This window comes from Abrus precatorius, unplaced genomic scaffold, assembly GCF_003935025.1.
Source record: "Abrus precatorius isolate BTA unplaced genomic scaffold, Abrus_2018 Scaffold10, whole genome shotgun sequence".
NCBI lineage: Eukaryota > Viridiplantae > Streptophyta > Magnoliopsida > Fabales > Fabaceae > Abrus > Abrus precatorius.
Window position 1 is genome coordinate 21509247 of NW_020874292.1, and position 72089 is coordinate 21581335.

At 31.0% G+C, this 72089-nt stretch overlaps 6 protein-coding genes and 1 pseudogene across 7 annotated transcripts; 1 reads left to right on the forward strand and 6 right to left on the reverse strand.

The window, feature by feature from the left end:
• Positions 1 to 7034: 7034 nt before the first annotated feature.
• Positions 7035 to 7514, reverse strand: LOC113852042 (protein MAIN-LIKE 2-like). Its single transcript, XM_027482301.1, has one exon. The coding sequence runs from the start codon at positions 7512 to 7514 to the stop codon at positions 7035 to 7037; it is 480 nt and encodes a 159-aa protein (XP_027338102.1).
• Positions 7515 to 12053: 4539 nt separating this feature from the next.
• LOC113852753 (L-type lectin-domain containing receptor kinase IX.1-like) lies at positions 12054 to 14280 on the reverse strand. The gene has a single exon (XM_027483119.1). The coding sequence runs from the start codon at positions 14231 to 14233 to the stop codon at positions 12275 to 12277; it is 1959 nt and encodes a 652-aa protein (XP_027338920.1). The 5' UTR covers positions 14234 to 14280; the 3' UTR covers positions 12054 to 12274.
• A 1694-nt stretch (positions 14281 to 15974) lies between these two features.
• LOC113852043 (L-type lectin-domain containing receptor kinase IX.1-like) lies at positions 15975 to 18041 on the reverse strand. The gene has a single exon (XM_027482302.1). It carries the CDS (start codon positions 18039 to 18041, stop codon positions 15975 to 15977), a length of 2067 nt encoding a protein of 688 aa, XP_027338103.1.
• A 1152-nt stretch (positions 18042 to 19193) lies between these two features.
• Positions 19194 to 21394, forward strand: LOC113870686 (U3 small nucleolar RNA-associated protein 18 homolog). Its single transcript, XM_027507104.1, has 2 exons — positions 19194 to 19261; positions 19476 to 21394. Exon 2 carries the CDS (start codon positions 19491 to 19493, stop codon positions 21156 to 21158), a length of 1668 nt encoding a protein of 555 aa, XP_027362905.1. The 5' UTR covers positions 19194 to 19261; positions 19476 to 19490; the 3' UTR covers positions 21159 to 21394.
• Positions 21395 to 22249: 855 nt separating this feature from the next.
• On the reverse strand, positions 22250 to 25237 carry LOC113852044 (annotated as a pseudogene).
• A 17630-nt stretch (positions 25238 to 42867) lies between these two features.
• LOC113870695 (probable cinnamyl alcohol dehydrogenase 1) lies at positions 42868 to 45364 on the reverse strand. 2 transcript variants are annotated; one of them, XM_027507106.1, is made up of 7 exons: positions 45330 to 45364; positions 44972 to 45067; positions 44501 to 44614; positions 44190 to 44420; positions 43753 to 44038; positions 43318 to 43468; positions 42868 to 43206 (listed from the first exon to the last, which is right to left on the reverse strand). In XM_027507106.1, the coding sequence occupies exons 2-7, from the start codon at positions 45058 to 45060 to the stop codon at positions 43010 to 43012; spliced, it is 1068 nt and encodes a 355-aa protein (XP_027362907.1). In that variant the 5' UTR covers positions 45061 to 45067; positions 45330 to 45364; the 3' UTR covers positions 42868 to 43009. The 2 variants fall into 2 exon arrangements, with proteins under 2 accessions (XP_027362907.1, XP_027362910.1); XM_027507109.1 differs by lacking the exon at positions 45330 to 45364 and adding an exon at positions 45177 to 45283.
• A 2385-nt stretch (positions 45365 to 47749) lies between these two features.
• LOC113852045 (L-type lectin-domain containing receptor kinase IX.1-like) lies at positions 47750 to 49681 on the reverse strand. The gene has a single exon (XM_027482303.1). It carries the CDS (start codon positions 49679 to 49681, stop codon positions 47750 to 47752), a length of 1932 nt encoding a protein of 643 aa, XP_027338104.1.
• Between the last annotated feature and the right edge of the window lie 22408 nt (positions 49682 to 72089).

A 72089-nucleotide genomic window follows, 5' to 3' on the forward strand; every position in this document is an offset into this window, starting at 1 on the left:
TGATAATGATGTTTATGTATATTAAGCATATGGATGTGTGTATGCATGACTGGATAGGGCTGAAATGGGCTAAGTGCCTAAGTGCAGGGAGTAATTCTGGGTTGTTCTCGTTGCAGCGAGAGAATTCTCACTGTAGCGAGAGAGTCTTGGGAGGAAGGACTGGAACTGTCACCTTCTCACTGTAGCGAGAGCGATAGTTTAGGGTGCATTTCTGGGTGCAGTCTCGCTGTAGCGAGAGGGTCTCACTGTAGTGAGATTGTGCAGAAACTAGGGTGCAGTTTCGTCTAATATTTTCGCTATAGCGAGAATATCTCGCTGTAGCGAGAGTGTCGTGACCAGAAAATGATTTAAAGGGGTTAGAGTTTGGGGAAGGTTATTTCTCCCTCTCCCTTCGAAATCCCTTTGATTTTCTCGTTTCCAAACCATTTTTCATTGATTAAATTGCCTCCAAAGTCATTCCTGAGCTTGATTGAGGGTTGAATCCGCGTGGAGAACGTTTGGAGGTGAGTTTTAATGGTTAGGGTTTCGTTTCTCATCCTCTTTTCTCTGTTTATGGGTTTTCTTGGATTCTCATGGAGTTTTTCCATGTGTTTTAGGCCGAAATCTATGTAGGGAGCACGTTCATGGTCGAATCTGAGTGTGGGTCTTCAATCCAAGGTAAGGGGGGACTCTACCCTATCTCAATGTGTTATAATTCTTGTGTGTTTTGTTGATTAATGCAATGTGACTGAGATAGGGAGTAGAATTGCCTACGTGTCGTGTGACGTGAAATGAATGTGGGCCTAGTGCTATGTATTTGAATGCAAATGTGGGCTGTGTGTTGTGTGTAAGTACAAATATTGCGTGTGTGAATGAAATATATGTGAATGGGGCGTGTAGCGCCATTGTAATGTGCTGTGATGGTTCAGCAATATACTGAAGATGTGGAAGATGAGGACAATAGTAATACCTTGGGAAAGAAAGAGTGGTGACACCAACTGTGGAACAGGTGTACCACGGGCCACACACTCTTTTCCTAACTAGACTTCTGACCACTATCTTTGCTGAGCAACCCGTGACTGCCCACGTGGTATCCTGAGGTGGGGGTAACTGGCGACCATTCATGGTGTAAATCTGTTATCACAGTGCCACATTGAGTGTAGCTGGCGTGCGTATGCATAAGTTTATGAATTGTACTTATGGATGTGAAATGTTGTCAATGCCGTGAGTGCATCGGTGTTAAATTGACATAAGCTGTGTGATAATGCTGTCTGTGATTGTATTTGTTTAATGTATTGAAAATGTGCTGAGATGAGACTTTATGCTGACTGTGTGTTTTTGGGTAGTATAGAGTACTCACCCTTACATTCATTTTTCAGGTAATCAAGACGATCAGCACCAGATTCAGTAAAAAGGGTGGATAGAACTGTTATAGGACTTAGGATATTATTTTGAAAACTGTTGTATTTGAATAAGTCTTATAGCAATTGTTTGATGAAATTTGTAACCCCTTTCTTTATTTGAAATGTTTGATGAAACTTGGATTAAAAATGGAAGTTTTATTATTTCAGAAACTTACGAAATCCCTTATTTATTGAAAATTAAATTTAAGATGTTACAGGTTGCATTAAGTTCATTATGAATTCCATAATTAGGGTTATTCCTTATACATAAAACTTACGTCTTTCTATCTCTAGAAATACATTCAAGTTCTTTTAATTGAGTAATGTTAATTTCATGCAGAAATTTTACTCAAATTCAAACAAGAAAATAAGATGGAAGACAATTGATACTATTCAATTAAACCCAAGAGAAAAGAATATGAAATAGCATTAGAAGAATTCCAGAAGGTTTGGTCACATAGGATTCATTACGTCTAGATACTCAAAGGAAAATTAGAACCTAAACATCTTGAAACTAAAATTTCAAAAGAGATGAATTAAAGACTTGATTCCGTTCCCCAGCCGTCATCGACTTTGTCTTTCTCCAGAACTGCCTCCCTTAGGTTTCTGTGCCAAGTTCCCTTTTATATGAGTCGTCCAAGGGCTCATCTTCTCGCAGAAGTTTAAATTCTGATGCACGTTTAAAGTACACGCTCATGTACTTTGGCCATGTACATCTCTGGTATCTAAGAATTGCCCTTCATAACTTTCTTGAAAAGTACACACCCATGTACACGGCCATGTACTTTGACCGTGTACATCTCTAATTTTGATGATGCATTTCAATTGACGCAACCAGTTAGATACACGCTCATATACACGAGCGTGTACTTGCCCGTGTATATCTCTGTTTTGATAATGTGCTTGATTTATGTAACCAGTGAGATACACATTCATGTACACGGCCATGTACTTGCCTGTGTATATCTCTGATTCTTGTCTTGCTTCAATTTTCAATATTCTTTAAACTCTCACTTCTTGATCCTTTTTCCTGAAATATGAATAAAATAGACTTAATAATAAATTCTCTCAATGAATAGCTCAATCATTCATGAATTACAATGTAGGACCAAGTATAGAAAGCATTTATCAATATGATCTTATCTCTAGAGTCAATCAGAATACAACTAATAGTAATAATCATGATTTTGGTTTAATTTGGGACTAGAAAGGCCCTCCTAGTATTTTTTTTTTCTTCCTTTGAAAAGTTACTCATGTTAGACTTTTAATTTTCCCCTATGTGTTAGGTATAATAAAGCCCTTGAATCTGTGATTCATGTCCTTAAGATTGTCGGTGGGCGACTCAAATTTGGCATAACATTCTTCTCCTTGATAAATGGTCTTCTCTTTTTAGCATGAGTTTATCTAATTGGCTCCTTTTTAATTTGTCTACCCAAAACTTTACTTTGCATTCCTTTTGTCATTCTTTGTTTGCTATTGTTATTTGTAGCCTTTGAAAAATTAAGAATTGTGTTATATTTCAAAATTGTCTTTTGAGTAATGATAACCTGCTGAACAAGATTATTTTTTATTTTGATTATCTACATTCTTGTGATAGGAGTTCTTTGAGAGTTGATGGTGATTTGTTACGGCCACAAGGTCAAGTCAGGTGGCACCTTCCTCTAAAGAAGTAGCTCAAACTTAATAGTGATGGTTCTGTCCTCTAGGCTTTGGAAATAGATAGCTGTGGAGGTCTTATTCATAATCACGAAGGCGAATTCATCGCTGTTTACTACAAGTTCCTTCATTTTGCTCTCCTCTTGCAGTTGAACTTTGGAGACTTGCTTGGGGTCTTAAGCTAGCCATCTCTAAAAATGTCCATTTTCTGAGAGTTTCTTGGCCTAGACTTTTAGTCTAATTTTATTGTATTTTTGTACTTTGTGAGCTTTGTTGAATAGCAATATATATATATATATATATATATATATATATAATTATTTAAAAATTATACTTATAATTTATTTTAATTAATTAATAATCCATGTGCATTAAAATTAAACTTGTTATCAAAACTCTTAAAAATACTACTAAAAATTATCCTATTCGTCTTACACTACACATGCAAAGAAATTCTTCCACGAGTTACTGTAAATAATAGAATACCATGCTTAAAAAATTTGTTTCAAAATATGGTTTCTCATTTGATATGTGTGAACTTTTAAATATACGCACTATTCATATTTATTGATTACTTTAATTTTAAATAATAAAATAAGGCAGAAATATGCACCAAAGAAGACATTTTAAAGAAAAATAAAGTAAAACAATATAGCTACTAATTAACATGTTTATTTATCTATATGTGACATATAATTGATAAAATCAATAATTAGATGTGGAGTTACAATGTAAAGAAGATGATAAGAGATTTTTTCTCCTTTTTCACAATCCATTTTCTCTTCCATGGATTTAGTGGGTCTTATAGGCCCGGGCAAAAGAAATACCGCAGCAAAAAGATACAAATAAAATAACAGTTAGATTTAAATATTTCCTTTATTATTACTGTTGAAAATGCTTAAAATATACTTTTTATTAATAATATTATATACTTTTTATCATGTACTAAGTAAATATTATGTGTTTTTCGTGTCATGTAAAGCACTCAGATATTGAAGTAACCTATCTAACTTTATTATATAAAATTAAGTTTCCTATTAACCCAATACAAGTCTAGAATGTTATACTTTATTTTGTCGTGGTAATTAAAACATAATAATTTTCATTTTTTGATATTTTATTTTTATAAATCTTTCTAATTAATAAAAAATGTTATTATTTATATTTTTAAGTTAATAAATATATGATTTTTATTTAATATTTAATTTATAAAATAATAAAAATATCATTTATAAAATATGTAAAAAGATATAACAAAACTTAATTATGAGCCTGTTAATTTTTACCATCTCACCCCATCCTCGCTCGTGTGTGTGTGGAAGGTAGTCGCAGATTACAATAAAACCTTTTTGGGGATAACATGTATTTAAATGGAAAACAAAATGTCATATCTGAAACCCTTAAACTGTTCCCTCATTGGCAATCAGAAATACATCTTCATACATTCTTGTCCCTTATAAAAAGATTATCAGAATCTCGACCTTATTTTCATTATTATTATTATTATTATTATTTTGTCTAAGTTGTGCTATATTTTAATATTTGTGTGTATGAATTATTTTAAAAGAATTATTTATCTTATGAATTTCATTGCCTGTCATTCACAATGGAACATATAATAAGTATTTACCTTATGATTCTCAGGCCCAAAACAAACGAGTAAAATTTGTGAATACCAAGTGCTACGGATAATCATCTACAAATTTGTGTTCCTTTAACTGTAGACATTCTGGTCAAATTAGTGGTTACATGACAAAAGATTCAGTGTCATGATGCCATATTGCCGCATATATAAAGCACGAGAAAAGGACTTCTTTTTAGGTTGGATCCTATCACAATGTTCACAAAGTATAATACAAGGAAAATCCACAGTCTACAGTTCGTGTTGGAAATTGGAATATGCATATGACCGTATCAATAGCTCAAGATTCTTTGCATGTTTTGAAAAACTCCATCAAGTTGTTAGCTATATTTATTTCCGTAGATAATCATTTTTAAAGGTTTAGATTTTATGCAATTATTTGAAACGACAGAGGATTTGGATATCTACCGCAAATATTAGGAATAGTTCGCAAGGGGTACATGTCGTTGCCTTGGTCTCCTAGGTTTTCAAAATGAAAACAAACACACATGCAAGAAAAATACACTGTCCCTGTTGCAATTATTATTTTCATTGCCCCAGAAATTTATGATTGAAACAAAATTGGAATTGACTTTTAGACTGTAGTGCAAGTAATCTTTTTATAGCTTAGAGTAAAAAACACGTTCGGTTAAAGATTTGGAGTACTCCCCAGTCTTTGATAAGAGTGACAAGCATCAGTGCATTTGTTACAACTTGCAAGGGATTGTGATAATATATATACTTTTTCAAAAGACATTTTCTCAGCTTTTTTATTTAAATATTGTAAAATAGAAAACTATTTCTTAAATTACATATTTTTTCAAACTATTTTCTTGTCTGGAGTAAATTTGTCACGTCGGTGTTGTGTTTCGCTAAAGTAGCTGGCGAAATAAACTTTTTTATTTATTTTTTTAAATTTGTTTCGTCACAAAAAGAGCGAAAATATAAAATCTTGACACGTGTATGCATCAGGGTAGTTTCGCGTTTCTAATGGCAAAATAGGAGCTACTTTTGCCACGTGCAGGGCGAAACTTGTTTTTCGTCATTGGACTGGCGAAACTAATGTTTCGTCAATATATTGGCGAAACTTTAATTAACTTTCGCCATTTGCTGGGCGAAACTTGCATAGCTTTTATTTATTTTTTACCGTTATCCCTTCCTCTCTTTCAATGCTTGGCCACTCTATTATTGCTATTGTCTCCTTGGAGCCCGCCCTTGCTGCAACTTCTTTCATTCATATCCTTTTCAATCAATAAAAATGCTGGTTTGGCACACTTGAATCTGGACTTTGATTGGAGACCAACATCAGGTACTGGTTTTGCCTTAGTTTGGTATATTCTTATCTACTTCAGTTGAGTCGTTCATTGAGCAGTTGAACAATCAACCCTGTTCAATATTTGCACCCTTCTCCAGCTACATACACACCACGTTCATACCGCAAAATTTTTGTCGACTAACACATTTGAAACAAAACAGGTTAGATTTATAATTTTTTTTTCTTCATTTCATGTAAATTTATGAATGTAGTTATTGTGTATTTTATTTTAAATAAATAAATTGATTAATAAAGAAGTAATTATTTTGTTGATATTAATTTAAAAAAACTTCAATAGTAATTAAATTTGTTTTGTAAAAATGCAGGATGAGTGGACATATTATAATGATATATTGGAATGGTAGAATCTATGAAGGGAATGAAGGTGTGAGTTTTGAAGGAAGAAAGAAAATGATTCAGATAAAGCGAGAAATAAGTTTTGAAGCCTTAAAAAGAAAAATTCATTTGAAGCTTAATCTTGATCATAATGAAGTTATTTGTAGATTAATTTCACGTTTTCTGATTGATAGAAATAATAGATAGCATACAAGTTTATATATTTGTGATGATGAAGATATTGATTGTATGATAAGTGCATTTCAACAACAATCTGGTAGAAGTGTTATAGAGTTATATGTGAATATTGTTATTGGTGAGAGTTCAATAGTGCCGTCGCAGGTGATGAATTTAAATTTATCACTTTCACACCATACGGAAGATTGACACGTGTATGAGGGGGATTACTAGGTGCCAGATGGGGAAATCTATCCCAAGCCCACATCACAATCAACGCAGCAAGTCCTCCAATAGCAATGCGATCAATATTGGTGGTCATGCATAGCTCTCGGTACAAATAACTTAGAACTGTAGATCCTCAACTATATTGACCGGTCAACTCAAAGTCATCAAGTAAAGTTAAGTACCTCACAGATACTCTGCTGCTAGAGTGATCAGGAAGCATGAACCCTCCAATCAACCTCAATATATATGCCCTAACAAATCGAGTAATCTGTAGAGCATTCTGATTATGCATTCTAATATGATTAAAGTGCTCATCCAACTAGCTCATCTTCAGAAAACTCCCTACAAAAGCATCTGCCCCTGGTCTGATACCTAGGTGGTCTTCAACAATCTGAGCCCAATTACCTCCAGTAGTTGCTATAACCGGCCTCCCATCTATGCGTAGCCCCAATAGGATAGCAACATCCTGAAGAGTAATAGTACACTCTCCAGGGGACAAGTGAAAAGTGTGCATCTCAGGCCTCCACCTCTCAACTAATGCAGTAATTAGTCCCATGTCCAGCGAAAATTGTGATAAGTTAGCCAGTCCAATAAAATTGGCTAACTCTAAATGCGGAATAATTTTCTGAGGAACACCTTCTAATCCACCAGAAATATTTTGACTTTTTCTGACCCTCAACATCGGGTGATCACGTCCATCCCAAATATATTCAGAGACATGAAAACTCTGAAATCGAAAGAGTGACGAATCCTCTGGCCCGGGATTAATAATCCTATTTTGTCTCGAAGATGATGTCATCTATAAAAAAAATAAAAAAATAAAAAAAAACATATAAATAGAAATATCAACTTCATTCGTCAAGTTAAATTATTAGTATTTCATGTTTAATGGAAATATAAACATACCCATAATTCTATATAATGCTTGTTATTACACACAAATCATTATCACATTTAACAAAATATCCTAACATAATTAATTAGAAATTTTTTGAATTTATTATAAAATTATTATCACATTTTAATTAGACAAAAATTCAAACAAAAATGTGCTCCTATTATAAAAATATATTTTTCTTTGTACATACAAAAATTTAAATTAAAACAACTTAATTAAAAGCATAATATCATAACATATCAAATGTAATTTTATTCAAATTAAAAAAAAAACATATCACTAACATAATACAAATTACTAACTTAATTATAATATATTTAAGTAATCTTATTTAATTATAATAATTTAATGAAACAATTTTTTTTACATTTTAAAAATTAAAATAATTTTTTTACATAATACAATTATTATTTTTTACATACAAATTACTAATAGTATTAGCCCAATCAAATTACTAATTACTCATAATACATAATAATGAATTTATCTTATATTATAATAATAATAATTAAATTTAATAGTATTTTACCTACAAATCACATTCACATACGTAATACAATATATTCCATAAAAATTACTAATACATACAAATATTTAATTTGTCTTAGTTTTTTACATACAAATTACTAACATATTTATAATAATGAATTTATTTTTATTATTTTTAATAACGTAATAAAATAATATCTACTTAATTTTTACATACAAATTTTTAATCCATTTTAATAAAATACAAACTACTTACATATTTAGAATACATAAATTTAAAAAATTTTATAATCTTCTTATCATAATTGAAATTTATTTACGTATACAAAATATTTTATACAATTAAACCAAATATTTCTTATTATTATTAAATTAAAATTATTTAACTAATTTTTTTTATTCTCTAAATAAATATATAACAAATATATTATACAACATCATATTAATAATATTATACAAACATATAATTAACAAATATTATTATATTATTCTTTCTTTATAATTTTTTTTAATAATTTAACATAATCAGTCAAATTTTATTTTCTAATCTATTAATCTAAACATAAATTAATGAAATAAAATTTATAATTAACTAAATCAATTTTACTAACCTCTAATTCTTCTAACTCTTCTAATTCTCTTTAAACCGTGTTTACCTACAAAACAAAAAATATTTTCTTTTAGTATTTTAAAATAATAAACAGAATATAAATTTACATATAAATATAAATAATATCATTATCTTAATTAAAATTTTATAAACTATAAAATCTTACCCAAAAATTTTCACTGCAATCTTTTAAAAATGGAGAAGAGAAGGCGTAAGAAGATGAAGAAATGGAAGCAGAAATAGAAGAACGAGGAGCGAAGGGGAAGAAGGGGCCGGGACGGTTACTGTTCCACCTACCACGTGTCAGCCTCCTATTGGTTTCGTCAGTTTTGATGGTGAAACACTCTTTCGCTACTCACAGCGTGAAACAAGTACGATGTCGTCACCTGTCTTCGTCATTCCCCAGCCGTTCATTTTCTATTTTTCAAATTTTTGTTTTATTTAATTTTATAGATTTCGCGTTTTTAGTGGCGAAACAAGTTGGTCGTATCCACGTGTCATTTTTCTATTAGTTGCGCAGCGGTGGTGGCGAAACTCGCAATTAATTCCGCTAATTAAATAGGAAAACCGTTAATTCGTTGACACGTGCTTCAATTTAATGTATTTCACTTTTTTTGTGGCGAAACAAATTTAAAAAAATAAATAAAAAAGTTTATTTCGCCAGCCGCTTTGGTGAAACACAACACCAACGTAACAAATTTACTCCAAATAGAGAAATAGTTTAAAAAAATATGTAATTTAAGAAATAATTTTTTATTTTACAATATTTAAATAAAAAAGCCCATTTTCTCCTTGGTTAACAAAGTTAAAGACTGGGTAGTACTCCAAATCTAATACAAACTAGTAATACATATTAAATTTATTAAAGATATATTGATAATTTGATTTATATTTTTTTTTTTTTTGTGTCTTTCATTTTAAGCTGCATCAATAACTGTCTAATCGAATATCGTTACTTTTTATTTTGTTGCATGACTATAAATTTTGATATACACTATTTTAAAAATTTGTATACGGCAAAACTCTAATTACAAAAAATATAAAATTTAAAAATAAAAAAAATTTAAAAATGTTAGAATTTTAAATTTTTTTTTAAACTTTTGATTAAATATATCTTAAAAATTTATATAAAATAAATATATAATTTGTATAAATTAAAGTATTATATTAAAAGTTATGTCTTTTTAAATTTTATAATATTAAAAATAATATATCGTAAAATTTTACATATTTCTGCATCAATGGTTATTTTAAATGATCAAATTTTTATTTCGGTTCTAAAAAGATAACTAAAATAAAAAGTATTTAAATTTTTATTATCATAAATATTACATATTTTTTATTTTATTTACAGATTTAATAAAAATTAAATTTTAAATAAATATTGATAAATATTAATAATAAATACTATATATTTTTATTTACAGATTTAATAAAGAATAAATTTTTGAATAAAAATTGACAAACATTGACGTTATCAAAGGAGTTGATAGAGGTGAAGGCTTAGTGGTTGCAGCAATAGTTCCCAACTGCGACCACCAAATAGCAGAAAGTACAATGTCAGTGAGTAAATATAGATAAAGAGGTTGAGAGGAGAGTGGGATGGATATTTTAAAGTATTTATCAATTTACCTTTTATTATTTATAAAATTTTCTAAAAATTTACTTAAAAATCATTAATTATAATCATTCATTTTCACAAAATTAGACCAACAGTCTTTAATGATTTATATTTTATTTATTTAGAATCACTATTTTTTTTAATTTTCTTATTTATTATCAAAAGAGGACATTTGGGTTTAGTTTTTCACTAAATCAAAAAATTGTGGATCCCATTTTGTTTTGAAAGCAATGCACCCTAGACACACTTTAAATTAGCGTATCCGATTGAATCTCCTTAAATAAAAGTGTTGAAAAAAATTATCCAAAAAAAATTATTAGCAGCTGAGAAATTAACTGAAGACCACGCTGGCCTGTCTTGTCGTTTTAAAAATTTGATGAAAAATGATTCTTTCCTCATATTTTGTATTTTTGTATTTTTATTCTCACTCACTTAAATAAAAATACAAAAACACAAAACACACAATAAGAGAATCCGAATCCAATTTGATAGCTCATTCTATTCTATTTTTAGAGGTGAATTAAATAGTTTTTACCCATTTAAAAAGTAGATCATTGGTTTATCAAAGATTTTAAAAATATAAAATGAGTTCATACACCAATCATCTAAAACTAATATAATTTTCTTAAAATTTTATGCATTTATAAACATTATTAAAATAATACTTAATTGTTTATTTAAATGAATTTTGCTATTTCGTGCAAAATTTTTCTTGTGAATTTTGACGAAGTCACGGATCTTTTATGATTGGTCTAATGTTAAATTAAAAAAAATAATAAACGACACTGATTATGCAGAAATCAAAGTGGATTTTGATTATACCATTTTCGTCGATTTTCATTTGGTACCATTTATTATTTTTGCATTAAATTTTTTTTTTTGTAAAGCCTAATAAGTCAACCATCATTTAATACGCATTTTTACTTGTTAAAACGGAACAGTGGCAATCAAAATGGTTTCAAAATGTGTCGCTGTGTATGTGCAATTAGTAACAACAACATGGTTACAGGTTTGGGTTATGTCCTATGGACTAATAACAGTGTTTGATGGAACACCGACTAAGAATTCTCCACTGAAATTTTAGCATCTGCTACTACGATTTTGACCGGCATTTCACCTGGCTATGAATGTCATAGTCCAATTTATGATAAAGAAAAGATTGTTATTGCGTCCTTTATTCGTATACCCTCCCGCTGGGCCCCCACCACTGAAGCAATCAATATTTTCATGTTAATTGTTATTGAATGTTTAAAATTGCACGAAAGGAAAAAAGAAGAAAACCAAATCGGAAAATTCAAATGAATTTATGTAAGAAACAATTTTGGTGTACTAGTGTTGTACATAATCAAAATTATAACTTAGTGTGGCAAAATTGTATATGATTTTGTGCTTATATAAAATACTGGTTTATATGGCTTCACATTATTAGAAGGAACTCATCAGATCAATAGCACAAATAAGACATATCTCCTCCCATCCCCTCTCGTATCCATTTTTATTTTGTTGTTACAAAATGGTGTGACCAACCTTTCTCTTCTTCAGAGTAGCTCACTCGGGTTATCAGCTATCAAATCTTTTGATGATATTAATATTGGAAGAGGAACCTTTTCTATGCACTGCATACTAATTCAAACGAAGCATATGTGAAAGTAGAACTTAACTAGCTCATGGTTGAGCATGACTGTTAGAATCAGAGATTACAGAAAAAGCTAACACTTCAAACATAATATTTTATTTATGTTATTTATGAAGTCAGAAAAATAATACGGACCTTATAAAAAATGATTTATCGATGGAGATTATATAACTACAACAATAATTTCTACTTAAAAAAGGGTTACATGTTAAAATGCACATTACATGTCAATTATTATGCCGAAGTGCAGCAAATGGTTCGGATTCTGACGAGCTAGTGTAAGAGTTTTTTGATAAAAGCTCGGTTTAAGTAGGCCCAAAAGCACTGGAACTAGATGATGTAGAGTTTGAATACGCAGTAAGTGAAGGAACAATGTAGGTGGGTTTAGGCATCTTTGGTGGGAGAGTGGGCAACGGAGCTTCAGAGTTGAGTACATGAATTGCTTCTCTAATTGTAGGCCTCAAACAATAATCCGGGTAAACACACCATAGGCCAACTATCATTAACCTTTCCATTTCTTGTTCATCAAAGTCTCCACACAATCTTGGATCAGCTGCTTCTATTAGATTACTCATTCCATAGAGTTCCCAAACCCATTCTACCATAATAATTTGTTCCTCACTGGCTTTTAGTTCAATTGGTTTTCTTCCACAAGTTATCTCCAAAACAACAACGCCAAAACTGTATACATCCGACTCTCTACTAGCCTTACCTCTGGTGGCAGATTCAGGAGCCATATATCCCATTGTTCCAGCTAAAGTTGTTGTTTGTGACGCTTTGCCATGATCCACCAATCTAGCTAATCCAAAGTCGCCAAGCTTTGCATTAAAATTTGAATCCAACATAACATTGCTTGATTTTATGTCCCTATGTAGCACACATTGCTCCCATTCTTCATGTAGGTACAATAATGCTGAGGCTAGGCCCCCAACAATGTTATATCTTGCTGCCCATGTCAGGATTCTTTTGCCTCCAAACAAATGGGAGTCTAGGCTTCCATTTGACATGAACTCATAGATAAGTAAGAGATCATTTTTCCTATGGCACCATCCTAGGAGCTGCACCAAATTCCTGTGCCTCAATTGACTAATGATCTTTACTTCAGAGGCATACTCCTTCACACCCTGCCTAGATCCTTGAGACACTCTTTTAACTGCAACATAGTCACCTAAGCCTCTTATAAATCCTTTGTAGACTCCACCAAAACCCCCTTCTCCAAGCTTCTGTTCATTTCCAAAGTTGTTAGTTGCTGTAACAAGTTCATCATAGGAAAACTTCTTAGGTCCACTCCCTCTTTCAAAATCACTGTCCATAGTAAGATCGAAGTCATCTTCCTTGCCTCTTTTTTTCATCCTTAGAATCCAAGCTAATCCCATACCAACTATTAAAACAACTGCTCCAATGCTTAAACCTATCACCATCCCGGTCTTGCTTTCATCCTTGTGCACTTCCAAGTCCAAACTCGAGTCGAAAGACCACGAGCAAAGTGTATGTGTCTCATATAATATTCCTGTTGCTGAAGAGAAGCCAAACTCAACCCACTCTGGTAGGACGTCTCTTAAATCTACTACTTGGGAGTAATGTTGTTTCACTGTGACATTATCCTTATATCCTGTAAAGATGATACTTAAATTGCATGTGCTAGAATTGTAGCTAATTTGAGCATCATATACTCTCCCATCCTTAATAGTAAACCATTCTGCAGTGTAAGGACTCATCATAGTTTTATTATCGATACCTACATGGTCATATTGGGGATCAAAATCATTCCCAAAGGTGTCGAATTCCACTGCTACAAATGGATGCTCATTTATGAAATTTGGATCTGCCATTTGTTTTTGGCCCACAAGGCCTATACCAGACCCATCTGGTGGGACAGGAAGTGGAAAGTTGGGGCTGGCAAGGAAGAATGTGATTCCATCTCCACGTTGGTCTTTGTTTGGTTGTTTAATAATGAAGGAGAAATTGGAAGTGAAGTCCGTGAGTTTTCTTGAGTCCCTATCCCAAACATGTAGCTGTTTGTAATATGTAACCCTGCCAACACTATCAGACTTGAGTTGGGTGAGTTGGAGGAATCCCTTCTCTGGATGAACATCTCCTTCAAATCTCAAAGTATCTTCCTTGTTGAGAAATTGAGGAAATATGAAGTTCAAAGGAGCAGCGTGATGGATCATGAAAGACAAAAATATCATGGTTATGTTCAAGTAAGGAAGTAGATGAGTACACTTACTGTATTGGCATGCTGCCATAGCTGAGGATGTCATAGGTTGTTTGGATGCAAGTATAATCTAAATGGTATGGAATATGCTTACATTACCTTGCACTTGAAAATTTCCAACTTGGGTTGCCAATGAGCCTGTGGAATTTGGTTTGTAAAGTCAAATGTTTTACAAATATCTTTGAAATGTGGCATGGATTTGGTTAAAGTTCATTTTCTTGTTTGTGTTGTGTTGTCTTCATTGAATTGGTCAAATAACCATTGATGTCTTGACAAGAATAGTAGCCTTTTCCCCCCTTCAATGCACAGTAGTTTAGAATGAGAAAAGGTTAACCCATTCCAGGGCATACTATAAGCAAATACTAGCGGGATACTCTTGGATGACCAAAAGAAGAAAATTCTTCAGGGGCCATGTAGTCCATATCTCAAAGCTGTAGTTTGTATAACTTGTGTATGGTTCAAAACCAAAATTCTCAAGTTTTGCATTGAACATGCACATGAGAAGGAAACTGAATAGCAAGAACAATTGCATTAAGTGATAGGGGAAATTAAGTTTTGACAAATTGAAAACTAAAATCTTTTCTTTATCTTTTTCATTTGCTTTCGTGTGCCTTTGCACTAAAAGATACAGAACCTATCGAGAAGGAAAAAGCCACTTAAGATATAAATTCAACGTTGCTATTCACATTCCATAAAAAAATGGCAGCAAAGTGCTTGGTAAATTGGCAATTTTATTTGATGAAAAATAAAGCTAAAGACCGAGCATGTCAAGGCAAATAACTTTCTTTAGTTTTAGTAAAATAATGGAATATTGTTCCATATTTTCAGCAACTTCTTGGAGAGTACCAACAAATTTTGCCAATCATTTATTTGATCTGTGAGTCTTTCATACTCTATAGTATATGCACGTGCATGCATGCAACGTCCTTAATTCAAAATTACTTCCATCTTTCCTAGAGAATAAAAAAATTCAGTCAAAAAAAGAAATCATAGTTCACAAAATTTATTATGTTTACCATTTTTTGGCATAAGGATCAATTTATATATGTGGCTTTTTTTACATGATTATTGTTCCCGTCATTCATCACTTGTATATTGCTTTATGTTATGTTTGGAACAAAATTTTTAGAGTAAAAAAGATGAAATGACATATTTTTTAACTTTAAATTAAAAAATTATATATTATTTATGATGACAAATATATTATTAATATATTAAGTTTATATTAATTTTTTTTCAAAATATTAATTTTAAAATATATTTATTTAAAATATAAATTTTGTTCTTCCTTCCTTTCCTTTTCAAAATCTCCCTTCCTGTACAATTCCTTAAAAAAATATTTCTTTTAAAGAATTTAGTATTCAATTGCATTGAACAAACGTAAATAATAAGACAATTTCTGTTTATTTAATTAATTTTTCAATTTGTACAAATATTCCATAATTGGAGAATCATCTATAACTATAACTATAACATGAGTAATGAATGCCATTTCTCTTTTCCGCTCTCTGCTCTTCATTCCTCCATTCTTTCTTTCTATATCACAAACTTACAAAATGTATGTAATCACATAAACAGAAGTAGACAAACACATGCAGAGTTTAAGTGTTCATTACACAACTATAAAAAGGAAACTAAATAGTTCCCCATCAAATAATGACTTGCCTATGACTTAACCCAATGCTGTACTAGAATGTGAGATGTCACTACCAAACTTAAGAAACATGAATTTTCCATTAACTTCTGTACATCATAAAATTCCCCTATTGGAAACATTGTATCTGATTCTAATATGTATCTGGATAGGGAGAAGAAACTGAAGCAAAAACAGTACTCATTGTGGGAGAATGGTAATATGGCTCAGGCATCTTTTGTGGGAGAACAGGTAAAGGAGCTTCAAACTTGAGCACTTGAATCACTTGCCTTATAGATGGCCTGGATGTATAATCTGGATTGGCACACCAGAGGCCAACAACAAGCAAACGTTCCAGTTGCTCCTCCTGAAATGCTCCCCCAAGTTTTGGGTCTGCTGCATCAAAGAACTGTTCTAATCTATAAAGCTCCCAAACCCACTCAAATATGGTTATTTGACCCTCCTTGGCTTTAAGGTCTACTGGTTTTATTCCACTGGCCAACTCCAATAAAACAACCCCAAAACTGTATATATCAGATTCCTTCTTAGCCTTCCCTGTAGTGAAATATTCAGGGGCTATGTAGCCCCTGGTCCCTGCTAGAATTGTGGTTTGTGCACCTTTCTCATGATCCACTAGCCTAGCTAAGCCAAAATCTCCAAGCTTAGCATTGAAACTAGAGTCCAGCATAATGTTGCTGGACTTAATGTCCCTATGAAGCACACACTGCTCCCATTCTTCATGAAGGTATAACACTGCCAAGGCTAAGTCCATTGCAATGTCGTACCTCATCTGCCATGTCAAGATGCTTTTTCCATGATATAGGTGGGAATCTAAGCTACCATTTTGCATGAATTCATATATAAGGAGGAAATCTTTCTTCCTGTGGCACCAACCAATTAATTGGACTAAATTCCTATGCCTCAGCTGGCTAATGATCTTAACTTCAGTTGCATATTCCTTTATTCCTTGCCGGGACTCTCTTGATATCTTCTTTATAGCAACAAAGGAGTTGTCATATTTCAAATAGCCTTTGTAAACACCACCAAAACCACCTTGTCCAATCTTTTGTGCCTCTGCAAAGTTATTTGTTGCACTTGCCAGTGTTTTATAGCAAAATCTCTTAGGTCCAATGCCCTTTTGGAATTCATCATCCATGTTCAAATCATAAAGTGAATCTTTCTTTTTCCCTTTAGCCCTTTTCCACATTAAACTACAAACCAACCCCAAAATGAGAAAACTCGCAGCTATACCTACACCAACTCCTAACCTCATAAAAAAACCTCTTTGGTTATCTTGTTTAGGGCTAATATCAGCACTTGGAATTGGTAAAGAATTAGGATTTGGGACTGGTGAAGGGTGGAGATTTGGGATTGGTGAGGCTGCCATTGGAGGTATATCATTTGGCACATTCTCATTACTTTGTAAACTTGAATCGAATGACCATGACAGCAGTGTGTTCATCTCAAACATAATTCCTGTAGCAGCTGAGAAGCCAAAAATAACCCACTCTGGCAGGTAATCTCTCAAATCAACGGTGTATGAAATGTAATCTTTTACTGTCTTGCCATCGATGTAACCAGTGAAAGACACGTTTAAATTATGAGAACTGCCATTGTACTCAATTCCACAATAATAAACTTTCATTTGCCTAATATCAACATACCATGGCGCATTTATGCTTGACATCATAGAGTTGATGTTTATACCCACATGAGTGCCGGGTGGATCCCATGTATTTTGGTGAGTGTCAAACTCCACTGCTACAAATGGATGCTTAGTTGACTTCAATGTTTGGTCACCATCCACAAGACCAAGACCACCTCCTTCTTTTATTTTACTTAAAAGTGGCAGCTTTGGATCTGCAAAGAAAAATGCAAATCCATCTCCAAAACTAGTCTCATTTGAGAAAATGATAAAGGAAAATTCAGTAGTGAAGTCTGCGAGTTCACTTGATCTCATGTCCCACAGGTGCAAAGGCTCAAAACTTGTGACCCTCCCAACACTGTAAGCGTTGCTTTGGTATCTTGTGGTTGAAGTGAGTTCAATTTTTGAATGTGACAAAGTGGCATCTCCTTTAATCCTGACATCTTCATAATCAAAGCCTTGGTGATGAAATGAAAGTGAGTTTACACAAGTAATCATATGGAGCAACAAAATGATTTCCATTGCATAACATAATAAATGGTTGGTTGCATTGAGACCAACATGGCAAGCAGCCATCTCTGGGTGAGAATTGATTTTGAAACCTTCAATTGTTATCATGTCATACAATGTACAACAAATGAGTCTTGCATAATTTTTAAACTTTGATTTTCTTATTTATGTAACTTGGACAATGATTTTATTCGTTATTTTTAATGAGTTTTGGATTTGTATAATTGTCTTGTAGTTCTGGCTCATTAGAGTTCACCCTCTATACCCTTTTAATTAATAATATGACCAAGCAATATGAACTATACGAATACGATGTGAATTCCAAGCCGGTTGGCCTGCGGAGTAATGTTATGGATTTACATGCATTTTAACAATATCTAAGGATTATTGGTTTGATTATAGTTAGTTTATATTTTTTGTTCCAACTAATACTCTCTCCATCCCAAATTTCTATCCCTTTGAAGCATGACTTTTTACGGACTTCATTTTATAGCTTAACCTTACGCTACTCTAATTTGCTTTACAATTGGCACTGATATGGGTACACTTGACATTTACAATTTGTTATGAAAAAAAGTTCAAAATTGCATCACATTTTCCTAAAATGGATGGTATTTCACCAAACACAATACACACGCGTGCTCGATTCTTTTATCTTAATTTAAACTTTATCTAACATCATTCATTATAGTTTTTTATTGTTATTCTATTATTTAAATAAAATATATTGTTAAACATATGTATATTTCATTGTCACATATTCTACCACGTTCCAAGCATAATTGAGGCAGCAAATTGTGAATTAATACTTATATAGTTTCAATTAACAATTCAATGTTTTAAAACTTTAGTCTGACCTATGAATATCCCAAGCTTAAAATAATTTGAAGAAGATAAACAAAAAATGCATAACCATCAACATGAGCTGGACGTACCCGCTGGCAAGCAGACATGTTCTAACAAAAACAAACGAAGCTTCAACCTTATTACCTTGACTCATTAAGTAATCAATTTTTCTGTGAGTAGGTTTTAGTTTTTGGTCCACAGAAGAGTTTTTTTTTTTTTGTTTTTCAATTTAATATATATAAATGCATTCATTAAAACCTATGAGAGAGAGGCCCAGTTAAGATTTTTGACACCAAACACGGGTACGGCCCAAACCAAGAGCAAAAGCCCAATCCAGTTGCATAAACCCTTTCACTCTGCGCCAAAACCTAAACGCCTCCGTCGTCCCGCTCTCACTCCCTCGCCCTCCACCGGCGCGTCGAGTTCGAAACCATTCAAAGGTATTCATTTGCATTCCTTTCAGAACCTATTTTCAATGCTAATTCATTTGATTCACTCGTTTGGTTTCACTAATCATTGCATTACCTATTTGTGATTCTAACTCGTTTTACTTCGATTTGTCGTATGCTTAATCCATTCATTTTTAATGTTATTATTATATATTTAACATCAATTTCCAACTCTCGAATTGGTTGAACTATGTTTAATTTGCAGGTTGGCTTGTGAAAGATGAGTTTGATATCTCAAAATGCTCGCCCTAAAAACGAGGTTAACAAGACTAAGAGGGAGGTTGAAGATGATGTTGAGAACAATAATGATACTCTGAAAGTGAAGAAGAGGAAACGAGAAGACAAGGGGGAACAGGTTGTAATGGAACAAGTGAAGGAAATGAAGAAACTTGAGAACTTTTTGTTTGGCTCTCTCTATTCCCCTGTTGAGTTTGGAAAGGAGGATAATGAAGTGGAAGTTGGGAATAATGCAGCAAAGGTTTCTGATTTATTTTTCACTGACCGTTCTGCAGATAGTGTTCTCCCTGTTTACCAGGAAGATGGGGAGTTGTTTGAGGGAAATCATGATGATGATGATGATGACCAGGCTATGCAAAGGAAACCCGTGTGGGTGGACGATGAAGAAGAAAATGCCACTGTTAACATAGCCAAGGTTAATAGGTTAAGGAAGTTGAGGAAAGGAGAGGATGAGAATTTGATCTCTGGTTCGGAGTATGTGTCAAGATTGAGGGCTCAGCATGTTAAACTCAACCCGGGAACTGAATGGGCGCAGCTTGATTCGAGGTTGAGAAAAGATGGATCTTCTGACGATGAGTTAACGGATGAAGAAAATGAAGCTGTTGTGGGTCGTGGTTATGAGGATGTGGATGATATTCTCAGGACAAATGAAGACCTGGTTGTGAAGAGGAGCTCAAAATTGTTGCCTGGACTTCTTGAGTACTCTAGACTTGTGGATGCAAATATTCAGGATCCTTCTAATGGGCCGGTGAATTCGGTTCAATTCCATCGCAATGCACAGCTGCTTCTTGCTGCAGGATTGGACCGGAAGCTTAGGCTTTTTCAAATTGATGGCAAGCGAAACACCAAAATTCAGAACATTTTCCTTGAAGATTGCCCCATTCGAAAAGCATCATTCTTGCCAGATGGGTCTCAGATTATACTATCTGGAAGAAGAAAGTTTTTTTATAGTTTTGATTTAGTTAAGGCTAGAGTTGATAAAGTAGGTCCTCTGGTTGGTAGGGAAGAGAAGAGTTTGGAGGTTTTTGAGGTGTCCTCTGATTCTCAAATGATAGCTTTTGCAGGTAATGAAGGTTACATTTTATTGGTTTCAGCAAAAACTAAGCAATTAGTTGGTACTCTAAAGATGAATGGAACAATCCGTTCCTTAGCTTTTGCTGAGAATGGACAACATCTATTGAGTGAAGGTGGTGATGGCCAGGTTTACCACTGGGATCTGAGAACAAGGACTTGCATACATAAAGGTGTAGATGAAGGTTGCATAAATGGCACAGCTCTCTGTACCTCACCAAGTGGGACTCATTTTGCAGCTGGTTCAAACAGTGGAATTGTGAATATTTACAATAGAGAGGACTTTCTTGGGGGCAAGAGAAAGCCTATCAAGACCATAGAGAATTTGACTACAAAAGTTGATTTTATGAAATTTAATCACGACTCTCAAATATTAGCAATTTGTTCAGGCATGAAGAAGAGCAGTTTAAAATTAATACATGTTCCATCGTACACTGTGTTCTCCAACTGGCCTCCGCCAAATATGAGCCTGCATTACCCCCGCTGTATTGATTTTAGTCCAGGTGGTGGTTTCATGGCTGTGGGAAACGCTTCTGGCAAAGTGTTATTGTATAAGTTGCACCATTACCAGCATGCCTAGTGAAGACTTGAAATACTAGCATGGTTTGAGAGTTTTGTTAGTGTATTTTTCTTGTTCATTTGGAAAATTTTGAGACTTTATTTGTATTTTATCGTTAATCATTAATTACTGAAGCTTCATATGTTTTTTAGAAGTAAAATGTAACCTATCTTCATGTATTTTTTTCCATCAATTTTATTGGGCTTCAACTTTCTTTTTTCCTTTGAATTTTTTTAATAATATTTCAAATTAATCCCTATGTATTTATTATACGTTGAATATCATCATAAAAGTTGATTATTTTCTATCCATATATCGGGTGTATCTTTTAGCGACATTGTTGATCTACGTGGTTTGTATGTGTTACTGTACATTCATCTCGTTCACTGTCGTATGTGAGGGATCAGTTTATTTAAATGCTCATCTTCGCTTGTTTTGTATGAGATTGCTGTGTCACCGATTTTCCTGCTTTTCCTACCCTATGTAAATTTATTGTTTTGAGTCTGGAAATCTTGTCATGGTTGGGTAAGCTCAATCTGGCGAAATTAGCACTGTAAGCGAGATTCTTGTTTTTTTTATGCTTGTACCAAATGCATTTTGTAGATGTGGAATCTGGTGAGGATTGTGATTTACAAAGTTGAATGTGTTGATAGAGATTCCCGACCCCGAGTTCATGGTGCTGCATTTGGCTGAAGATTTATATTTGTGATATCAGATAATGAAATGGAAAACTAGATTATTGTGGATAGTCGATCAAATAATCTATTGGTTAGATCCTGTTGGGTTATCTCATAGCAAGCCTCATGTATCTCTTACCAGAAATTTTACTGTTATACACAACTCAAGAAAAATACAAAAAGATTCAAACAAAACCTTCTAAGAAACTCCTCTATTCTAGAAATTGAACTCAACTAATTGCTTTAACCTGGGAAGCAACTTCCTTTTCTTCAATTATTACTTTCTGGAGTTGTCAATTATTCACAAACAGATATTTCACATCCCTACTTACGACCCTCTCAGAAGCTTTATGTGCATTACATAGTCAATTGGAATCATCTCTAATGTAAGTCACTATGAACTTAGCATCATTATTTCCACCAATTTGTATCAACAAGGTGAAGTCCAATAATGTCTATTTGGGGAAAGCAACTTCCTATGTTATCTAGCACTATTTGAGGGAATTTTCAATATCTATTACAAACCGATATTTGACGTCCCTATTTATGAGCCTCTCAAGAGCTTCATTGGGATATTGGATTTGAATCACTTCTATATTTGGGTAAACCCCGTTTGCAGCACAGAAGTCAATCATCTCCTGCGTCTCCTTTGTGCCACCTGTAAGACTTCCAGAAACAGTCCTTGCTCCTGTCAAACACATGATGCATATTCACGGTTCCTCGGCTCCACAAGAGTTACATGAATGAATGAATACTGATTATTCCAACAAACCTTTCTATGCTTTCAAAAGCAACTTACCTATAATAAGGCTTTCCAGGGCTGAATTTGATTTCACTTGTGAACCCAACTAGGACAAAAACACCGTACGTCTTCAACAGTAACATGTAAGGCTCGATCGAGTGATCACCAGAAACTCTGTCAATTATGAAGTCCATTGATTTAGCTAATGCCTGCATGGGAATCACCATCAATTTTGACTTGAAAAAGAAGCACAAGTCATCAATATAAGTGTTCTGTTCATGGTCTGAAGAAAATGTGATGTAGGAGATGCTTTATGTTGTGTATAATTGCTCACCCACATTTCCTCTTGATTAGATGAGACAACAAATTTGTTTGCACCAAGCAGGTTTAGTGCCTCCTCTTTCTTGGATATGCTAGTGCTGAAAAACGCTACACTCAAACCAAATGCCTCTCCAAATTTCACTGCCATATGACCAAGGCCACCAAGGCCAATCACTCCTAGAGATTTACCAGATTGATTCATCTTGTGGCGCATCATGGGAGAATATACAGTCAGTCCAGCACAAAGCAAAGGGGCTACAGAAGCCAAGGGATAGCCTTTTGGTATCATGAAGCAATACCTGCAGATGCAAGACCAAATATGATATGAACTGGCAAAACCTGCTGTAATATGAAATCAAACAAGTACTTTTATACCTCAAGATAATTTCAGGAAGAGAAGACCTCATAAAACTAAGCACAAGCATCTAGCCTTTTTTATTAACTTCACCTTTCATGGACTACTATGTAATTGGAGTACCCTCCTTTTGTAATTTTATCATCAAAATCAAACATCATAAAAAGTGTAAACTGCTCCCTTGGTACAATAAACTTCCTTTCCGTCATTACAATACTCACAATCCCCGCATGAGTTGACAAAAGTCCCCACTCCAACATGGTCACCAACACTGAAACGGTGGACATTGGAACCAACTTTTGAGACAATCCCAACAATCTCATGCCTGATATGAAAAGGAAACACAGATTGATTAGCTTAAGCACATAGGATTCTCATCCATACAGAAAAACAAAGGCCACTTACCCAGGCACAACAGGATACATGGTGTCGCCACGTATATTCCTTGTCCAAACTACATCAGCATAACAAACACCACAGTGTGTAATTTTAACATAAACGTCATCGCTCCCTAGAGCCCTGAGCAATCATCATCATCACACAGCAAAGAAATTTATGCAAAGAAAGAAAAAATAGATCATTGAATTTTATTTGATCGAAGAAAAATGGTTGTGACCAATCTTCAACAACACCTTCGGAACACACAATTTTTCTACTCCCCCATAACAAAATAAACTATCAGTTTTTGACGAAAATAACATAAACAAGTTATGTATGGCTTTACATTTCATTAACCTCATTTAATTTCTAATAAATCATACAAGTGGGAATAAAAAGCAAAAGAATGGTAGATTTGGCAATGGAAAAGGATGAATATGCGAAATCTTAATCGTTGTGTGTGTGTAAATCTGTCTCTGTCTCACCTGAGTTTCAGCAACGACTTCAACCTTCTTACACACACTGTCTGAGATTTAGAAAAACTGATAAATTTATAGCAAAACAACAGTGTCACACTTAACATTCATAACTCCATTCCAAAGTAAATGCAAAAGCATCTCATGCATGCTGTCACTACGTGCTTTTCTTCTCCACTATGTCTATTATATTAATATATTGATTGTATATCTTAGGATGTAGATGAAACACATAATATAAATTTTTACGGATAATATACATATTTATAGATTAAAAATATATATTAGACATTTAAATAAATTTATTTGATAAAATATTAATTAAATTTTATTTATATTATTTTTATTAACTTTACTTATACAAAATAGCGTTTAATCTAATTTATAAATTTAATAATATAAAGAATTATTAAATAAAAGTAATTTTAAGCATAATTTTTTGTAAAATATAATATTTTTAAATTAATAATACTCTGTCATTGAATTTAATATTATAAAATCCAAAAAACCCTGATAATTGACTCCGCTCGCGACATTGTTGGAATTATTTTTATATATATTATATTTTAAAAATAATATATATTAAAATATGTTTTTTTTAAAAAATTACAGGAATATGGAGTTTAAAAATCACTATTGACAATTTTTGGTGTAGGTAAAAAAATTCAAAAATAAAAGAACAAAAAAGTGGTAAAGTCTCAAGTGGTAATTTTTCAAAATAATATTAAAAAAATTTTAAAATTCAAAACTCACTATTGATAATTTTTAAAATAATAATAAAATATTTTAAAATATCAAAATTGACAATTTTTAAAAAATAACTTATTTCTATAATTTCAGATCCATTGCTATTGCAAATTGCAATTTGCTTATTATTTCTGTCGCTTTGTTTCTTTACATGAGTATTTAATTAATATATTTATTTTAATAATAAAAATAATTTAAAAAGTAAGCTTAAATATAGTTTTGATCTCCAATGTAGCATATTTTGTAATAAATCTTTATAATTTTTTTTTAAGATTTAGTTTCTGAAATATTAACATATTAAGATTTAGTTTTAATTTAATTTGGTGTCAGGTGTGGTCATTTCTCTCAAATTCAAATTACCAGAATTTGACAAGTACAAAGACACTCCATGTCCTAAGAGTCATTTGACAATGTGTTGTTAAAAAATGGCTTCTTATGCTTATGATGATAAATTGTTGATTCATTTTTTCCATAATAATTTGACTGAGGCAGCTTCTTGTTGGTATACTCATTTGGAGCGAGTTCATATCCATTCATGAAAAGACCTAACAGATGTCTTTTTAAAGTAATACAAGTACAATATTGAGATGACTCTAGATCAAATGTTATTGTAGAATATAAGTAAGTTAGAGAATGAAATTTCAAAGAATATGCACAAAAATGGAGGGAGCTGGCTGCCTAAGTACAACTGTCATTATCTGAGAAAAATATTTTAGTTATATTCATTGACACTCTTCAGTCACCATTTTATGATAAAATGATTGGGAGTGTTTATGCTAATTTTGCATATGTAATAATGATCCGTGAAAGAATTGAATGTGGCATGAGAAGTGAAAAACTTAGTCACAATCCTACCAAACAATAAATAATGCGAAAAAACATCTACTAGAAATAGGAAAAAAGAAAGAAGAGGAATCTCATAATGTGACTTCAGACATGCCAAATGTTGGTGCTACAGCTCCTTACCCCTGACCAGCCTATTTCCAACAACCACATCACAATCCTTACCTAGTATACCTATATTGTTGCAACCTTACAAAATCCTTTCTCTCCACAATTTTAATTAGCAATACCTTTAAGGGCTTTTCCTTCAACACAACCGCAATTACACATCATTGTCCAATCTCAACCTAATTCAATTAGCTCAAACCTAAACATCAACTAGAAAAAAATTAAACAACCAAAGAAAGCCTGCTACATTTGACCCAATCCTGGTAACCTACACGGAATTGCTACCACAGCTATACAATTTTTACTTGCGTCATGCCCAATGAAGTCGTGGTACCACCTTATCCAAAGGGATATGACCCAAACACTAAATGTGATTACCATTCAGGAGTTGTAGATCATTCAACTGTGAATTGTCAAGCACTAAAGTTCAAGGTTCAAAAGCTTATTGATGCAAAATGGTTAAACTTTAAGGAAACTGTTTTCCACATTGAGAATAATTCATTACCAGAACATGAAGGGCCCTTGGTTAATGCTATTGAGAGGGAAAGTCATCAAACCTTAAAAGAAGAAGTGAGAGGATAAAAAACATCATTATACTCTGTGTTGCCTGAATGTTACATATTAGACGAACAAGGGTCAAACTTTCCTAAGCCACTGGTGATCTATTACACTAAAGGTCCTAGCACTCTAATGATCGAGTAACTCAAGCTTGTTACTATACAGATGCTGACTCATTTTCCATATCAAACCAATAGGACAATCCCGTGGAAATATGATGCAAAAATTTGTAGAGATGATGCTAATAATATATGATCTAATATCACTAATATTGTAGAAATTAGAGAGCTAACTAGGAGTGATCGTATTTACACTTCTGAAATGCTAAGAAGAGATATTGGGAAAGAGATAACTCGTAGTGATGACAAAAATGAAAAAGAGAAAGGGAATTTGATTGATTTGGAAGCAAGTACCAGTGAAGCAAAAAGCAAAGGAGTTAGGAAGCCCATGAATGATGAAGTAGCTTGTGAATTCTTGAATCTTATTAGACAAATCGAATATATGATCACGAAGTAGTTAAATATAGTTCATGCTAAGATTTCACTTTTATCCATCCTAATAAATTATGAACCTCATAGAAAAGCCTTGTTGCAGATTCTAAAAAATGCTCATGTCTTCATGATATTTTTGTAGACAAATTTGAAGGGATAATTAGCAATATTACTGCCAACAATTTCCTTAATTTCACAGTAGAGGAAATCCCAGGGGAAAGGGCTGGACATAATAAAGCCCTACATATATCGATGAAATGTCTAGATCACATCTTGTCTAGAGTGTTGATTGATAATGGTTCATCTTTGAATTGGATGTCAAAAGCAACTTTGGTTAAACTGTTTGTTAATAAGTTTCATCTACAACTGAGTTAAATGATTGTTAGGGCTTTTGATGGATTTCACATGGAGGTAATCGGTGACATAACCTTGTCTGTCCAAATTGGCCTTGTTGTCTTTGAAATAACCTTTCAAGTCATGAACATCATGCCAACATATAGTTGTTTGCTTAGGAGACCGTGGATCCATTGTGCTAGGGCTATACCTTAAACACTTCACCAAAAGATGAAATTCATAGTAGATCATAAGTTGATCATTGTTTCTACAGAAGAAGATTTATTAGTGAGCAAACCCTCTTATCCTCCTAATATCAAGGTATCAGATGAAGCTCTTGAGATGTCATTCCAGACTTTTGCTAATACTTCAAGTATAGAGGATATTTCATCTCCGGCTGCTCATAACTTTCTTGAGCCTCAACAATGGTGGCAAATGTCATGTTAAAAAATGGGTACCAACATAGTTATGGGTTGGGAAGAAACCGATACGGTTTAAGAAAACCTTTGAATCTAAAGGATAACAAAGATCACTTTGGTCTGGGATAATTCCTTCAAAAGCAAACAAAAGGAGGTTGATGATTGAGAAAAAAGAAAGAAGGTTAGCTAAACTTGAGAACAAAAACTTCAGTTTTGAAGAGATTCCCTTTTAGCGTGTTTCAATAAAATTTCTTATTGCTAGATTCGAGTCTAAGGATCCAATAGCTACAATTGATGATAAAGCTGATGGAAAGTGTTATATGGAGCTAGTGTGAATAAAAAGTAAATTTGTAATACTTTTTTTCATTTGATAGAAAGAACTTTTACATTTTTACATAATAAATTGCATTTTTTAGTAAATCATCATTTTCTCACATTTTCTTATTTTCTATATCATTTTGTTACCTTATTGCTTAATAACGTATATTTAAAGCTGACATACTTGAAAATAACGGTGTTAACACTATGATGATTAATTTTGAAAATCATATCAATCAAGCTAATCATAAAATTGAGGAGAATTTTGGATCTTTCCCAGAATTGCTAAAGGAGGTAATGCAAGAGGAAAGATAAGTCCTGCCTTATGAAGAGTTAGTGAAAATTATTAATTTGGTAACTGACACAACGTAATCAGGTGGTAGAAATCTTGAAAAATTATAGTGACATTTTTTCCTTGTCATATCAAGATATGTCAGACCTTGACACAAAAACAATAGAACACAAGTTATCATTGAAACTTGAGTATCATCCAGTCAAGCAAAAATTGAGGAGAATGAAGCCTGAAGTATCCTTAAAGATAAGAGAAGAAGTCAAGAAGTAAAATGATGCCAGCTTTTTAGTTGTCGCAAAATACCCTGATTGGGTTGCTAATATAGTACTAGTTCCTAAGAAGGATAGAAAAGTTCGAATGTGTGTCGATTATCATGATTTAAATCAAGGCCAGCCCCAAAGACGATTTCCTGGTACCCCATATTGATACACTAGTGGACAACATAGGAAAGCATGATTTCTTCTCATTTATGGATAGTTTCTCAGGGTATAATCTAATTAAAATGGCTAAAGAACACATGGAGAAAACTATGTTTTTTTATTACACCTTGGGAAACTTTTTGCTACAAAGTGATGTCGTTTGGCCTACAAAATGTTGGGGTAACATATCAGAGAGCCATGGTAACTTTGTTCCATGATATGATGCATTAGGAAATTGAAGTTTATATGGATGACATAATAGCAAAGTCAAAGTCTAAGGAGGAATACATTATTCACTTACAAAAATTGTTCGACAGAATAAGAAAATGTAAGCTAAGACTTAACCTAACTAAGTGCATTTTTGGCGTAAAGTTGGAAAAATTGTTTGTTTTTATTGTCAACCAAAAGGGGATTGAAGTGGGTCATGATAAAGTTTGTGCAATCCAAGAAATGTCATCTCCTCACATAGAGAAAGAGGTTAGGAGTTTTTACGATGTTTAAACTACATTGCCCATTTCATTTCTTATTTAACCACTCCGTGTGAGCCAACATTCAAATTATTATGTAAGAATCAACCAACAATTTGAAATGATAACTGTCAAGCAACATTCAAAAAGATCAAATAATATCTACAAAATTCACCAATTTTGATACCTCTTGTCCTAGGTATACCATTAATTATGTATCTTACTATCTTGGGTTGTGTATTAGGACCAATCCATGAACTGTGTGATTCAGGAAGGAAGAAACACCCAATTTATTAATTGAGTAAAAAATTCACCAATTATGAAACCAATTATTCCATACTTAAAAGAACTTATTGTGCTTTAGCTTGGGTTGCCTATCGACTGAGACATTATATGTTAAGTCACACTACTTGGTTGATATCAAGGATAAACCCAATCAAGTACATATTCAAAAAACCTGCATTGGACAAATTGCTAATTGGAAAATGTTATTTGAATATGACATTGTGCACGTTACCCAAAAGGAAATCAAGGGAAGCATTTAGCAAAGTATTTAACTCATCAACGCATGGATGACTATCAGCTCATACAACATGGCTTCCCTTATGAAGATGTTATAATTATGTCCCAAAAAGAAGCTTTGTTAGAGAAGAAAAAATGGACATTACTTTTTGATGACGTGTCTAATATGATGGGACATGGAATTAGAGCTATCTTAATCTCACCCGAGAAGTAGCACATTCCTATCACAACCAAGTTATCATTTGATTGCACAAATAATGTAGCAGAATATGAAGCTTATATCTTTGGAATTCAAGTAGCAGTGGAATATAAAATCAAGGTCCTCAAAGTCTACAGTGACTATGCATTGGTACATCAATTGAGAGGTGAACGGGAGACCAAAAACACAAAGTTAATCCCCTACCAAGCTTATATTAAAGAATTGATGGGTAGCTTCGACTGTATCACTTTCCATCATATCCCTAGGAAGGACAATCAACTGGTAGATGCATTAGCCACCTTATCCTTTATGTTCAAAATAAATCGTAACAAAGACGTGCCTCTTATACTTATCTGACATTGCAATCAACTAGCATATTGCCATGCTGTTGAATAAGAATTAGATAGAAAGCCTTGGTATCATGACATTAAGTGTTATATAAAAAATGGAGAATACCACTTGGTGCCTCAGAGAATAATGACAAGAGAATCCTAAGAAGATTAGCAATGTGATTCTTTCTCAATGAAAAAATACTCTGTAAAAGAAATCATGACATGGTATTGCTTAGATGTGTCGACTCTTCAAAAGCCCACAGAATCATCAAGGAGATACATGGTGGATCCTTCGGAAATCATGCTAATGGGCATTTTATGGCAAGAAAAATCTTAAGAGTAGGGTATTATTAGTTGACTATGGAGGCTGGGTGTTTTAATCATATGAAAACTTGCCACAAGTGTCAAACCTATGTTAATAACATTAATGTCCCCTCTACATTACTAAAAGTCTTATCATTACCTTGGCCTCTCTCAATGTGGGGAATGAATGTTATTGGGCCAATCAAATCTAAAGCATCAAATGGTCATCATTTTATCCTTGTGGCTATTGACTACTTCACAAAATAGATTGAAGTTGCCTTATATTCTAGTGTGACCAAGAATGTAGTAATAAGATTCATCAAAAGGGAGCTGATTTGTCACTATAGTCTACCTAATATCACTGATAATGGGACAAACTTGAATGATAAAATGATGAAAGACTTGTGTGATAATTTCAAAATTCAACATCACAATTCATCCCCATATCGACCAAATATGAATGGGAGACAGTTGAAGAAGCAAATAAAAATCTCAAAAGAATCATCCATAAAATGGTGGTAACATATCGGGATTAGCATGAAATGTGACAATTTGCTTTACACGCCTTCCGCACTTTAGTTTGTACCTCAACTAGGATAACTCTATTTTCCTTGGTATATGAAATAGAAGTAGTGCTACCTTTAGAAGTGAAAATTCCATCTATAAGGATACTAATAGTGATGAAGTTAGATGAAGCAGAATAAGTTCAAGCTTGTTTTAACCAACTGAATCTTATAGAAGAAAAAGAACTAAATGCCATTTGTCATGGTCAATTATATCAAAGGAGGATCAAGAAAGCATTCAACAAGAAAGTTTGTACACGAGAATTCCAAGAGGGAGATTTGGTGCTCAAGAAGATGTTGCCAATACAAAAGAATATCCACGAAAAGTGGACCCCAAATTATCATATCTTATATAGTGAAGAGGGCTTACTCTGGAGACACCTTGATACTCATTAACATGGATGGTGAAGACCTTCCTAACCCCGTAAATTTTGATGTGGTCAAAAAATACTATGCATGAAATCCTAAACTAGGGCAAATTTTCTCATAGACGTTTATTAGCACATAGCGTTAGCATTGGAGTTTGAAAAAGCATAAATCAAAATTAATAACAAATATCACTTTTTGCATATACATATTTCATCATCTTTTTTCATTCATTTAATTTTTAATAGAAGTGCTAAAAGCTATGAGCATAATGACAAATCATAGTTTTATCTATTCATGAATCTTGAGGAAGGTGAAGTTGCAAAGTGAGGATGCCAAGGATAATCCACAAGAAAAAAACAAATTGTTAGGAAGATTATTCAATCTCAAAATTCATACTTTATTATATTTGTATCTTATTGCTGCATACAAAGGAAGACACTTATTTTTCACTTATTGTCTATAAAGGGTGACATTTTTTTCCTTCTTACTGCCTATAGAGTGAGACCTTTATTTTTATTTTTTTTGTTATTTACTGCCTACAGAGAGAGATACTTTTATTTTTTATTTACTGCCAATAAAGGAAGACACTTTTATTTTTCATTTACCGTCTATAATGGAAGACACTTTTCTTGTTCTCATTGCTTACAAAGAGAGACACTTTTATTTTTCTATCATTTACTACCTATAGAGGAGACACTTTTATTTTTTATTTACTACCTACAAAGGAATATTTTTATTTTTCACTTATCGCCTATAAAATGAGATCCTTTTTACTCTCTCTCTCTCTCCCTCTATATATATATATATATATATATATAGAGAGAGAGAGAGAGAGAACTTCTTATAAATGAAGGAGCTTTTTAGAAGAATGTATTTTTCCTTGATAAAACTGATTCAATTTTTTTTTCTTTTCTTATTGCGATAAATATAAAGATTGGAAGTTCATCATATTTATTACATAAGCAAAACAAGTAAAGAGGGGTAAATTGTAAAATCTCAATTTTGTTCAATTGTTTTTTTTTACATTTAAAATAAATAATCTAGTCAAATTAAATACAAGCAAATATTCAATTACCTCAATAATTTTTTTTTATTTTCTAAAGAAAAAATACTTAAATAAGAGGTATTATTTTATATATAAGAGCAATAAAAATAAACCAAATATTTTAAAATAATATAAAAATAAAGTTACAATTAAAATAAATAACAGTTTTTTTAGGTTAAAATAAAATGCATCTCAAAATAATAGAAATAAATTTAATTTTTATAAAGAAGTTTAAGAAAAAATAATAAAAATTCTATAATAATCCAATAAACAATTAAATATCATAATTAATAACAAACTTTTATTTTTCTTAACTTTCAACAACTTTTAACAGTTTCCTAATTTCCTAACTAGAATAAAAAACAATAAACGAGGATTGGGGTTATGGATCCTAGAGGGGGGTATCAAATGGAGGGGTAAAGTGAATTTTGATGAGAAAAAAGGACAATATTGCATTTAGGGCAAGACACACATTCTCTCTAGACTCACGAAGTGAACAAATATACTCTCTCTCATGATTCTGTTGGCCAAGATTGACCAAACTGGGTGGTTCAAAGAGATACTCGAATAATTCACTGAATTCAAGGAGATTTTTACAGAAAAATTATATTAAAAAAAAATAACCAAATAGACCCAGGTTTATTTAATTACCCAAATAAACCCAAATCCTATAGATAAAATTTGGCCACCAGAATTCGTTGAGTTGGCTTTTTTTTTGTTTTTTAATTTTATTTTATGTTTTATATAATAAAATAAATATTATTATTTAAATTATATTTATATTTTATTAAAATAAATATTTATAAATATTTTGTTTGTTATATATAATAAAATAAGTTTTATTATTTGAATTATGTTTATATTTTTATACTATTTGAAAAAAATAAAAAAATAATATTTATTAAAATTTATTTGACATATTTAAGATAATAAATAATATTTTTATTTTTCTTATTATATTATTTAATATAATTTTTATGTTTTGAAAATGATATTAATATTATATTCTGAAATTATATTTTTGATTATTTAATATTAAATATTTTGAAAAAATAAAAATTACATCAATAATTTATTTAATTTTAAATTTTTATAAAATGAAAATTATAATAAAAATTTATTTAATTTTATATATTTATAAAATAAATAAAAGTATTAAATAATAACTAGTTTATTTATTTATTTATTTTAAGATATTAATCTTTATTAAAATTTATACATAATTATTTATTTTAAAAAATATGTTATTAATATTAATAAATAAAATTAAATAATATTATGTAGATATATTATATATATAATTATAGATTTAATATAAATTACAAATACTAAAAATTTAAAAGTTGCAATTCATAAAATTAAAAATGAAAGAGTGACTCTAAAGAGAGGAGTAATTTTACAAAGGCTCAAGAAAGTTATCCACACAAAACTCAATCGAGATGAAAATGAAAAGATGACAACTATATATTTTTGCTACCCAATTAGACTTGACCTGGGAGTTAGCAACTACACACGTGTTGAGTTGAACGATAATAAAGATGTCGAGGCACTCTTCAACATCCATGATTCAAATCAACTTCAATCAGGTATAGAATTATATATTATATTTGCTACAAAAGTAACCCAGCCACCACAACTTTCACCTTCATCTTCACTTTACCAAACTTATGAAACCATAAATCCATCTTTTCCAACATAAGATATGAATTCCGACATTCAGTTCTACACACAACTTTTAACTGGTCTATTCATAGACCTCAATGAAATAACCTTCCAACCATTTAAGCAAACCCTACCCTCTCAGCCTCTTGAAGAAACCTCCATTGAAGAACATGTTGTTGTGGGTCTCTCAATCAAAGTATTTGATTCTTTTAGCGAGGACAAAGATGAAATCCTATCTCAACAGCAGGATATGAAGAAGACTCCCTCTTACTTCTAAATATTCCACCATCATAATCATTACCATTATACAACCCACTTCCACATTTTCTAGACTTTCACAGTCAAATACAAGAACATGACTATGAGTTTGGCCTTGTCCTTGATCGTGAAATGGTAGTGTATCCTCCTGGAATACTATTTCTAAGTCAGCGCTTTCTAACAAAAGAACAAGTACAAGACGCCATAAATAGATTTCACATTGTTAATCATTCAACTTACAAGGTGAAGATGTCAAGTATAAGTAGGCTTGTCGTGGAATGCGTTCACAACGATTGTGCCTGGAGATATCGCGCTATATTGCGCACAAAAGAGCAACACTGGAAAATAATGAAGTTTGAAAGGTGCTACACATGTGCTTCCCCGCTCATTTCACAGGATCATAACAAGTTGGGATCACGAATGATTTCTCAAACCATTCGTAAAATTATTGAGACTGATCCATCCACACCCATCGCAATCATCTTAGCTCACATAAAGTCCACAATGGGTTACACAATCAGCTATAGAAAGGGATGATTGGAGAAATAATATGCCATTGAAAACATCTTCAAAAATTGGGAGGAGTCATACCATAAGTTACCTAGACAGTTGCTTACAATGCAACTGTATATTTTGGGCTTCATCTAAAAATTAAGTACACAACTGACATACAAGGGTGGCTTGCTTAACGAGGGGAATGCGTTCTTCAAGAGGTTGTTTTGGACCTTCAAGCCATCATTGATGGTTTTGCTTTCTGCAAACCAATTGTTCAAGTGGATGGAATATTTTTGTATGGCAAATACAAAGGGACTTTATTAGTGGCAATTGCGCAATAGGGCTACAACAATATAATTTCCATTGCATTTGCTATGGTTGAAGGTGAAACTAACGATGCATGGTTCTTTTTTTAAAAAAAAAAAACTTAAAGAGGTATGTAATCCCACAAGAGGGATTGTGCCTCATTTCGGATCGTCACGAGGCTATAAGAAATGCAAACTCTAGAAATGGAAGTGATTGGACAGAAAACAATTTTGTCCATGTCTATTGCATTAGACACATTGCACAAAACTTCATGTGACAATTTAAAAACACTACACTGAAGAAAGATGTAGTCAATATGAGTAATTTTAATTTTTTACATACTCTATATTATCATTAATATTTTATGTAATTGCTTAGCTAGTTATATTAATTTAATTTGTAATCTTGTTTTCAGCATATGGGATGATTGAACCGAGATTCTTTTACTATTACAACATAGTAAAAGATAATAATCCTGAAGCTGCACAATGGTTGGACAACATCCCAAGGAAAAAATGGACACTGGCATGGGATAACGGACGACGGGGACATATGACAACAAATATAATGGAGTCAATCAATTCGGTATTGAACAAAACTAGAAACCTACCAATTTGCTCCATGGTCATGGCAACATACACCTGTTGCAATAAGTTCTTCATTGACAGAAGCAAGAAAATAGATGCAATGATTAATACTGGACATATGTACTCGAAGGTTGCAACTAAAACAATTCAAAATGCACAGTCAAAGGCAAACACTCATAGAGTTATTACCTTTGACAAAACAAGCACTAGATTTTTAGTCGAAGAAACGCAACATCCTGCAGAAATTTGACCTATAGGAAGATTTACAGTACGGTTAGATGAAATGTGGTGTGATTGTGACAAGTTTTAAAAAGTTCACATCCCATGCTCGCATGTACTTGTTTCATGCTTACACACACATCACAACTTTGACATCTACATATCTCTCGTGTATAACTTACAAGTTTCTAAGGCATACACAGGTCAATTTGGAGAACTCAGACACGAAGATTATTGGCCAACTTACACGAGCCCAACTTTGTGTCCAAATCTAGAACTGAAAAGAACTTCAAAGGGTCGACCCAAGTCCAGTAGGATAAGAACATATATGGACATTAGAGAACAACAAAGTCGGACAAAAAATTATTCTTATTGTCACACCCCGGGTCATACAAGGAAGACATGTCCAAACATCGTTCAAGCTTCTAGTTTCGGCCATTAATTTATGTTGTTGTTATTGCTTTAAAATTTTCTTAATGTCATTTTTAATTTTATGAATGTCATTGCAACTTTTAAATTTTTAGTATTTGCAATTTATATTAAATCTATAATTATATATATAATATCTAAATAATATTATTTAATTATGTTTATTAATATTAATATCATATTTTTTAAATAAATAATTATGTATAAATTTTAATAAAGGTTAATCTCTCAAAATAAATAAATAAATAAATAAATAAATAAACTGGTTATTATTTAATACTTTTATTGATTTTATAAATATATAAAATTAAATAAATTATTATTATAATTTTTATTTTATACAAATTTAAAATTAAATAAATTATTATTGTACTTTTTATTTTTTTTAAAATATAATATTAAATAATAAAAAATGTAATTTCAGAATATAATATTAATATCATTTTCAAAAAATTAAAACTATATTAAATAATATAATAAGAAAAATAAAAATATTATTTATTATCTTAAATATGTCAAATAAATTTTAATAAACATTTAAAATTAGTATTATTTTTATTTTTATTTATTTTTAAATAATATAAAAATATAAACATAATTCAAATAATAAAACTTATTTTATTATATATAACTAACAAAATATTTATAAATATTTATTAAAAGAACATATTATGAATATTTATTTTTAACAAAATATAGATATATAAATATAATTTCAATAATAATATTTATTTTATTATATAAAAACATAAAATAAAATTAAAAAACAAAAAAAAGTCACCTCAAAATTCGATTATCTAGGAATCAAATTTTAGTGGCCAAATTTCATCTAGAAAATTTCGTTCTACCTACTTCCTAATTTTTGTGTTCTCCTTCAGTAATGTGAAATCCTGCAAGGATTTAATAATTCTACATAGATTGTGTTGTTGATTTGTTGTGATTATCATCTTTCCCTATTTTCTTTCAAATACTTCGTTATTGTTCTGTACTGTTACTTTCTCTATGATTATGTTTAATCAATGAAAAGGAGAATGTTAAAGAAGCGAAGAGATAATAACAGAGTGCTAGTACTGTTGTAATCGCTTCAATCAATATCAGTATATGCATGAGTTTAAGAAAAGATCAAGTTTTTTGTTCATACTTTCTCTTTTTGTCATTTTAGCCATCTGATTTCACTTGCTTTGGACAGTTTTAGCCCATATTTTCACTGTTCTCTCTCTCTAATCGTTCGACAATTAAGCAAAAGTGCTCTTTTGATCTCAAAAGATTCATTATCAATTATCACTTGTTCTTCTGATGCCAATGCCAATAGAGAATAGGAAAATATACTCTAAGTGCTTACGAGATAAACGAGAGATACGTCAGCAAGATATGCAGGTGTACGAGCTCTAGAATGCATTGGAAAGTAATCAATCCTAATTTTGCTAATCCAATTGACTTGAGAAGACAAGAAAAATGAATATAATACACCTATACAATAAACAAAAGTACTAATAATTAGTATCTAAAAAATAACTTACTTGACTAGTATATAATATAATAATGATAGACTAATAAAATCAATTATGGTTATACGCTTAAAAGTGAATAGTTATAACAGTCGTATTATTACACCTTATATTTTTAGAATTTATGTTGCATGTTATGAGTTAGGGACAAGATCTTTTTATACTGGTATAGATCTAAAATTTTTTACACTAAATCTGAATCTTTTATTTAATTTATATTTAATAGGTTATAATTTATTACTTCATTGGCCGCTAGATGTAAGTTAAATGAAGAGTTCAAATTGGGTGTAAGAGTTTTTTAAATTTACACTGGTGTAAAATAATTCTTTCTTTGTTGGTTAATATGAAGTAATGGAGTTATATATCAAAATATAGCATAAAAAATGATTTGTTAACAACAAATGAATTTCAATAAGCTTTGGTTAGATTTGTTAATAAATTAGACCATTAAGTTATATTTTTGTTCAATCTAATATTATTCTTACTTCAATATCATTATTGTATGTTTATTTGTTTATTTATTTCTTGAGAAATGATAATTACTTAGTGATTTTCAATCTTTCTAATTTCTTATTTTTAAATCTAGCAATATGAAATGAAATACATTTTTCTATTTCTTTTAAAGAAATTAATTTTTAATTGTTAATTTTTAATAACAATTAATGATAACATTGTACAAATTACTCAATCATTCATATGTTAAGAAGAATGGACATAAGAATTTTTCTCAGTTTTATGATAAAGTAAATAACAAATTTTATTTTAAAAGTTTAATACAAATAAAATTTCTCAATTACAATTTCTTTAATTTTTAAAATAAAATATAAATAAATTACTATTTTTAATTCACACAATGATTTATAATAACGATATATATTACTCTATCATTCGTTTATTATAAATTATAAGGGTACCAATTTAAGTACACTATCTAGTACCCTGTTCATGTGAATTATCTTGAATTTCAAGTAAAATAAATAATAATGATGTATAGATTACTCTATCATTCATAAATTGTATAAACATAAAATAAAATTGTTCATCCTATTTTTAGAAAAAATAAAATAAAATAAAAATATCCATTTTTCAAATTATTTTAACACTCTTGAAAAGTTTACTGTTATTTTAATATACATTATAAGAGACTACTTTTCTTTTCCCCTTACAATCTTTTGAAGCAGGTTTTTATTTTCAATTTTAAACTTTTCAAAAAGGATTTGTTATTCAGAAATACATAGCCCTAATTTTCTAAGAACGCTAAGGAATACATAGAAGCAGGAATCAAAACCTGTTGGTTCCAATTATTTTAAAACTTTTCCCCATTTTTTGAAAAAACATAAACAAATAAAATATCAAATTTAGGAATAAAATAAAACTTTAAATTTTGCACAATCTGTGGTAAACATTTTTACGAACATTGTGGAGATGCTAATATCTTTTCTAGCATAATTAGACTCTCAAAGTATCTGGTTAACAGATCATTCTTTTTTTTCTTTTTCTTTCAAATTTTTTTTAGGGTTCTTTAAAAATCTTGATGGCAACTCCTTCGATCTCTGTTTTCTCATTTCCCATTTTTGTTTCACTATTTTTCATTTTTTTTCCTTGGTCGCGACCCTGTTGTGACAAGGGCATTGACTTTGTGAGCCCTTTTTCTATTTTTTTTTGGATTTTCTTATATTTTGCTTATTATAGATTGTGTCTCTAAGTGGGTGGAGTCTAAGGCCACCTGTACTAATAATGCTCGAGTTGTTGATTTTTGCAGGTCTCACATTTTATGTAGGTTCGGCATACCTAGGGCCATCATTAGTGATCGGGGTACTCATATTTGTAATATATCCATGCAAGTTTGTCTTAGGATGTGTGGAGTTGTGCATCATGTTTCAACACCTAACCATCTTCAAACTAACAGATAAATGAAGGTTTCAAATAGGGAGATTAAGCGATTAGAGAAGATATTGCAACCAAATAAAAAGGATAAGAGTCAGCGCCTAGATGATGATTTATGGCTTTGTAGGTACATAAGGCTGCTTAATTGTAAGGCACCTATAGGGATGTCTCCTTAATAGGTTGTCTTTGGAAAAATTTGTCATATTTCAGTTAAGATAGAGCATCGAGCATATTGGACGGTTAAAGTTTGTCACATGTTTGTGAATAAGGCGGGTGACAAACGAAAACTTCAACTCCAAGAGCTTAAGGAACTTTGTTCGGAGGCATGTGAAAACTCTAAATTATACAGGGATAGAATGAAGAGGTTTTTTGATGCTACCGTTGCTAGGAAAGGCGTCCTTCGTTGGGCAAAAAGTCCTATATTTCCATTCTTGACTTAAACTTGTACCCAACAAGATGCATTCTAGGTGGGTTAGTCATTTTATAGTTAATAACATTTTTCTTTATAGTGTTATGGAGATCAAAAGTGACACCACCGATAAGTGTTTCTAGATCAATAGACATCTCAAACTTTATGAGCATCCAACACTTTAAAATGCAACCGTTGAGGAGCTTACACTAGAGGACCCACCATTTCCATGTTGTCTTAAGGGATTTTTCATTTTTCTTTTTGTTACCACTCTGAAATTATACTTATTCTCATCTTATTAATATTTCATTGTATTATTTTTTTTATCACATTGAGAACAATGTGTGGTTCTAACTTGGAGTTGTTGGGAGATTTGATTTTTCATTTTGCTGTCACTATTTTGCTATTTGTTTGCACTTTGTTGTTGTTTTCATTGAATTTAGGATTTTCATGAGTAGCAACATTTTTCAACATGTAGGGATAAAAGTTTCTTGATTTGATATGGATTGATCTCCTACATTCTTAAGTATTTAATGATGGATTGATAATTCAGTAATGAATTATTTGTGATGGATTTCTACTCTAGTGTGCTTTTAAACCATGTCATGGAAGTGAGTTTGTGTCATTTTCCTTCTTCCTTATGTAATTCACCCAACTATAATGGTACTCTCGAACTTAACTTGTTTCTTTTTTATGTATCATGTTCCATGTGCATGCTTTGATATGATTAAAGCCATTTTTTATTCTAGCTACTAGCTGTATAACCTACCTTATACATTTTTCATTGTTAGCAACTTTTGACTTTGTATATCTATTTCTTGATTTTAACCACAATTACCCTTGCTTTAGAGTTGATTAGGAATTTTGGAATTGTTTTGAGAAGAAGATCTTGATGATTATGTCCTACAATTTTTTAGATACATTTTATTTTGTTTGTCTAGGGTTTCTAATTGTATTCCCATGATTATTGGCTTTTGTTCTCAATTGCTCTTTTTCATCCCTAAGCTTAGTCATACTCTTTCATGTTATCCACCCTATAACCTTGGCTCTATTACAACCTTGATAAAGTCCTTTTGATCTTTACATACTTATGTGTTCAAATATGGAAATTAAGAAATTGTCAAGCCTACGACAATGTTAACTTATTTGGGTGATTTTTTTTAGAGTATACACAAACTTGGACACTTGAGAGATTATAAAGCATATCTTGGTTGCTTGAGATGTAAGAATGAGATCTATGATTTTCTTGATTCTTTGATTCTTTAATTATTGTATCATGTCTATTGCTTAGTTCATCCTTCATTCATTGATGAAGTTATCATTTTGTTTTTCTTATTATTTGTGTCTTATCCTTCGAGTCTTTTGTTTTTTCTTTGTTTTGTGTAGGAGGGCAAAGGTTTTAAGTGTGGAGTTGTTTGATAAATCATATTATAGTGACACTTTAGTATCCTTAGCACTACCTTTTAACACTATTTTTATCATTATTTCATTGTATTATGTTAGTCTTATTTATTTAGGTCTTAATTAGTAATTTTATCTATTTCTTACATTTTAATACTTTTGACCTATGTTCACTATTTTTTTCATAACTATTCATGCAAATAGAGTTTTTCAGTGATTTTAGTTGCATTGAAAAATTAACTCAAAGAATTTCGATTTAACATCTCATTCGCCGAATTTGAAGTTTTGAGTTGAAAATTACATGTGAAGTTAGCCCCCTAATGTTGTTACGAGAATTACAAGAATTAAGTATCTATAAGTAGTTTGCAATTAAGTTTTGAGCCTAATTAAACTTTGTAACCCATTTTACGTTGTGAACTTATTAGTTTAATTTAGTTTAAGGTTGACCTCATTAAAATGAAAGAAGTTAGTGGAATTAAGGATCTCTTTGAAATTTCTTCAGTTTTACATTTTTGTTGATTTTGGATTTTGAGTTTTTTCTTGTTTCTTCTCTTCCTTGCAAATTTTGTTATAAATTTTCCATGATAATTGCCTTTAAACCTACCTTTCTGTTTACAATTATAATGGTGAAGTAATTTCATAAACCAATCTACAAATTCAACAGTAAAATGATGAAATAATGTTTTCTATTTCAATCCAATTTAGAACCTTATTTATTACATTACCAATTCTATCACAAATACTTTTACTTCAATCTCAAATCGCATTGATACTACTCCAAATTTATTATTTGTGTGATCTCTAAACATTCGTTACGTAGTTCGAACTTTCGAAATCAAATTGAGAAGAATTACGATATCTAAACATTTGTTACGTAGTTCAAATTTTTGAAATCAAATTGAGAAGAATTATATAGAATCGATTAACAATACATATTCAATAATTATTCAAAAACTCATATTTAAGATGTGTGTTATTTAATTTGAATTCATAATCATGTTTATTCCTAATTACTCCATATAAATTGTTTTTTATTTGACTGAATATCCACCCACGAATAAACACTTGAATGTGTGCAGGAGAACACAAAATAGCTTACCAAGAAATAACTTATGATATTAGAGCTTTGCTAAGAAACTCCTCTCTCTTAGAAATTGAACTCAACTCATTGGTTTAACTTGAGAAGCAACTTCCCTTTTTTCAAGTATTAATTTTGGAGTCATCAATTATTCCCAAACAGATATTTCGTATTTCACATCCATACTTACGAACCTCTCAAAAGCTATATTTGCATTACATAGTCAATTGGAATCACCTCTGATGTAAGTCATTATAAACACTGAGCATCATTATTTCCTTCAATATGTACGAACAAGGTGAAGTCCAATTATGTCTACACGGGGAAGCAACTTGTTTTTTTTTTTTTCTCTAACACTATTTGAGGGAATTTTCAATATCTATTACAAACCGATATTTGACGTCCCTATTTATGAGCCTCTCAAGAGCTTCATTGGCATACTGGATTGGAATCACTTCTATATTTGGGTAAATCCCGTTTGCAGCACAGAAGTCAATCATCTCCTCTGTATCCTTTGTACCACCTGTAATACTTCCAGAAACAGTCCTTGCTCCTGTCAAACAGAGAATGCATATTTATGGTTCCTTTGCTTCGCAAGAAATACATGAATGAATGATCAATGATTATTCCAACAAACCTTTTTATGCTTTCAAAAGCAACTTACCTATAATAAGGCTTCCAGGGCTGAATTTGACTTCACTTGGGACCCCAACTAGAACAAAAACACCATATGTCTTCAACAGTGACATGTAAGGTTCGATCGGGTGATCACCAGAAGCTGTGTCAATTATGAAGTTCAATGATTTAGCTAATGCCTGCATGGGAATCACCACCAATTTTGACAATTAGTAAACTAGGCCACCCCTAAAGGCTAACTCAGCAGCGCTCAATTTAGGCTCAGATATCATTTTAAAATGAGAAAAGTCTGCTTTACTCCGTGATCTTTTGATTATGTACAATTTAGATTATAAGTTTTTAAAGTGTGTAAGACGGTGCCCTGTACTTCCAAAATTGTGTGAAGGAACCCTTCACTTATTAAGACATCCAATCTGATCATTAACTCTCCATAGAATGCTTTATGTTATGTGTAATTGCTCACCGTCATTTCCTCTTGATTAGATGAGACAACAAATTTGTCTGCACCAAGCAGGTTTAGTGCCTCCTCTTTCTTGGATATGCTAGTGCTGAAAACCGTTACACTCAAACCAAATGCCTTTCCAAATTTCACTGCCATATGACCAAGGCCACCAAGGCCAATCACTCCTAGAGATTTACCAGGTTGATTCATCTTGTGGCGCATCATGGGAGAATATACAGTGAGTCCAGCACAAAGCAAAGGGGCTGCAGAAGCCAAGGGATAGCCTTTTGGTATCATGAAGCAATACCTGCAGATGCAAGACCAAATATGATATGAACTGGCAATATAACCTGCTGTTTATATGAAATCAAACAAGTACTTTTATACCTCGATAATTTCAGGAAGAGAAGACCTCATAAAACTAATCACAAGCATCTAGCCATTTCTATTAACTTTACCTTTCATGGACTACTATGTAATTGGAGTACCCTCCTTTTGTAATTGTACCATCAAAATCAACACCATTAAAAGTGTAAACTGATCCCTTTGTACAATGAACTTCCTCTCCCTCAGTACAATACTCACAATCCCTGCATGAGTTGATATAAGTCCCAACTCCAACATGATCACCAACATTGAAACGGTGGACATTGGAACCAACTTTTGTCACAATCCCAGCAATCTCATGCCTGATTTGCAAAAGAAACACAGATATATTAGCCTAAGCACAAAAGATTTTCATCCATACAGAAAAATAAAGGCCACTTACCCAGGCACAACAGGATACATGGAATCACCATGTTTATTCCTTGTCCAAACTACATCAGCATAACAAACACCACAGTTTGTAATTTTAACATAAACGTCTTCGTTCCCAAGAGCCCTGAGCAATCATCGTCGAGAAATTTATGCAAAAAAAGATATGCAAGAGTGAGAAGAATAAATTTTAATCATCAAATCTCATTATTAATTGTTTGAATTAAAACATCTAAAATTACGTAAATTTTTTTAAAATGTCATGTGAATTTTTAAAAATAATCATATGACTTTTTAAATTTCATAACCAAAATCATGTGTGTATAGTTGTACCATCCAGATTTATTTTTCTTACGAAAAAGGCTCGTCTCATTAGAGAGAGAAAATGACTCGTAACACTTGTTTAAAGCCAAAACGAGAACAATAAAAATAGATTATGCAACAGTTAAAGATTAAAAGAAAAACGGGGGGGAGCGTTTTACACCTGCGACTGAATTTGTAAGGTGATAGAACTCCAGATACATCTCTTGCTGCCCATCCTAAGCAATCTTCTGCAACACCTTCGGAACTCATACTTTTTCTACTCCACCATAACGAAATAAGCAATCAGTTTTTGACGAATATAACATAAACAAGTTATGCATGAATTTACAGGTCATTATGCTCATTTGATCTCTAATAAATCATACAAGTTGGGGATAAAAGACCAACGAATGGTAGATCTGGCAATGGAAAAGAATGAATATGCGGAATCTTAATCATATCAGCGGAAATGAATGAGAATTGTAACGACGATTGAGTGTGGAAAAGGGCCTTTTTCTAATTCTCTATCGCAGTCTCACCTTTGAGTTTCAGCAGCGACTTCAATCTTCTTACACACACCGTCAGAGATTCCGAAAGACTAATAAATTTATGGTGTGTACCACCTAAAATTTTTTATGGATAGTGTAACCAAAAACTTTATGTATTAAGTTAAAAAAAATTTATTATATATAATTTATTTAAAATTATAATATTTGTTACACAGTTTTATTATTATTATTATTATATATTTAATCTTTTACATTTTCTTTATATTTTTTATAAATTTTTAATTTTAAATAAAATATAATTTATATTAAATTTATTTAATAATAAATTATTATATTTAAATAAGTTAAAAAATAACTAAATTTTTAAATAAAAATAAGATGTAATTAAAATTAAAATAATATTATATTAATATTTTTTTATTTCTATTATTATTAATATTTAATTATTATATTAATATATTTATGTTAGAATTATTTTTTATTTATATTAAAAATTTATTAAAAAAATTAAATATACAATAATATATATATATATATATATATATAATAAGACTATGTAACAAATAATTTTAAATAAATTATATATAATAACTTTTTTAATTTGTTATGTATCTCTTTTTTATCGATCTAAATTTTGAGTACGATACTTATAAAAAAATTTTATGATACTAAAAATTTTACCTAAATTTATATATAAAAAAGAGTGCGATGAATATATCTCCCCATGAAGTTATTATTGTGCTTTTTTTTTAATGAAAATTAAGAACATACAATATAATTAGTGAAGATACTCTTTAATAATTATTTATAAATATTAAATTATGAATATCTAGCCATTTAACAATGTCATATAAATACATTAATCATAAATTTTAATTTTTAAATAAATTAAATTCATAAAAATTAAATTTTATAAATAATATTTATTTATATAAATATATTAAATCCTTGTTATTGTTACTTATTTTTAAATTTAATATTTTAAAAAAATTTGTTGATCTTAATTTTTAAAATTAAATTTAAGTATGTAAATTTAAAATAATATATTTATTATATTAAAACTGTTAAAGAGTTTAATAAACATATATTTTAATAAAATTTTACTACTTTTAGTTGCTTAAATTAAACTTAAAGATTAATGTTAACCAATTTTTATAAATTTAAAACAATTATTTTATTAAAATTAAATATTTACATTAAATAATATTAAATTAAATAGATAAAATTATATATTATTTTTTCAAATTAAAAACTAATAAAATAGTTTTAAAAAATCAAAATATTACTCTATAAAATTAATTTATAATAATAATATCTATTTTTAAATTAAATTTTAAAATATAATTTATTTTAAAATAAATTAAATTTAAAATATAATTTATTTGAAAATTATTATAATTTTATTAAATTTTTATCATTTTGATAGATACTATTTATATTTATAAAATAAGAGTAAAACATTTTTTTAAAAAATTAATATTTTATGAAATTTGTATATATATTTATTTTAAAATAAATTATTTGTGCATGCAATATTAACTATTATATAATTATTATTATTGCTCATGTGAAGGTTTTTTTTTCTATAATTACTTATACAGAAATAGAGTATTATAAATATTAATTATTAGATTTCTTACAAAGCTTTAAAAAAGGAAATAAAATAAAATTAAAGTGATATTTTTTAAGTCGGGTGTTGATTTGATAATCTTTGTTGCTAGAATTTTTACATCGTAATATTCTTATGCCTTTGACATAATTAGAATATTCCATTTGCTTGCATCTTATTCTCTTAACGTCGAAAGTTAGCCGCCTTAATTAAATATTATTTAGAGCAGATACGTTAGTGCCTTAATTGTTTGGTGCCTTAATTAAATATGTGAAAATTATGCTCTGAAAGTCATAGTTCCCTAATGAAATATGAAATTTCATATTCATATAATAAAAATATATAATAATTTTATTTATTTCTATCACATTATTTGTATCTCACATATATTATTATCTGAATTGTTATATATTTGTTGTATGAATCTTCACTTAAACATTATAATCAAATTTGTAGGAACATTTTTCTTACTATACATAGCATTTCCGAAAATAAGATGGTTTGATTTTATTCTTTGTAGTAAACAAAGAAGTACAATTTTCATTTTTTTGAAAATTATTACATGAATTGTGAAGTGATTTTAGTTAATAAATTATGAATGAGAACAATTATGCTAATAAATTCTCTCATCCATGCCTGGTTAAGTTATTGGACAAACTTCTATATATATCATAAGTTTAAAAAAATGCTTAAGAAAATACACCCAGAAAAGAAAATAGTAATATAAGCAAACTGTACAGCTATCCTATTCCTATCACTACCAAAATGTAAAAGAAAATCATCACCATACATTTCAATAATTTTCTTCTACGAAAACTTCCCTACTTTATAATACATTGTTTTAAACTGATGAAAAAGTTGTGATTGTCAAAGGATAACAAGTTGTCACAGGCATCCACTTCGGCAGAATAGGCAATTGAGCTTCAAATTTGAGCACTTGGATCACTTGCATCATAGAAGGCCTGATTCTATAATTTGGGAAAGCACACCAAAGGCCTATAACTGCTAACCGTTCCATTTGTTCCTCATCAAATGCTCCACATAGCCTTGGATCTGCTACTTTAAATAGCTCTCCCAATTCATAGAGCTCCCAAACCCACTCAACTATGGTTATTTGACCCTCCTTGGCTTTAAGGTCAACGGGTTTTCTTCCACTTGCTATCTCCAATAGAACAATCCCAAAGCTGTATATGTCAGATTCCTTATAAGCTTTGCCTGTAATGACATATTCTGGTGCAATGTACCCCTTGGTCCCAGCTATAAGTGTGGTTTGTGACCCTTTTTCATGATCCACCAACCTAGCTAAACCAAAATCACCAAGCTTAGCATTGAAACTTGAATCCAACATTATGTTGCTTGATTTAATATCCCTATGAAGAACACATTGTTCCCATTCTTCTTGCAGGTACAGCATTGCTGAAGCCAAGCCTAGAGCTATGTTGTACCTTACTGGCCATGTCAAGAAGCCTTTTCCTCCATATAAATGAGAATCTAAGCTACCATTTGTCATGAATTCATATACAAGGATGAGATCATTTTTCTTATGGCACCAACCAAGGAGCTGTACCAAATTCTTGTGCCTCAATTGGCTAATGATCTTAACTTCAGTTGCATATTCCTTAATCCCTTGCCTAGACTCTTTCGATATCCTCTTGATAGCAACATAAGAGTTCAAGTCTTTCAAAAAACCTTTATAGACATCACCAAAACCACCTTGTCCAAGCTTCTCAGACTCAGAAAATTTACTTGTTGCACTTTCCAATTCATTGTAGCAAAACCTCTTGGGCCCAATTCCCTTTTGGAATTCATCATCCATGTTTAGATCACATTCTAAGACTTCTTCCGTAATTCCTCTAGTCCTTTTCCACAATAAAAAACCAGCCAATACTAGCAAAATCACAAACAAACCAATCCCAATTCCTAGTCCCACAGCCAGTTTATTACCACCAGTAGCATCACTGAGTTGTAAGCTTGAACTAAATGACCATGACTTTAGAACATGCACCTCAAAAGAACTACCCGTGGCGGCTGAGAAGCCAAACATAACCCACTCAGGTAAATGATCTCTCAAATCAACCTTGTATGAAATGCTGTTTTCTACTACAGCACCAGTGCTGTCATGGTAGCCAGTGAAAGACACCCTTAAATTATAGGTGGAGGAGTTGTAATCAATGCTACAATCATAAACTTTATTTGCTGGCATATCAATCAACCATGGAGCAGTTATATTAGACATCATAGAGTTGAAATTCACACCTACATGAGGGTTGTCAGGGTCCCATGAATTCTTGAAGGTGTCAAACTCCACAGCCACAAATGAGTAGGGTGTTGAGTTCAACACTTGTTTACCATCCACAAGGCCAAGACCACCTCCTTCTACAATGTCAGTTAAAAGAGGAAGCATTGGATCTGCCAAAAAGAATGCCAACCCATCTCCGTAAGGATTGTCATTTGAGAAAACAACAAATGAAAATTTGGTTGTGAAGTCAGTGAGTTTTCTAGAGTTCATATCCCATAGGTGCATCTTTTGAAGACGTGTGACTCTTCCAACACTGTAACTGTTGCTTTGTCCTACACTGCTCAGAGTTACTCGTATTTCTGAACGTGAAACTTCTGCATCTCCTTCCAGTTTCAGCTGTAGATCACCTTTAGCAAAGGAGTTATAGCTGAATGATTGTGGATTTGTATGAGGCAGGAATAAAAGGGTTACCATTGCATAGCACAACATACGAGTTGTTGTGCTAATATCATTACCAATATGCCAATTAGCCATTTTGGTTTCAATCAAGCCTAGCAGGCACATTGTTAGCACAGCAAAGTCTTGGCATATATATGTACATAGCTACATTATTTTATGTCCTTCTGTGCTATTTTTATTAAAATTAAAGTTTTATATTAGAAGTGACATAACAAAGGGTTAATTGGTTGCAAAACAAATTATTAAATAGTCATTTTTTTATTAAAAATATATAATGTCTAATGTTTTTTCTGTATTAAATTCTATAACTTTTAATGATATTTTATTATACATTAAAAAATTGTTAAAAAAATGACACTAAACCCATTTAAATTAGTGCTTCTAAGTTTTTGTCTAAGTTGGGAAACCATTGAAGAATAGAGTACAGTAGCTTATGGATGTTATAGGTTTCAAGATGACAGCTATGAATTTGGAGCATGTTGGAAGTTCCTCCGAAAGTGATCACATTGTTCTTAACCAACAAAATAAGAAAAAGCCATCGCTCCGAACCATGGTCTGCACTCTGCAGCATTGTTGTTTGTGAAATCTTCAACGTTGAATCAGTCATTACTTTGGCTGTAGACGAACAAATTAAAGGGAAAAGACAGTTCTTTCCTCACGTATTTAAGAAACACTGGACAGTTAAGTTTAATTAGCTTTAAATAATGGAGCAAAATTTTGAGAGGATTAGTTAGTTAAACCAACGAGAAATTTGTATTCATCAGTTGGCACGGAAGTTGGAATATACTTAGATCAGAATATATTTAATTTGTGCTTATATCAGATAAGTTATTATAAGAGAAAAATAAAAAGAAAATAAATATTTTCTTTGAAAAATTAAAAGTAATTCATATTTTTAAGTTTTAACAAAGTTAAATAAGATAATTTTTATTAAAATAAACAATTATAAGTTTATTTTAATTTATAATATAAATTTGATTTAAATTTAATTAGAAAACTACTTATTTAAATAATCATTTATATAATAAATTTATTATAATAAAGTAAAATAACTTGTTTTGATACGTGATATATATATATATATATATATATATATATATATATATCTTTTAATTTTTTTATTTTAGTAAAAATTTATTAAAAAATTTATTCAATCTAAACTTAGCATAAAAAATCTTCTAATGTGACATATAACTAAACTTTTGTGATGAATTATACTAATGTAAAAATTACTTGATTAAAAATTATCTTTTGCATTAGTTAAAAAAATTTATATAAATATAACCAATATAGAAAGTAAATTTTTTTTATATTAATGGTAACAATCAACAGAAAAAATGTCATTAATGTTTATTAATGATGTTAATATTTCTTCAACAATTTAGCAAGTAATTTTTTAATTATATTAATATTCGTTAATATAATTAATAACATCAATAGTGTTAATGTATGTCAATGCTTATAATCAATATTCATCAATAGTATCAATATTTATTAATGTTTATTAATATTTACTAGAGAATTAATCTTTAATTAGTGAATCTATAAATGAAAGCATGTAATATGTTATGAAAAGGAAAACATAGAATGAAAAAAAATAAAATCATTAATTATCTAATAAGAGATTATATTCATAAATGAGATAACTAAAAATACTAACACAAATTTAAGAATGTAAACAAAAGTTATATATTTGTTTCAATTTATGTTATTTAATTGACACACACATCCTAAAATGTTAAGTTTTAAATTAATTTTACATTGATTATAAAACAATTGATTTAAAAAGTTACATTCTACGTCAGATATAGAAACAACTAATATAAAAAATTATTTTTTAAATTATTTTTTTACATTAATTTCTCACATTTATAAATATAAACTCTAAGTGGACATGACTTTTAATATAAAATTACAATTTATGTAAATTATATGTATATTTCCTATAATTTTTTGACATTGAATTTTAGACAATTTTTTAAAAAAATTAATATTTTTTTTATTTTTAATTTTTTTTGTCTTTCTTAGTGTTTTTTATGTTTCATAATTTTTGTTAAAAATAAGTATATTAGAATAATTTATATGTGCTAGTCTTCTTTAAATTAAATTTTATTTGATGTATTTTTTATTTTTAAAAAATTAACTTATTTAAAAATCATAAATTTTATATCAATTCAAATTTAAATTGATACAAAAAATATTTTCTACATTGATCTAGTAATTTTTAAAAAATATTATTATGCCTTTTATTATATCAGTATTAGTATTACAAATAATAGATATAAATTTGAACTGTCCATAGCTAGTGCATGTTTAGTGATAGATTATTTTACAAGTTTTATATAAAAAATTAACAAAAACATATATTTTTATAAAATTAAACTAACCACGTACTAAAACTTCAACACAACTATTGAAAATTGTTCTTGTTTGGATACACTAGCCTTCAGGAGTATCTTTCTCTGTCTTTTGGCGTGTCATCTTCGTGGAATATTATAGATTCTTCTATATCGTGACGTGGGGGAGAAGGTACCTGCAAAGGCACTCTAATGATGAAGTCAGTAGTCGGTATAGGACAATAAATGTTGTTTTATATTCAAAAGTCAACTATTTACCTATATCTCATACTTTTCTTTTATAGGTGAGGTATTGAGTTAATAAGCTTCGTGAATCAACCCTGTCTTTACTCATCTGATTATTTAGGTAATTAACCTTTTTGTTCAATGATTATTTATTTTAGCTTTTAATCATATTATTGACTTATTATGACTGGAGGGATATCCATTGTTTATATTAGGCCGAAGATGTATTTAGATTCTTCTCTCCGATGTAACGACCGGGTAGTGCCTTATTCAGTACACTTGTCTCCCAAGCCCGAAGAGGTATGACGTAAGGGCTTTAGATGTGTTTAGCGTTTTTGTGCTATGACTTTCTTTTATATAGGTCAAAAAGGTACGATCAGTGAAACTGATAGGCTACTTGATTTCCTGTCTATGTGAGAAAAACTGAATTATCCAATGTAATCTTGCCTTCCAAGCCTAATAGAATGATGTGTTGGCGTTTTAGGGTTTCGGCAGACTAGAGTTTTAGCATATTAGGGTTTCAACAAATTAGGGTTTCTTCGTATTTCGTGCTTTAAAACGAAAGGTTGCTCGTTCATATCCGTTAATTTGGAAGAAATCTGACGGTTGAGAAAGGGGGTGACCCTTCATTGCCCGAAGCAGTATGTTCTATAAATAGGTAGTGGTTCAGGCACTACGTATGCTTTCTGCTCTGCACCGAGGGGTATACTCTGCTAAATTGCTGAAGTTTTCTCTCTTTTAGATTCTAAGGTATGTTTGTTTCACTTTGCCTTTTTATTCTCTTCTCTTATTCTTGTATGGCCAATTCAATCGAGTGAGAGGATTCCTTATCAAACCAATCAAGGCCAAATATCATTTTTGCTAATGAGGTAGGTCGTGTGTCTGAGACTGAAAGGGTTGAAGGTATTTCCTCTCAATCAGTCAATATTGTAAGAGATCTGAATGAGAGTGGTACGGATTTTTGAGATGAAGCCGAGTCATCCAATGCTGATAGGGAGGGCTTTGAGTCAGACGAGTCTTTCTCAAATGCTAGTCCTCCAATAGAAAGGCCCAAGTTTTCACCTTATACAATTCCTGGTTACGAATGGGTGGATGGTGATATAGTCGTGTACTTCTCACGCTTCCAACAAAATAAGTGACTACAATCCTTTATAGATCAATGTAACATATCTTGGTGGGATGCTTCGGATCCCTATCCGATAACTGTTAGTGTCTGCCAAGGGGATGGCTTGAGAGACCCCGAACTAGTGTTTTTAGGTGGCGGTGCTGAGATGGTCGACACTTTTTTTGTATATGAATGTATGTTTAGGGTATTAGGTATAGTACTTCCGTTTGATGATTTTCAAAGGGGTGTATTAAGAGTCTTGAACTTCGCGCCAACACAACTTCTTCTGAACAAGTGGGTGGCAATACAGACGTTCAGAATCTTGTGTAAATTTCATTATATCGAGCATAGTGTACGTTTGTTTCTTTATTTATTTTTTTTGTACCCGTCCTTTAGACAAGGTAAGGTGGGTATCACTAATAAGGTAGGTCGAGCTGCCCCTTTTTAAACCTTATACTTCTTCTTTCAAGAGTTTTAAAATCGGATACTTTAAAGTAACCGTCCACCCTATCGGTAAAAAAATATTTTTTTGATAGTAAAGATAAACCTTTTTTCCCTTTTCAGTGGACCTGAGTCCCTCGTCGATATGACATGTGCCCGGAAGAGATGTTGAACTAAGATGAGTTATCAGCTTTAGAGTATATAAAATCTCTTCTTCATGAGCTCCCTACTCGAGCATTTGTTCTTTTGCCTAAATCTCCTAAACCCCGATTGGACTTAGAGGGTATGCTTTACCACCTTTGCTCTTATTTTTGTCAACCTTGTTATATTGATTTGACTCCTTGATCTCGTTGCAGGTATAATGACGCAAAAAGGATTTAAGATGTCCTATCGTCATGCTCGTTGAAGAACACCACCACCTTCAGCTAGATTGTGTTACAAAGTTGGTCGAGACATGTCCTTCTCCCCAGGATCTTCCTCTTGTCGAAGGTCATACAAAGAAAAGGAAAGACAAAGGAAAGGGGAAGGATTCCGAAAAGGAGCGAAAGCGTAAACATGCTCGTGTCGAAGGGTCGACTGGTCCAAGTAGCTCTTCTATACAGACCGTCATCCCTCCATTGGTCTTTACCGATACTTTAGTTGCCAAGGAAGTCCATGCTATCAAGCTTGTATCTCTAAACTTGTTATTGGAGAGCGGGAGAGCTGTTGTAAATAAACAAGATAACAGGTCTCGGTGGCAGTGGTACTGTGAGCTGCAGACCTGAGCTATGGTGATGGCGCGTAGCTTGGCTTTGGAACCTTTGCTTCAGCTAGAAAAGGTCCAAAGCCAATTCTCATCAGCCTAGAAAGCTTTGGAGGAAAGTGAAGAAGTCTTAAAGGGCACTTCAACGTTATTGAGGATCGGCTACACGCAACCGAAGAAGCCTTAAAGGCCAAAAGCTTGGAGTTGAATGAGGCTTTGGCAAAAGAGAGGCATAACAAAGAAAAGGTCGATGTTGACATGAAGGCTTTCATTGTTGAGTGTCATGGCAAGATTATTACTGAGCATGAAGTTGGATTCCATCATGCCATGCGGCAGGCAATCGAATATTGCCAGGTTCTCGCTGAATTCCACTTCAATTTAATGAGAGACTTCTTTAGTGGGAAGTTCTTGACTTAAGAGGAAGTGGTAGATGACGTGGAACCTGATGTTGAGGCTCCTTGCCAAGTCCAGGGGAATGCTGTTGAGGAAGCCCCAACACAGGATGCTGCTGAGGGATGTAAAGGATTTTTTTCTTTTTTGTTAAAAAGTAGGCCGATAGCGCCTATAATTTTTGTAGTGCTTTTCGACCATTCTATGTCCCTTCTTAATGCAAGTTTCATTTCTATACTTGTGTTTGGAAATTTCATAATGATGAACAAATCTACTCTTATTAGGATATATATATATATATATATATATATATATATATATAATCAATGTTTTATTTAATCCAATTCTTTGGATAGGATTTTAGATATTCACATTAGTATATTCATTACTTATGTTGATAACTACAAGAAGTTATTTATTAATCAATTTGTTTATTTAAGCCGAGTAAGCTATGTGGCCTATTTTAAAGAGCCAAAAACTTGTAGACATATTAATACTCGATCTCTGGTATTTTAGGTTTTTGATTAAGCTGTAGCTGAGTTAAGTAGCTGATTGATTGTGCTTCTACTTTAGCCGAGTGGGATACTTGGGTGAATAATTTAACCTTAGCCAAGTGAGGTACTCAAGATGGAATGTGATTCAACCTTAGTCGAATAGGGATACTCGAGAGGGAATGTGATTCAACCTTAGCTGAGAAGGAGTACTCGAGAGGGAATATGATTTAACCTTAACCGAGTAGGATACTCAAAACGGAATGTGATTCAATCTTAGTCAAGTAGGAGTACTCGAGAGGGAATAATTTGAAAGCAGAAAAGAAACTAATTTATGAAGTAGCTTTTATTGATAAGTGTCTCATTAAAAACCTTCTCATAAAAGAGTGCACAGAGTTTACAAGATTACTCTTTCTAGTTGAAATAAAACTTCAAATGTGAGAAGTTCCAGGTCCTTAGTATAGCTTTGTCTTCAAGTGTTTCAAGCTTATAAGATCTGTTGCTCAAGTTATCTGTTATTTGAATGGGTCCATCCTCGTTGGTAGCGAGTTTTCCGTCTTGTCGGTCACGACGTGCTTCATCAGTTGTTTTTCATACCAAGTCTCCAATTATAAACTATCTTGGTTTGAGCTTGGAGTTATATTTTCTTTACATCACCCTTCTGCTTGCTTCCATCATGGTAGCGGCCCAGTCTCTGATTTCATCTACAAGATTCAAGCTGGTAGTTAGGGAGAGAGAATTTGCTTCCTTTTCGAAATGTTGTTGCCGAAATGAGGGTTCATCGATCTCTACTGGAATCATGGCTTCGGTTCCATATGTTAACCGGAAAGGTGTTTCTTTTGTTGTGATTTGGGGAGTGCACCAATATGCCCAAAGAATTTCTGGTAGCTTTTCAACCCATGTCCTTTTTGTCGAGCCTAATCATCCTTTAAGTTCATGAAGAATAACTTTATTGGCGGCTTTTGCTTGGCCGTTACTCTAAGGGTGCTTGACTAAAGTAAATCAGTGCTTTATTTTAAGCCCTTCTGAAAATTCGTTAAAGCATCGATCCGTAAACTGAAGGCCGTTGTCAGTGATTAAGACACGGGGTATGTCAAATCGTGTGATAATGTTTTTTCAAGTGAACTTTTGAACATTGTTGGCCGTGATAGTCGCGAGAGGTTTGGCTTCTATCCATTTGGTGAAATAGTCGACAACAACGAGAAGGTACTTACATTGCCCTTTAGCCAAGGAAAATGGGCCTAGCAAATCCATTCCCCATATAGCAAAAGGCCAAGGGGAGTAAATGAGATGAAAGTTCTCAACATTTTTGGTGGATGAGTGGTCCATGTTGCTGACATGGAATACATTTCTTAAAGAAAAGCTCACAATCTTTGGTTAAGATCAGCCAGTAATATCTTGCTCTTAGCACCTTTGCTGCCATTATTTGTCCTCTCGAATAGGTTCTATAGATACCCTCATGACACAATTATCCTGCTCTTCACCAAGGCATTTCAACAAGGGGGTAGAGATCCCTCTCTTGTACAACTCACCACCAATGATGGTATACCTTGTTGCTCGTATTCTCAGGTGTTTGGCGTGGTCCAGGTTATTAGGGATTCTATTGTCAACGAGATACTAAAAGATATTTGTCATCTAACTCCAGGGTGCTTCTTCAATTTCCATATACTCATGTTTTGAAATACTTGGCTTGCTGGCTTCTTGATGAATTATACTTTGGAGTTGTCCTAGCTTCCGATGACTAGCTAATTTAGCTAGCCTTGTGCGTTTTGATCTCGCGGGGTATGCCGAACATGAATCTCATCAAATTCGAGGTATAGTTTTTAAAACTCTTGATAGTATTGTAACATGATAGGGTCTTCAACTTGATACGCGCTATTAACTTGTTTAGCAACTACCTGTGAATCACTCCAATATATTATTGTTCTGACCTCAATTTGTTTTGCAAGTCTTAATTCGGCCAGTAATGCTTTGTATTCGGCCTGATTATTGGAAGCTTTAAAGCCAAATCATATTGATTGTTATAATTTTACCTTGTTCGGTCCTTCTAAAATAACCCTTGCTCCGCAACTACTTATATTTGATGATCCATCTACATGTAAGTTCCATTTATTGGTGGTAGGCATGACCTGAAGAGGATGAAATTCATTAAGAAATTTCATAAGGACTTGGGCTTTGAGGGGTCCTCATGCTTCAAAATGAATGTCATATTGAGAGAACTCTTTTGCCCATGCCATCATGCATCTGGAAAGTTTCGGTTTACACAGTACCTTCACAATTGGACAATCAGTACGAACAACAATTCGGTGACACTGAAAATAGTGTCTTAATCGTCGGGCTATGTGCACTAATGCCAAAGTTGCTTTTTTTATCAATTGGTATCGGGTTCAGCATCATGCAGTGGCTAATGAAATATATTGGCATTATGTTGTGTTCTGATGTCTCTTGTAGGAGGACCGAGCTGATGGCATTATTTGAAATCGCAAGATAGACAATCATATCTGATCTTGGTTTTGATTTGGTTAGGATGAGTGGCGTTGCTAAAATGGTCTTAAATTGTTTGAAAGCAACCTCACATTCTTCGATTCATTCAAACTTTTGTGCTTTCCTTAAAAGTTCTACAAATGGTCATGACTTCTTCATCATCTTAAGAAGAAACCAAGATAATGCAGTTATCTGGTCAGTCAATTGTTGTACTTCTTTGATAGTATTAAGGCTACGCATATCAAGGATTGTTTAACATTTATTCTGGTTCACTTGAATCCCCCTTTCCAAAAGCATAAATCCCAAAAATTTACCTCCAGAAACGCCGAATGTACATTTTTTTAGGGTTAAAACACATCCCATGTTGCCTTGCTTCTAAAAATACATCGACAAGGTGTGCCACATGATCTTTTAGTGAAGTAGACTTGACCACCATGTCATCCACATACACTTCCATACATCTCTCGATCTATTTTGTAAAAATTTTATCCATTAACCTTTGGTATGTTGCACTTGCATTTTTTAACCCAAAAGGCATGACTTTATAGCAAAAGTTGGCCGACTCCATAATGAAGGTCGTTTTCTCCTCATCAAGTGGGTACATCCTTATCTGATTATAGCCGAAGTATGCATTCAGAAAATCGAGAAGTTTGTGTCCCGCTGCTCCATCTACCAAGGCATCAATGTTAGAAAGGAGATAGGCATCTTTGGGACATGCTTTGTTCAAATCTGTGAAATTTGTGCACATTCTCCACTTTTCGTTTGCTTTCTTAACCATAATCACATTAGCTAATCAAGTTGAATATTGCACCTCCCGGACAAATCCTGTCGTTAAGAGTTTATTATTGCATTCTTCTCTTACTGCTCAGGCCTGTTGGCCCTGTTCTCCTCCAATTTTTCTTCTTTTTTGTGCAACCGGCTTAGCCCCCTTATAAATTGACAATCGATGACACAAGAAACTTGGGTCTATGCCGACAATATCCGTCGTGGTCCATGCAAACAATCCAGTATGTCGAACGAGTACCTCTTTGATAACAGTTTGTTCATCTTAGGATAATCTAGCTCCTAGGTAAGTGATTTGGCCAAGCAAACTTTCTAGCTGAAAAGTTCTTTTTTCTTCATTAGGTTCAACTCGGTACCCTTCATCTATTCTTGGGTCAAGTTCCAAATCATAGGAGCCTTCTCTTGACTCAAGAGAAATTATGTTAACATCTTGACCAACTTTGGGCAACAGTTTTAGGCGCAAGCTTGCAAAATAGCACTCTTTGGCGAGCTTTTGGTAGGCATGAATGGTGACTATTCTTCCTCTATCTAAAGGGAATTTCATGGCCAGGTGAAGAGTGGATACTATGACCCTTAACTTGTTCAAAGAAGGGTGTCCTAGTAATATGTTATATGAAGTGCTTGCGTGAACCACCAAATATGTTACCTTGATGTACCTTCTTTCTCGTTCAATTATGAATAGGGTGTTCAAATCAATGCACCCCCAAGTCTCCACACGCTCTCCTGAGAACCCGACAAGCAGCTCATTATAGTCTTTCAACTCTTCTTCAGGGATACCCAATTGTTTGAAAGTCTTCCAGTACAAGATGTTAAATAAACTCCCTTGGTCAATTAGAGTTTTTTGGACAGTGCAGTTGTGGATATCTACGCTTATGACCATAGGGTCATCTTGTACAGGGTCTACCCCTTCGAAGTCCCAATCTGTGAACTTCATAGGTGGGATCCGAACCCTACTACTTATTGAGATATTATTGACTAATCGAACCTAACGCAAGTGTATTTTTTTGGCTGAGCTGGTAGATCCACCCCTTGCAAATCCTTCAGCGATAGTGTTAATAATACGACATGGTTGATTTTCACACTCATTCTAATGGTCTTGGTGTTGCTCTCTTTACCTACTATAGTGTCGCTCCTTTCTATTATCACGCCATCTCAACTGCTACTTCCATTGATTTTTCTCTCATTTTGTCTACCTATTTACAAAGCCTTGAAGGTGCCCAGCTTTTATCAAGTCTTCAATACGATCCTTCAGGGCGGTGCACTCTTCGGTAGTATGTCCCCAATTCTGATGATATTGGCTGATTTAGATTTGTTTGCCTAAGGAAAGTGTTTGCCCATTTGGGGATCGTCAATATTTCTGTGGCCAATGCTTGTTCTAGTACCCTTGATTGATTAGTATTCAATGTTGTATAGTTTGAATACTTGGGTCTTCTTGGCAACTGCTCAGCTATGACTTTTTTGTCTTTATTTTCGTGTTTACTCCTAAGATGTTGCTGCCTTCAAATTCTTTTCGACCGGAGACTTGTTCCATTTGAGCTTTGTTACGATATTCTGCCAACTCTTCTACTTGCATGTACATGGTTGCTCGATTGCACAATTCATCCAAGTCAGCAGGAGGTTTTTTACAAATACTGTTTACGAATAGTCCCAGTCTAAGCGTTGTTGTAAGGTGGTGTATAGCAAGCGCCAGGTCTAGATTCTGAATAGAAATGGCTACTTTCCCAAATCGTTCCATGAAAGCTAAGAGTGTTTTGTTTTTTTCTTGTCGAATGTTGACCAGTGTCACCGAAGTTAATTGATGAGGGCGACTGGTAGTGAACTGTAGATTGAAACGGGCAGCAAATACTGTAAATGAATCAATAGACGCGAGTGGGAGCTTGGTGAACCAATTCAGGGTTGGCCCCAGAGCGATGTAGGGAATATCTAGCATAGTAAAGCATCATCATCAATATATAGCTGACTTAAGTGGTGAAGATATCGATGTGTTCTTCTAGATCAGAACTGCCATCATATTTTTTCAGTGTTATTCCCTTCCAAGTATCTAATAACTTTGCTTCCAAAATTGATTGGAGAAAAGGACTACGCCCTGAGATTATATCTTGTTTAACTGAGGGACTAGTCCTTATTTGTTGAACCAATTCAGGGCTGGCCTCAGAGCAATATAGGGAATATCTAACATTGTAAAGCATCATCATCAATATATAGCTGACTTGAGTGGTGAAGATATCGATGTGTTCTTCTGGATCAGAACTGCCATCATATTTTTTCAGTGTTATTCCCTTCTAAGTATCTAATAACTTTGCTTCCAAAATTGATTGGAGAAAAGGACTATGCCCTGAGATTATATCTCGTTTAACTGAGGGACTAGTCCTTATTTGTTGAACTATTTTTGGTTTCTCTTGCCAGGCTGGGGAATCCTCGTGCTCCTAAACAAAAGGAGTAACTTGGGAGGAGATGTAGGTCTTAATCTCACTTCTCAAGTGAGCATTCACTCTTCACAAGACTAAAAGCTCAAGCGCACCCCTTTCATTGAGACGTTGCATCTCAATCATCTTGGTTTTCAACTGTCATACTACTGATGAGAGGTCTTCGTCTACTCCCCTCTCAGGGAGATCTTCTAGTATGGACAGATTATGCCCAGGTTCTTGTTTATGCGGCATACCCCATTGTTCGCTAGAGCCTTCCAGTTGACTCCTAGTTTGTACCATATCTTTTTAAGGTTGAGGCACATCAGGCCCCACGGTGGGTGTCAAAATGTTCCTGTTTGGATATACTAGCCTTCAATAGTATCTTTCTCTGCCTTCTGACGTGTCGTTTTTGTGGAATGTTTTGGATTCTTTTGTATTGTGACGTGGGAGGGAGGGTACCTGCAAAGGTACTCTGATGATGAAGTCAGTAGTCGGTATAAGACAATAAATATTATTTTATATTCAAAAGTCAACCATTTACCTGTATTTTGTACTTTTCTTTTATAGGCGAGGTATTGGGCTAATGGACTTCGTGAATCAACCCTATCTTTAGTCCTCTGATTATTTAAGTAATTAACCTTTTTAATCAATAATTGTTTAGATAATTAAACTTTTTGTTCAATGATTATTTATTTTAGCCTTTAATCATATTATTGACTTATTATGACCGAAGGAATATCCGTTGTTTATATTAGGATGAAGAGGTATTCAGATTCCTCTCTTCGATGTAACGATTCTAATAAAAAGTAATTTTGTTTAGAATTTAGCGTTTTATCTTCCAACAATTCTATTTGACTCAAAAATATTTATAATATCAGTAAAATTTACCGTTTTAACATAATTTTTCTATATATACAAATTATAAATGAAGAGTTATGGATTCAATACTGCATGTCAGAAACTATTTTTCTATCTACGTACGATTATTACAAAAAAAAAATTATTTATTTATTAATAATTTAATGTTAGTATAATATATTATTTATTAGTATAAAATTTTAAAATTTATACTCATTATTTATGTTGTATGAGTAAAAAACTCTACTCGATACTTATAAAATTTATCTTAACATTTGATAATTTTTATTTATTAATAAATGATTTAAAAAGTTGTAGGGTGGTATATGGACATATACCATCAATATATTCGTGTTTTTTTTAAATTGTTGGTCAACATTACATTTGTGTATTCAGCCTTAAAATTATAAAATACAAGTACGCGTGGCTTCGTTAGTTCCGCAACACACTATGGTCTACGTTGAGCTGGCTCTGGCTTTTGTATTTAGATAGTTTTAAATTTTAAGAAACTATAAATTTAAATAAAATAAAATAAAATACATGGACCATTATTTAAAAATATTTATTGGTGAAGTCCATTCATTTTGTCCATCAAAGTTAGGATGTACACAAATCAGTTTTGTTCAATTTTAATTTAAGTATATTATTAAGAATTTATTAAATTTTAGATAATAATATATATATATATATATATATATATATATTCAGTTTTGATATGTTGATTTAAGAATTATAAATTTGAGAAATAAACTAATAAAATAGAATTTAATCAATTTGAGTTGGACTTTGTTCCTGTTTGTGTTTGGATACATTAGCTTTCAGTAATATTTTCTTTTGTCTTTTGACGTGTCATTTTTTAGAGTACTCTAGATTCTTCTGTATCATTATGTGAGGAAAGTACCTGCAATTGCAAAGACATTCCGATGATGAAGTCAATAATCGGTATAGGACAATAAATATTGTTTTATATTTAAAAGTCAACCATTTGCTTGTATTTCATATTTTTCTTTTATAGGCGAGGTATTGGGCAAATGAATTTTGCGAATCAGCTTTGTCTTTAGTTATTTGATTTTTTAAGTAATTAATATTTTTATTAAATGATTATTTAGATAATTAATCTTTTTATTTAATGATTATTTAAGTAATTAATTTTTTTATTAATGATTATTTATTATTAACTTATTATGACTGGAGAGATATTTATTATTTATATTAAACCAAAGAGGTATTCAAATTTTTCTCTTCATATAATAACCAGACAGTGCCTTATTCAGTACTAACTTAATTAAAAAAAAAAAAACTAAACTAATTATTTCAATTCAAATTGATCCAGTTCAATAAATATTGGTCACATTCTTTCTTTCTTTTGGTCAAAACATTCTTTCTTATCGTGCAGGCCGTTTTCATCGAAGGGCTTAACCATGGGGAGTGATGAGATCTAATCATGTACAAAAAAGCCCATTCGTTAGGCCAACTTTTTTGTGGCCTTTTTCTTCACTTCACCTTTTTGTGGTGCAGCCCCTCAAGTTAAGGAGACCAAACACTAAACTTCCACAGCTCGTCTTCCGATTTGAATAACTAAAGATTTTTGGCTTATAATTATAATTGAAAAATAATTCTTATACTTTTTGATACTAAAATACACATTTCAATTTAATTTTTCTTAAAATAAAAAAATATTTCCATCCATAGAACCTTATACATAAAGCAAACCAAATAGGTTCTAAAACTTGAGGGGCTTTTTGCGAAGAGTATTGTAGAAATTTTTTTAATGCTTTGTATATCTGAACAAAACAAGCATAGTACGAAGCTGAATAGTAAAGTAAAATCAAACACAAAAACAAATGAAATCCTCCTTAGGATCTGAAAGAAAAAGGGGAAGCAAATCCAAAGACCTTTACAGCTTGTACAGCAAATTAATGTACTCTGATTAATAAATAACGCTTTGCAGATATCCTCGTACTAAAATAATAAGCCATAAAACTCAAGTAATCGATTATTTAACCACTAAACAGCTATCCTTTGACTATTTTTTAGTACTATCAGATCGCATCTGAAAATGTGAAATCTGACGGTGTACAACTCAATGTTTTCCTTATTAGGAGTATATCCGTACACATACTATCTTACGTTTATATAACTTTTATTTTGTTAACTAATTTTACTTAAACTTTTACCCATCTAAGATGTACTAAAATTTAACTTGCTCACATTAGTTAATGTTCAGGTTGAACCCTCTCGCGACAAATAATAAGAGAAGTTATTACTATGTTCTTATAGTATAATTCTATGGTGAGAGTTAGCATAACATACACACTATGATGCGGGTTCAAATTTTGTTGCTTAAAAATTTTCTAAGAGGAAAAAGAAGCTATTTTTTGGTATGCTATTAGTAATGTTTTTCATATTTGTTCTGCTAACAGCTATTTTAGAAATATTAATTAGAGAATATTTAATATATTTTATTAAATATTTTAATAACTTTATGTAATAAATTATTATTTTTAATCAGCCTCTCAATTAGCATTTATTTTTTTCCATGCTCAATTCGTTCTTGCTACCATTTCCAAAAAAAGAAAAACGTCACCCAATAAGATTCGAATATAAAACTTCATAATCAGAATATTCGATGACTTCGACAGTTTTTTTTTTTTTTTTCTTTTAAAGAACATACACACGTAAGTGACAACATCGACAACAAATATGATGTTAAAAATATATACAAACAAAATGTCAAGGTTGCTTATCCACTCCAAATACAGTTGCTTGGAAATCAACTTCTATCACGTAAAAAAGAGTGTATTAACTGGGATGTAAAACATTGAGGTAACTATTCTATTCTCCTTCACGTGTATATTGTATAATTAAAATTATTTAAAAGAATATATGGATTACATTCTTTTTCGCTTTAGTAGTATTATTTTTGTCCAATTTTTTGTTAATTTTATTCTAAAATTTGAATATCAAAGTTGTTATTTTAATTTTCTTTACTATCTTAGATAAACTTTTAAATTTTTCATTAATACCTATGTTTATATTAATATAAATTTTTTATTACTTTATATAAATTTTAAATTTCTCATAAATACTTATGTATATATTTATAAAATTCTTAATATTAAATATATTATTTATAATCCCCTTAGTTAAAATTCTCAGTAATTACATATTTTTAATTTTATGTAAAAAAAAAACATATTTTCTCTGCTAGAAATTACAAAGTTCATCACTTTCATTCTTTTCTTTTTTCAAAGTTCACATTGTTCTTAAATATCTCTCATAGTCCTTTCTTTAGTTAATTATAATAAATTTGTTTTTAACATTATGATGTCTTTTACTCTTCTATATCTATCAGAATATCATATACTTAAAATGTGTGTACTTTTTAATATTTATCTATTTTTAATACAATACTATATATGTAAATTATATATTTGTTAAAATATTCATCATAATTAATTTAATATTTAATAGTGTATTATCTGTCACAATATTATATTAATTGTGAATATTGTTTGAAATTTATAACTTTTTAACACAATATTACATATGTAAATTATATTTTTATTGAAATATATATCATAATTAATCTAATTTTAAAAATAATTTTTTTATGTCTTCAAACTTAATAATATATTTTGATGTTTTATATATGCTTTAAAATATAGTATGTGTGCATTAGATTACATGTGTTACTAAACTAGTTTAATTAAAAATGCTAATGGTAAAAATGAACGATTAATGGGCTAATTTTGCAGTACAAATCAAGACAAAAAAAGGTTTATTTTTTAAAAACATCTACTTAACATAATAAATAAATAAATGTTTATTAATTTGCACTTATGTATAAGTTTTGCGTTTTAGCTTGGGAGAGTAGCAGTAAAATTTACATCCATGGGTCAAACTAACCTCAATAATAGAGTTGATAGAAAATGCTAAGGGAGGGGAGATGATCTTATTATATTAACAAGGATATGTAGACAAAAGTTAATTTTGTATAGAAATAAAACGGCGATCTCATTTATAATAATAATTTTTGTTGGTCTCATAATAATAAGACCTGTGAATGAGTTGGAGAAGAATTCAAAACCATAGTCTACATAAGAAATTAGAATTGGGATTAATGTTTATTTTCCCAAGAAATAAATTGTTTAGTGTCTTTGATGAGTACTGACCATTAAGTGGGGGAAGCAATGGGAAATTATTTAGAAGCCAAAATCAAGTCTGTCTGAGCCAATTAAATAATCAAAAGTACGCCATCTGCTCCAAAACTAACATAGTGGCAATATTTAAAGGGTGATTACATTGTTAATTAGAATTATAAGATGATATGTTAATTAATTGGGTGATGTCCTTGGGTTGTTTGACTAATTATACCCATCATTTGTTGATGATTGACACCTGGCTAGGCCCTTAGTTGGAGACGTTATGCCCAAGGTTTTCTTTATTCCCATTCCTTAAATAAAGAGATTTAGGTACGGTTTGAACATAGCAATTAACAAGTCCGTTGATTGTTTAAGGAAACAAGATATCTTCATTGGACACAAAATCTCTATCACGTGGGCTACGACCAATCACTAGCATTAGTTCCAAAAGTGTCCCACTCAATCCAAACATAAAAAAATGGATAAATGCTTGGGATTAATACACTTTAGTGGTAACCACTATAAAGATGGTATTGGTAAGTTTATTTATACAAATGGGGTGTATTCTCCCATCTCACGATATATTGTCATAAAAGTGAACCTATTCTCTAAATCGCAACCTTCCATTTTGCACTTTGCACAATACATAGTATACTAAACAATCATTTCACGATCGTACGAATTGTTCTCCCATCAATGAGCTCGATGAAGGGCGTGCGTAGGGCATTATAAGCACTATGGACATCAAAAATGGTTTAGTGCGTTCATGTATTAAGTTTCTGTATTTGAATGCAGTCATATAGATTCCTAGGCCTTTCTTTGTCGTTTACTTGGAACATTGTTTTGAGAGGAAATTGGGGAAGAAAACAATTATAATTTCGAGTTCAGAACCAAAACATGCTACCTGCATGTTCCACGGGTTGTTAAATATTTTAAATTTTGTTTGAGAGTTAAAAAATAAGAATTTGTGAAATAGATACAGTAAGTTGTGTTTCAATGAAAAATTTTATAAAATTTTAAAGCAATAATGACGAATGGTCAGAATATGGGTCAAATATGAGTTATATATGATAAATATAAAAAAATTAAGTATAATAGAGAAATTTTTAAATTCTTTCTATAATAAGTTATTGGAAAAAAATTATTTAACATAAAAATTATCTAGTTAATATTTTGTAATATTTTAAAATTATTCTTTTATTATATAAATACATGAATTGTAAAAAAATTGAAATGTCTTGTTCAAGTACAACACAAAGAAAAAAAGTTTAAATTATTTTCTTATTTGTATGTTAAAAATTAATGTCCTACAACAAGAGAATTTAAAAATTTTTAAAAATTGAAGGCATCTAAAAATTTATTTTCTTTTTTTTCTCCTTTAAATCTAACCTATAAATAAAGTCTTAGTTACACTTATAAAGTGTAATTTAAAAATTTAAAAAATACAAATGCAAATCAAGTTAGAAGTAATAGATTGGAGAAATTATTTTTGGTAAATTGTAAGATACATAAAATTTTTTAACCAATAATATTTAGATATGTGTTTAAATAATACATTATTTTAATAATAAATTATTATATTTGTTATATTTAAATAAGTTAAAAAGCATTAAATATTCAAAAAAATTAAAATGCAATCAAAATTAAATAAAATAAAATTTAAAAATGAAATGATAATATTATATTAACATATTATTAATATTTTTAATTTCATTATTATTAATATTTAATTATTATATTAATATAGTCTGTTATAACTTTTTTATTTATAATAAATAGAAATTATATTCTATTTGAAACTAAAAATATTTATATACGTATTTAAATAATAAATTATTATATTTGTTACATTTAAACAAGCTGAAGAGCGGTTATCTCTTTAAATAGCAACAAGAAACAATCAAAATTAAAGGAATTAAAAATTAAAAATAAAATAATAATGTTACATTAATATATTTTTTATATATTTAATTTTATTATTATTATTATTCAATTATTTAGTTATTATATTAATATATTATGATATAATTCTTTTTATTTATAATAAATAAAAATTGTTTAAGTATAAATTATATTTTATTTAAAAGTAAAAATTTATTAAAAAATAATAAAAAATTCAATATATTAATTATATATATAAAATAAAACTATGTAACAAAGAATATAAATAATATAATTTTAAATAAAGTATATATAATAATATTATTTTTTTAATTTGTTACGTGTTTCATTTTTATGTTATAACTTTTTCGGATAGAATACCTATAAAAAAAATTTGAGAGTGGCACAACAGACACTATTATTTTTTTATTATAATGAACCATTTATATGCTTTAAAATAATATGAACTTTATATAGGATATCAATCTAAGTATATGTCTAGCAAATATATAGTACAATACTCAATTAGATTTTTCAATTGCTAGTTCATGATGAAGTAGTTGAAGCTATATATATGCTCTGCTCGTTTTTACATCGGTTGAATCGCAACGCGAGGTAGATCTGTAAATTATCTATGAACTATAAACACAAATATGGTTGTTGTCTATCGTTGTCAATGAAGTTAAAACGAAGAAAATATTCCATATTATATGAACTGATCTAGTTATTTTCTGTTTACTATTATTTGTTTAATGAAAATATTCCATCTTACGTTAGCGCATTAATTTAAACATTATCATAAAGCATGGAATCAAAGAAAAACGGGTATATATAGTTTATCTATTATGTATACGAACCAATGCAAGCAAAGGTGTGCAAAAGATAACTTCATCAAAGCTTGAAACTAAAATTGCAGTTCCAAGAAAACTATAACTTTTGACAGAACCAATAATATTAATAATTGTGTTATACATACATAGATTTGCGGTCAAATTTTATAGTAGCAGCGTAAATTAAATAAATTAAAAGATAATATAAGTTATACACATATATTATTCATCCTACAGCTGCCTGCAGCAAGACTCTAATTAGTTTAGGTCATAAAATGGAAATTGCACTTTGTAATTTAAATTTTATCAGGATTAGAATAGATTATGAATCTTAATTGATTTTATGTTTTGGACAAATAAAACATGAGATAAAGAATCAAATTCGGGATTAAATTAGAATTATATTTGAAGATGTTGGCAATGATGACGGTGAGGGTTGGTGGCGATGATCGAAGTTCATGACAGCAATAGTGACGGTGCCTTCAACGACGTACGGTTGTTGAGTATATAACAATAACAACAGTAGTGATCGACAAAAATGGTTTCAAAGTAATGCAGGAAACAAACACAAGAAATGGAATAAAATATCAAACGTTGATCTTTTAACTTTTGTCTTTGATGCCTAAAATTTTTATTTTTCAATTTTTGTCTTTAGTTTGGTGCTTAATTTTCATTAAGAAATGAATATAAGATAATTTAGTTTTAAATATTATAGAAATTGAGTTAAAGTTGAGATTCTAATTCTATCAAGTATACGAAACAAAAAATTAGGGTTGGATAATGTAATTCAGATTCTATAAAGTTCAAGATGTACCCCCTTTCAGTTGATACTAGCTCGGCTTTTAACGTTTGTGTTCGCTAATAAGTCTGTATCGCCTCAAAAAAAGTAAGACACATTTTGAATGGAAGAGATGATATAACCTGGTGAGCGCAGAAGAGTATAATTTTTGAGATACACTCTTTTATTCCTGTATGCCTATATAAAATGCGAAATTAAACGTGTAATTTGTTACTATCAATCAGTATCAAAGGATTGAAGGAGCTTGCTACAATTATGTGAGTAATTTGTTTTAAAAATCTTTAAAATTTAAATTTTAAATTTTTTTGAACTTTTTATTTAATTATAAAATTATTATAGTGATTAAAATTATATATTTAAAAAGAATAATAATTTATAAAATAGAAGAAAATAAGTTAAAAAAATTACTTGTAACATAGAGGTCATAAAATAATAATATTTATAAATTAATTTAGAAAATAAATATATATGTAGAAATATTTAAAAATAATCTTAATTTATAAAATATAAATATTAAATAGAAGTTGAAAGTAAATATTTTAAAATTTAAATTTGTAGTATTATTATTTAAGTTAAAGTTAATATTAAATTTTAATTTTTTTAATCTTAGTTTTTATTTTTAACATGTGAATAATTGTTCAATAATTGTATTTGTACTAATAAAAATTAAAGCGTAATTATTGATTATATGAATTAGGTAATTAATTTTTTTGTATATTATATATGTTGGGTGTAAATAAATGATATATAATAAATTATAAATGATTCAGGACAAATTTGTTGATGTAAGATAACTAAATTTAAAATATTCATGCAAATTGAAATTGTCTACTAATCACATTGTATCTAAATTGATTTCATGACTTTTTGTAAATCTAATTGTTAGACAATACATAATTATGAATGTCTGTCATGACAAAAATATTGATTACATGTTATGTGCTTTTTCAAAAAAGAAATAGAGAAGTGCACTTGAGTTATTGATAAATTTGTATTTTAACACGTTTTATAGCCTATATATTGATGAATGGTCATTATTTCAATTGGATTTTGTACTAATTTCTATAATCATTGTGCAGATTAATATGACAAGGCCAAAATTGGGTTTTGAGTACATTGGGCCTAAATTGATTAGAAAATAAGGCTTTGCTATAGTCAGCACGTCCAGATCCCAACAGCCAACCACATGCACGGTTGTGCTTATAGTCTTGCATGACTGTGCTTATCTGTGAGAAGCCCAACTTGAAGAAATTTTAAGATTTTCAAACCCTGTTAAAAAGATCTTGAAGGCAGTGACTCATCATCCTTTTGACATCATTGTACCCACAACACATCTTTTTCACAACCCTACTCTTGATCTTTTTAGCATAATCTTAAGGGAACTTAGAACTTTGAGCAATCATACTTGAAGACCGGGAATTCTTCTCATCTCCAATCCTTGGGAATAATCTAATTTGCTATTTCCTTTCAACTATGACTTTGTTTATGATTGTTTTAGTTCTTTTCTCTAACATGAGTAACTAAGTCCATAACTAGGACTATGAGAATTCTTGTTTATAAATTTATATGATTTTGATGTTTAAATCTAAGTTTGATTTCTTTTCGAGATTAGTGTTTGTCGTATTGTACACAATTATATATTGTGAATTGACCATTCATAATATAATCCTAATTAATTATATCGTAAGCGACCATACTACGATTAGTTAATGGATTAGGATAAAACGAGACAAAGGATTAGGTGGATCAAACTAACATTTCTCTTTCAATCGTTATTAAATTAATAAGTTCATAAATATTTTATTTTCTTTAATTGATATCTTGCATGACCATTGTGAATGTTAATTTAGAGAAAATAATATTATTACATGACCATTGTATATTGATAGTATTTGTTTGAATTATTGGTAATCACAAAAAAATTAGATTTTAGTTGAACAGAAGACTAAGATAAAGGATTGAATAAGTAAACACATATACCCTAAGTTTCTCCCCTATAAGTTCAGCCAAGAAGTGTGTGATGTTACTTATTTTAAATTTCATTGATAATTGATTTATTTTTAAACATGCTTAATATAAAATGTTATTATTTAAACAATTAAATCAAGAAACTCTTAGTAATTGAAAACAATCATTGTGGGACGATAATTCGAGAACTTATTTTAAAACTCTTTATTACTTTTCAACGGGTACACTTGCCCATAAATAACTATACACAAAGATATTACCTTTGGTAAGAGTTCTTCTAATCAATTATAAGGTGTAGACTTAAATTTAATTGATGATGATCAACCTCTATTGAGAGCATGTATACTCATGGTTACTTTCGTTGTAATTTGTATTTAATTTTATAAAATATATGTTTACGTAACAATGAAATATATGGTAATGTAGAAAGTGAATACAATGACAACAACATTGATGACAATGAAAATGAATGGAAAATTCCATTAGATAGTTCATCTAATATTGATTTTGAGGTGTAATTTTGATTTAATGTTGAATATAGTTAACAATCCATAAGAAAGAGGTATTTGTAAAGAC

What these genes read in the sequence shown, in the direction of transcription:
- LOC113870695 (XM_027507106.1), bottom strand. Translation starts at nt 45,060, where the DNA reads ATGAGTTCCGAAGGTGTTGCAGAAGATTGCTTAGGATGGGCAGCAAGA. An exon ending in TACATAGTAGTCCATGAAAG is followed by an intron (nt 44,039 to 44,189) that starts GTAAAGTTAATA and finishes TTGCATCTGCAG; the next exon opens with GTATTGCTTCATGATACCAA. An exon ending in CCCTGGAAGCCTTATTATAG is followed by an intron (nt 43,207 to 43,317) that starts GTAAGTTGCTTT and finishes TCTGTTTGACAG; the next exon opens with GAGCAAGGACTGTTTCTGGA.
- LOC113852043 (XM_027482302.1), bottom strand. Translation starts at nt 18,041, where the DNA reads ATGGCTGCTTGCCATGTTGGTCTCAATGCAACCAACCATTTATTATGT.
- LOC113870686 (XM_027507104.1), top strand. Translation starts at nt 19,491, where the DNA reads ATGAGTTTGATATCTCAAAATGCTCGCCCTAAAAACGAGGTTAACAAG.
- LOC113852753 (XM_027483119.1), bottom strand. Translation starts at nt 14,233, where the DNA reads ATGACATCCTCAGCTATGGCAGCATGCCAATACAGTAAGTGTACTCAT.
- LOC113852042 (XM_027482301.1), bottom strand. Translation starts at nt 7,514, where the DNA reads ATGACATCATCTTCGAGACAAAATAGGATTATTAATCCCGGGCCAGAG.
- LOC113852045 (XM_027482303.1), bottom strand. Translation starts at nt 49,681, where the DNA reads ATGGCTAATTGGCATATTGGTAATGATATTAGCACAACAACTCGTATG.